Source organism: Pinus tabuliformis, chromosome J (assembly GCF_031772625.1).
Source record: "Pinus tabuliformis cultivar Carrire ecotype Pingquan chromosome J, CPIR1, whole genome shotgun sequence".
Classification (NCBI taxonomy): Eukaryota; Viridiplantae; Streptophyta; class Pinopsida; order Pinales; family Pinaceae; genus Pinus; species Pinus tabuliformis.
Window position 1 is genome coordinate 1,123,931,429 of NC_142295.1, and position 72,089 is coordinate 1,124,003,517.

Here is a 72,089-nt window from a genome sequence, read left to right on the forward strand (position 1 = left end):
AAATTTAATTACAGAGTGTTCTCCAGGGAAACTTCCATCAGTGAAAGCATTAGAACAGACATGGAAACAGGAGTTAGAGCAGAGGGAAAGATTGATCGCAGGTATTCAAACTTTAACATGGGAAACCTTTTGGTTTTTCCTTGTTAAACCACATAGTCAGCGGACAACGATGAAATGCCTCACCGATGCAATCGGCCATATGATTCCCGAACTTACTGATGCCACATATACTACTCAGTTACACTCAAACATGAGTCATCCACCAGAACTTCAACCGATGCTTGCCATTTGTCAGCTCAAGTCATAAGATAATTAGCCAATACAGTGAACCATTCTGACTGACTGCAGCATGCCTATTTCAAGAAGATTTTCATATATTTGTGATTTGGTTATACCAGCACATAGCATATTTATTTCATAGTTTGTTAGTTTAATAGTATTTATAGACCCTTTCATATTTTTAGAAAGGGTCCTCAAATTTTTGTATTAAGACTTGGATCGGAAGTTTCACTACTGTGCTTCCAATATATTTATTTTTATAAAAACTGGACCTGAATTCTGAATTTTGATGAAGAATACTTTTATGTGATATGCACTATTGCTTCCTGTAAAAGAATTCCCAAGTTGAAAGGCGGGTTCTGAATGCAATTCATATTGGAGGAGACTCTAATACATATCGTACTACTATCTATGTCACTATTGAATGTTTAAGAGTTGTTATTTTTCATACACATGTATGTCAGTGATATATATAGATTAGTGTGATAACGTTTTAGTCATTACTTTGTGCAACTACTTCAACAAAGTAATTATCATATGAATAAATATTTTTGTTTATAAGTAGAGTCATCTATATGTCTACTTATCAATAAGAATCATCAAAAATTGCACTAAGAGAAAGACTTCCTGGGATAGATTAACTATTTATATTGTTGCATTTTAGAATAAATCATCCATCATTCCCATTAGATATTATAAAATCAATCACTTATCCATACCATTTATAAATTATTGGGAAACTGGTCCCATTATATCCAGTCAGAGCCACCACACCAAACGGAAAAGGAGCTGCTTTTAAGGTCTAGACCAGGTGGTTTTCCTCGATGTTGATGCAGCGATTTTCAAGGCATCAATAGGACCATTCAACATTATTGAGAGGATTGGGCGAGTAGCCTATTGACTTGCATTGCCTCCGACAGTGAAGTCCATGATGTTTTCCATGTATCATTACTTAAGAAGTTTGTAAAGGATTCCGATCATGTGATTGACTGGTCTACGTTGGAGGTGGAACCAAATGGAGAATTCCAACTGAAACCTCAGTGTACATTGTAGAAAAGGTGTTCATGCTCCAGAATCAAGCAATTGAGCAAGTTAAATTGTAGTGGAAGCAATTTGGGCCCAATGAAGCTACTTAGGATATGGCAGATCATATGCAGGCTATGTATCCTTCCTTGTTTGCTAGTTGACACAAAGCAGCTTCGATATGGTGGTTTGGTATATGCTTTATCATGGTTTGGTATATGATTTATAGTGGTTTGGTATATTCTTTATGGTGGCTAATATATTCTTTATGATGGTTTGGTATATGCTATATAATGTTTAGATATATGCTTAGATATTGTGTTTAGTATATGTTTTGATATATTCTTTGGTATATGTTTTTGTTATATATTTTTGGTAATGTTGTTATATGTACACATGTATATGGATGTAAATACTTCCATGAGCTATGTTATAAATCTCCACTATGCGGTATGGGTGTTATGTCATTATGATTATGTTGTCATGTTACTATGCTATCATGTGGTTATGTTATCATGATGTTATGGTTTCATGTGGGTTGTTACTCAACAAAATGATCATTGTAAATACTGTGATGAGCTGTGTTATAAAGCTCCACTATACAGTATGTTATCATGGTGTCATGATGTTTTATTTTGAGTAGATTTTTCACTGTAAATAATGCATCGAGTTGTGTTCTAAAGCTTCATGAGAAGTATGTATTCTTTCAATAGGTTGTTGAGGTATATGTGTGATTGAACACCGAGGATGGTGTCCCCAAATGGGGAGGCCTCTGTAACATCCCTCGAGGAAATTCTATCTAATAAAAGTAAATAAAGGAAAAACAATAACCACAGATGATGGGAAACTTATTCCAAGCTAAATGTTGGGCATAATCCTAGTGATGGGGATCACTTGTGATTGTTTATGGCTAAGGAAATTGGAAAAGGAAATGGCTAAGGCTTTGGAAAGTCAAAATGGTATTTTGGCACAATTATTTATGAAAATAATGGAAAATAGGAGAAAAGGGAGGTGAAAGGTCATATGGTGTATGCGAGGAGGAAATTGAAGGAAACTAATGGAAAATGAAGAAAACAAAGGCCTCATTCATAATAATTCTTCAAAGGATTAGTTGGTAACCTTTTGTTAGCTCAATTTTGGAGCTCTCTCATTATTCTCTCTTTATCTCATACTCTTGGAGACTTAGAGTTTTCTTGGAGCACTCTTGGAGGGTGTGGCATAATTGGACTTTTTGAGGAAGAAGGCAAATGAAGAGCAGGATAGCGCAAGAAGGCATCAAGATTAGCAACTACATGAAATTTTCTTTCAGGTACCAAGTTACATGTATGTTTCCTTGACTAGTTTTGGCATGCATGGCTCATGCATGTGGTTTCTTGGTTGTGATTTGTCATTAGCATGGAGGATGGTCGGGATTTATAGTGGATTTCCTAACCTTTCCATTTCCTAGATAGCCATGGTGATTGTGGGTTTACGTTCATTGTTTGTTTTTATTTGGTTCTCATGTTTCCTTATCTTGGGTTGAGTTATTAGTCTTGGAAGCCCTGGTTGGAAAAATTCTCTGGAAGCCATGTAACAACTTGGGTTGAGTTACTAGTCTTGGAAGCCCTTGGTGGGTTGAGTTACTAGTCGCAGAAGCCCTTGGTGGGTTGAGTTACTAGTCGCGGAAGCCCTGGTTGGACAAATTCTCTGGAAGTCTTGAATAAGTTGTGGGTTGAGTTACTAGTTGTGGAGGCCTTGGTTGGAAAAATGCTCTAGAATATGTGGAAGGCTTGGATGGAAACCAATCTGATGATGGTTTTGTTATGTATGACCACGATGTGGAATCAATGTTTGATGGGTTGAGGTGGACGACCTCTGGAATCCCAGGATGAGTTTTGATTGATGTGTTCTATGAGATCCCACATCCATCCTTGGAATATGTCACGAGGGTGAATGACTGAAGAGAGTTTTGGCTCATCCATTCTATGGCTGGGTGGAATGTGGAAGTCCCATCCTAGGTTTGGATTTTGCATCATTAAGGAAAGGTTATTTCTCCTTTTATTTCTATGAGAATCTTGATGGATTGTATGTGGTCTATATGGTTGTACTTTCATGAGTATTTTTTTTGCTATTATGTTGGTTACATATGTGTTTTATAACAACAACCATGTGTGGCTCTCATCATGTTTCTACTTGTAATTGAATAATCAATGTATCTATGATCTAATGGATGGAATGATAGTTGATGTGTTGAGGCATCAATGGTTCTTAGCAATTCTCATCTAAGTATGAGACCCCTATGCTCAGAAATGTTAATTACACCTGTAGATTACATTTGCAATATGTTTGAAGAAATTCCTGCCATCGATAGTAGGGGTCTCATTAAGGTCTTGAACAAGTATTTGCTTTAGTACTGCCATTTCCAAGTTATTTTACTAATCTGGAGAGATGGTTCAATTCTGGGCAGTGACCTGAGCTCTCAGCCTAAAAAAATAGCTCAAATCCTGGAGTCCCTGGAATAGAACTAATAATTTTGGTGTCTGGTCATTGGTAGCTAAGCCTGTGAGAGTGACTTTGGATTTTTGGTCGCACTCATGCCTATAGCATGGGAGCTACTAAGCCTTAAATTATCCAAAAGCTCAGTGGGAACCCAAGGGAAGCTATATAAAGTATTGGATTAGTTGCTGAGGGTCCCGTAGTTGATGATTAATATATGTATGGTGTGTTTCTATCCATTCCACTTCCTTAACATGATGTAGGAGGTCGAATCATATCATAGTGTCCTCTCGTCGCATGTTTACCCTAGTTGCTTGGGTAGATGTGGGAGGAGGGTGTTACAAAATGAATCCTCGATCCAATATATAATCTTATCACAAAATTGATAATGCAAGCTATAAGCTTGATGAATTAGATTCACATATGATGGATAAATCATGTGAAGATTCATCAAATACATTGAACTACTGGTTCGAGCCTTTCCATTAATTAAATTAATTGGTTCAAAACATGATGATGAGGCATTTTTATAGGCCATTTTGTCTCACCTAGGAAAAAGGCACCAAACTTGGATCTCTCACCATCGTTACAACTTTCACTAATCCCTTACAAGGCCAAAAGCAAAACTATTCCCAAAAGTTAGAAGAATCATGGATTACATTGGTTTAAAACCCAAATTTGAGACTCCATCGCAGCTTGCTCCATTAGTATTTGTGATGGCACATGTTGCGTACATTCAAGTTGCACTAGTCAACGTAAGTTTCCTTTACCAAAAGTGTGATGACACTATGAAATGAGGAAAGAGAAAATAGAATTTCGAAGCTTCCCCTTCTAGAAGCTTTGAGAACAATTTCATCCATTTTTGTTGAATATGGTCTCAAATTCTATTAATGAGACTTTATCCCTTATCTCATGGAACTTATCTCCATTCAAAGTGGATCTAGCCCTAGTATGGTGGATCTAAAACTACCTCATTTCCCCTATAAAAGCAGTTACTACTATAGAGTCTGGGTTGGGTTCAGAGCCTCTACTTCTGCCCTTATTGAAGGCTTTATCATCATGGAAAATAAAGGACAAGAAGGCTGGGAGAGATTCACAACATCAAGGCTGCAACAAGGGTTGTAAGCTTTCCTTGTTATCATTAATACAAATTGAATTATTTTTCCCATACATCATGTATTTGATTATACATGTGTAAAATAAGGTTCCTTGATCTCTTAACTAGACTTATTTGAGTATATCATTTTATATATCTTGATCTCTTTTCTTGTCATGGCTAATTTACAGGTTCTGCTTTTGAGAGTTAAAGTTGGAACTGGATTGAATGAGTGAAGAGAAGAGGAAAGCTCATGAACATCAAGAATGTTTTCTTCTTATACTTAGAATATCTCCAGGGAAATATAATTTAGCTTTTTTGATTGTTGCTACGTTAAGCCACTAAACCTAGGGAGGTTGCTTCTATTCGTGGAAGGGATTTGTATGAAAAACAACTTGGCGACTCCACTAGGGAACATTTTTTTCTTTGGTGGTTTTCTTTTCCATGGCCCTTTAAGACCTATGTAGCCAAACGTTTTCCTCTTGTTCACACTACAATTTGACTTTAGAAAACTGAATTTCGAGCTTGATTAGGGTTTTTTTCCTCGCTTTTTGTGTGAATCAATCCCATCACACTTTTCCTTTTGTGATAATGAGATGTTGTGCAACTTTCCAGTTCAATTACTGCAAGCATCACACTAGTTTCTACAGACTACTTACATTGATGCCTGAAAAATGCAAAAATCAGTGCTTCCCTATCTTGTTTTGAAATTTGTTTTGTTTGTTGTGGTTTTCTGAGTCTCAAGTCTATCTTATTCTTTTTAAAGCCAACATTTATGTGAAATTTAAGTTTGTTTGTTCTTTGGTAGGAAATTGCTTTTTTCTTATCAATTAGAGCTTTTTACAATACATCTGGACTATTGATTCATTAAAGGAAATTTCATGTTACAGTAGTTATCTATTCGAATTTCTTTTTTTCTTCAGTAATCTAGTAATAGTTTCAATTTTCTTTACACTGAAAAAAAAAATAAAAGAGAAAAAATTAATTTTCTTGTGCATTAGGGCTATGAAATTACGAAATTGGAATAATGTCTTTGAAGGTCTTCTTTGGAAGATTTGTTTTCTTCATTGTTGAATTGAAACCTCTTCCTTTTCTCTAGCTATATCTTCATCGAATTGAAAAGAGTTCTCTCATATTAGCTGCATTTTAAGAATTCAAGTGAATGTTTCGCTTTTACAGTCAAACAAAAACCTTAATCAAAGAGAAACAACTAAAATTTACCAATTAATCTAAGGATAATTTGAAATAGTAAAAACATCTAGGTTGTCTAGGTTAGAAGGCGCGTTTCGATGTCTCTAAACATACGAGTTGTTAATCATCTGTGTTACATAATGGGGATGGTCACTTTTCCACGTAGTTTGAAGTATATAGGATCGTCTGTCTATGTACCTTTGGGTATATAGGATGGCGCTCCATGTGTGATGAGTGTATAGGAAGGCTCCCATCGTACAATTACGCATTAGACAACACTAACTCATGTTGAAAGAATGTAACTAGTGTTAGTCTTCATAATTGTATTTGAGTCATGAAGTAATGTATTTATCAAAAGAAAGAAAATAAATTTTATTGTAAAAATAAATTAACTCATTAAAGCATGGTTTTCATGCTTGGGTCAATGGTCAATAGGTCAAAAGAACCCATTAATATCTCTAGGGATTATGTATTGGGTCAAAGTCTATGTCAATGTAATATAGACCCTTCTTGGGGTATTTAAGTCAATAAAGAGTTATTAATTTTGTTCATGTAAACCCATTTTTCCATCAAGCCGGCCTCTAACACATTAAAGACATGAAGTAGGCTTTAAGCATATAATTTTATCTTCAAAAGAAAAAATTCCAACCACTATATATATCAAATTAAGTCAACCTATTTGGAATCACTTTGATATGGAACTTCTTCTGCAATTCGACATTTCAAGAAAGGGATGCAAAGTATAAAGAAATAGAAGAAAAGGTCAAGTGGAGGAGTGAGAAGAAATTATAGCCAAAGAATATTAGTTGCTACCTCACATGTAGAGGATCAATGACCAAGGTGTAGGAGCTGAAGTTCCATAACGTACTTCAGATATTACAGGACCAAAATTGTAGGCTAAGATTTAGGATTACTGAGAGGGCCAAGGTGTTGGAGAGTATATGTTGAATATGGAAAGCTGACTACATTTTAATTTGGTTATAGAAGGCTGATTTGGTGGAGTAAAGGAGGTCATTTGTATTGGTCTTAATTCCTGGTTATCTCAATTTGATCTAAATCTACTAGTGGAATAGTTTGACTACATTTTCGCCTTCATACAGATTTTACCCTAGCTAAGTGCTTACATCTGGTGTTCATTGTGTATGATCTTCATGTTTTTGGCATTTATTTTATGATGAGAACACTAATATAATCAACATAATACAAATATAATATCAAAAGTAAATATCAAGTGACAGAAAATAAGAATAAATGTTTCCCTAGTGGATTTCTCAACATGTTATTAGAGCTAAGTTCACTAATGTAAAGGCAACTATAAGATCTCTATTGGTTGGAGAAAAAAGAGTCTCATGTCTTGATCTCAACTTCGAGCTACTTAGGAAGAAGATCAAATTAACATACCTCAGTTTTGAACTTGATAAGTTCACAAACCTGAAAAAAATCAAAGGAATATACAAAAGTAATATATCATGAATGAGTCCCTTGATGAAAGGATCAAACTCCAAAACATAGATATTATAATCTAAAATCTCTCAAGAAGTTTGAAATTCTGTAATATCAGTAATCCCAAATCTATCTTTGTGGGTAATCACATCAAGAAATAATGTATCATTTGAGGACTATACAATTAGTAAGAAAGGGACGTAAGCCAAGTTGTTTAGAAGCATTGATGGCCTGTTGTTATATAAGGAGACCACATTATAGGAATACTCAAGATAAAGCTACAATCACGTGGAAAAAGAAGAGCTTAGTCTCACTCATAAGTTCTAAGAATAAGTATATTTTAAAGACCTAAATTGTAACCTCCATTACTCACAAAAGGAGCCGAAATACTAGTGAGTCATTTTGATTGAGCGATCTATGATATGGACACATATGCCATGAAGCTTCATTGCTTTGAACCATTACCATTAATCTAAAGAAATAACTTTAGCTAGGTTGAATGAGGACAGCCTCTAAAATTTCTTGAATCAAACACAACGCTTTTGTGGATATGGGTACCTATAAGGCCCAATGTTAGGTGGTGCACTTCCTAGTTGCAAATGAATAGCATGGTCATGATTTCAATCACATGGAAGGCCCTTAGGGGTCTCTTCAAATGGTTTTTAATACTTTTCAATAACCTTTTAAAATCCACTCCAAGAGAATGTCTAGATGCTTTAATATCTAATGAGCGAATTATGTCATAATTTACATGATGATGTCATTTTCTAAGAAATATTGTCATGATGTTATAACTTATCACTTTAGAGGGTTTTCTCTTGGATACCTCTAAGTCATTTTCCTTTCTTTCTAAGGAAAGACTCATGAAAAATTCTTAAAATTTAAGAGTCATTGTTCCCAATTATTATAACCATTGGATCCCTAATACAACATCGACACCACCTATTTGGATGGAAATCATGGGATTATCTATTAGATTATCCACTGTAGTAAGCTTAAAACTATGTAACTTCCTTGAACAATCTATAATACCAAAATATGCAATCACTACATGATACTTTCATGTGGGAACTATAGAACAACAAAGAATTGTTTTTAGTTTGGAATGAATGAACGTATGGGCACTACCAAAATCAATCAACATTGTTGCTATTTTACTTTTAATATATTCATTTATCTTAAGGGTTTGTCGAATACTAATGTCAAGCAATGCAAAACAATCTATAGTTGGAGTACTCTCTTCTATCTCCTGATTTTGTAATCGTTTGAATTATTGTTGTTCTTATACTTCACAGTATATAAATTATAATAGTATGAATGTGTGACAACTCACATTCATGAACGTTGAAGAAAACATGTTGACACTCATGGAAGACATCAAGAAAAAAATGATCATATTGGACTAAGCATTTAGTGATCATACTTCCAAATATGTATTAAGGAATTCCTAATATGTGGTAAGACTCTTTGAGACTATAACATACCACATCTTAAAAGTTTAATGACAAGAAAGGGAAAAGTGCTTAGTTGTATTATTAGTTGGAGGCTTAAATAAAATTGTAGTGAATTGAAGAAATCTATAAACTAGGTAAGCCTTTTGCTAATTAACTTAGGCGAGGCTACAATTTTTAACATCATACCTACCTACCTATGCATAAATTAAAGGATTATAGCTATAATTTATTGAACAAACTATTATTTCAGGATTGAAGCTACATTGGTTTTTCTTAGATTGCGTAATAGAAATGTATGTATCATATCAATCATAACTAATACAATTTTCTTAGGAGTGCACTCTGCACAATGTAAACCATTCTCATTGGAGAGACCCCAGTTTATCCAACCAGGAAGGGTCACAAGTGTTTTGTTAACTAAGATTTTGTAAAATTAGCAATAATTAGTTTGACATTTTACATGCTTGACTCTCTTATTACACCAAGACAATAACATCTTACAAATGTCCCAATTAATAAGAGTTTGACATTATAATTGTTGACATCATTACCTATGTCATATATTTTAAATTTTAATTTAGATTGTGTGATGCTTAATTTTTTTTCTATTTCCTATTTTATTTTATTTTATATTAATTAAATTGTATTAATTATAATATTTTGTTTAAAATCATAATATTTTTTAAATTATGGCACAATTTAAAATGTAATATCAATATATTGGAGCTCACTAGCTTCACCCAACCCTTGAAACTTTGTCCTCCAAAGTATCCCCTTGAGCACAGGTCTACAAATTCTTTTTTTTTTTGTACTTTCTCTTTCCATCCATAGTTCAAAATTGCATACCTTTCCTCAACAAGACGAAAAAGGTGATTACCCCTTACCAATCATTTGGTACTTGGTAATTGCCTCCACCTCACCCAACATGTGACAGGTAATTACTAGCTCATTTATGATCTCTACTTCCCATTCCCAAAGGTAGCGTCATGTATCTTAGGGAAATTATGGACGAGTCATATCCACAATCATAATTGATCCAGTCGTTCATATTATATGCCTAGGAGTTAATGAATGGATAATTAATAACCATCATGAACTTGAATCCTTTACCTCTTTCATCCATATATAGCTTCTATGCTAATTTTTAGACTCTTTGTTTTTATTAACAACATAATAATAATTACGAATTTACATTTAACCTTTATCAATTTTATCACACTGATAAGTTGTTTCCAAATAATTCTTTATAGTTAAAGCACAACCACACTTAACCATATATACAAATTTACAACATAAACTCCAAGTGAAGGGATATCACAACCTTGTTGAAAATTTTAGGTGATGTTCGAACAACTTCTCCCCATAAAGTATGTGGCACCTTTGATTCATTGTTCATAGCTTGGGCGATTTCCTAGATTGTCGTGTTTATTCTCTCAACTACCCCAATTTGTTGATAAGTTTTATCTATTGAGAATTGTCTCCTTATCCCATGTTGTTCATAGAAATAATAAAACTCATTAGACCTGTACTCTCCTCCTCTATTTTATCTTAGGCACTTAATTTAGCATACAATTTTTTTTTCCACTGGTGCTTTGAATATTTTGAATTTTTCAAGATATTCATCTTTATATTTCAACAAACTAAACCAACACATTCAAAAACATAAATATTATCATGGAGACCTCTTTCTTATGGTCCCATGTATGTTTGTATGGATCAATTCTAGTCGCATTTCTATAGAGTGTTCCTTTTCTTTGAACTGAACTCTTATTCATTTTTGAAATTGACATGACTTGTAGACATTATTTTCAAGTTTCATTATTTTTGGCATGACTTAGATAGCACCCTTTCACCTAATTTAACCAACTACTAAAAAGTGAGGTTCCCTAATATCTTGTACCACAACAAACTCTCATCAGTTTTACCCAAATAGTAACTTTATTTGTCTCCTTCTAGCACATATAGATTACTTGGAGTCCTAATTTCTTTAGTTATAGTTTCTCTTGTGTCAAAATATTTGGCCACACACCCATTTGACTTCAATTTACCTCATGTCCTTGGTCACACACCTAACTTACACTTGAAAGGATATGCCTAAGACTGTCTACATACAACACATTTTGAGCCTTAGTCGCTCCCTTTTCTAAGACAATTTTCCCTTCCCAATATTCATGTTCGGACATTATTACCATACCATTTGTACCTCTCTCTTCATAGAAGGATATAAATGTACTTCTATCTCCTATGATTTGTTTTGAGCATAGACTATCAATGTGGCAATGATTTCCTTGATTCTTTGCATATAAAAACAATCCACACTCTTTTGGGTGTATAGTCTTCTTCTTTTTCCATATTTTGGTAAATTATTCATTTCTATATTGCTAATAGGAAGATAACAACTTGCTTCTACATTCTTTTTCCTTATGTGGCTAGAGAAGTCTTGGTCTTGATATTGTTTTGACTTGCTTGATAGCTTAAAAGCAACTTCTTTGAGTTCTTGCTGATTCTTCTTCGTTCTCATCTCATAGGGTTTAAGTATTCCACAAAGTTGAATATTTTATTGTTGATATTTTGGCATCAAATCTAGGAGAAATCCATCTTACAACCTCTTGGACTATAGTAGCATCATTAATTTTATCACCCAGATTTTTCATTGTGTTTACAATCTCATCCATTTTGAGAAAGGAACTACATATACTTTCAACCTCATTCATTTTTATATTTTCATATTGTATCATGTATGTTTGTAGTTTTTCATTTTTGACTTTTGTGTCCCCTCCATAACTATTTATAAGTTTATCCCACATTTTTTTGGTTGTCTCATGTTGCATTACTTTGACAAATTGTCATGGTGGAAGTAAACACAAAATTTCATTCATAGCCAGCCTTAGCATTGCTTTCATACCTTTTCTTAGGAGCCTCATCTGTTGGACAAGTTTCTTGGTTATGATACCGATTTACCAAAATTTGCTAAATATCCATTCCAAGTGACATCATATATGTTTTCATTTTGATTTTCTAAAACGTAAAGTTTGTCCCATTGAATAGTGGATGTCTTCTTGAGAAAAAATCATCCCAACTGGCCATTTTGTGTAAGATCTTCCTTCTAGAAATTAGGTTGTTACTAAAGGAACGTTGCTCTAATACACATTTGTTGATTATTCAGGAAAAGGGGAGGGTGAATAAATACTCCTATTTCCCAAAATAATTTTCACTTCAATTTTTATTTCTTATACATTTACGAAATAAACAAAAAATCATCACAATTAAATGATCACATAGAGCACCACAGATTAACATGAAAACTCATATAAGGAAACAACCACATATAGTTATTTTCTTTAAATTATTATAATATGAATCCACCTAAACTTACAAAGTTTGCAAGCACTCACTTGTAGGAGAATTCTAATTTTGCAAGATTCAACCTACTAAAGGCAGATGTCGCTGAAGTGTAGTAGGAATCCACCTATTTGGAACATTGATCCCTGATTAGTGTTGTTCAATTTCTCATCTCTCTCTTTTATTCACTTTGTACTTGTACCAAAAACAATCATGTATTAAGATGCATTGTCTATGTTACCCTCACTACTCTTTGTGCTCACCAACTGATAATTTTCAGGTTAGACCTTTTGTCCTTTACTTCACACCATCAACAACGTCGAAAATTGTTTCTCTTCTATATTTGTTGTTTATGTCCTTGCTTACTAAGGGTATAGGTCCATGGACATTTGACACATGGTGGGAATAGAAGCCCTGGAAAAAATTAATAAATTTCACCTAGTGTCAAATGTCTACTAGCTTTAAAAGCACAGCAAGTGATCTTATTGGAATCGAGGGTAGAGAAGTCAATTTATGGCCTCACCCTATCTAAATTTTAATAAGGGGTGGGCCCCAACTTTTTAAAGTGCACTCCACAATCCTATGTGATGATTAAAATGGATGGTGGTGACATCACTTCAAGGCTCCCTCAACTTTCTAAACGTAGGTCTAAAGATTTTTTGGGTCTTTTGTAGTTTACTTTTGTGAAAAGTGGTGCCACATGAGGATAATCAAGTCCACTACATACTCTTATACCATTTATCAATTATTTAATTTATATAATTGAACTAGTATATATTATTTATCTATATTATTTCAATACATACACATGAATGTTAGCATCACTCTATATAATGATCCTAAATTTCAAAAAAAACATATATCTTGAAAAAAAATATTAAACCATGAAAAGACAACATGTTTCTCTCTTACGAGTTTAGAGTTGACACCAAAGGTGTGAAGAAATGTGATTTGTAAACATTGTGAGCAAGGATTTGATTGTTTTGAAATGTTGTCATTCAAAAGGTTAAATGTATGTGTTGTCATGCTCGTCTCAGACACTGGACCCGCATTGACTTGTATATACATCCATTCCATTACTTAAGCCTCCAATGGGGCTCAATGGAAATGGACCCCGTCTACTTGCATTTCTTAAAATTATAAAAATTTGTCTCCGACATTAAAATAAATCATTATGAAATGTATTTTTTATGATAAATAAACGTTGCATATTTCTTTATTACAACTTTATAGTTGATGAAGGTGTGAACATGTACTTTGAAGTAGTGTGGCCTGTAAACGTTATAAATATAATAGTTTGTAGTTGTGTGTGATTATTATTGGATAATTCAATAGGTAAACGATTGAATTTATATTAATTTAGTTAAATTATGAAATTTTTTTAATAAACTAAATTGTAACTTTAACCTATTAATTTTATATTTTTTTACTAATTATTTTATTTAGATTTATATGTGATGTAATTAGTTGTTTATTTTCATATCTTATTGGAAAATGTCTCATTTGGCATAGGTCACAGTACAAAGTGGGCGAGCCTTATTTGCTATGATATGGAGCCATAAATGCGTGGGGAAGTATATGCTCGTTGTTGGATTGAAACAAGTCTATTATCCAATATATGCTCACTGTTGGATCGAAACAAGTCTATTATCCGACGATGAGCATATACTGTCCCCACACATTTATGGCTCTATAGTATAGAAAATAAGGCCCACCCTACGAAGTCGCTCTTGTCTTTCATTTAATTTAATCAAATGCTACAGTAGTACGAAGTCTCCTGGATCCAATCATTACCTGCAAACTTAGATCAATTAGCTTCTTACTAATTTCACTAGGGAGATCAAGCTATGATCTGTCGTACATCGATTGGCTTCCTCGAACACGCTACACCAACCAGTAGCAACTGCCATGCCAACCAGTAAAAATGCAATGTCGAGCAGTAGAAATGCAATACCAACCTGTGGAAACCTTATGGCAACTTTTATATACGCTTAGGCTATGCCAACTCTGATAAACGTTACACAAAATTTATAAGACCTAGATTCCTGCCATTGGGGTAGAGCGTTTTAGAGGAAATTCTTTAGGGCGTTTGCCATTTAACTTAATTTGATGAGGCCGACATTCAATAATACATATGCTATGGAAAAGATGACAAAATCATAAAATAATAGCATGGAAGTAATAAACAATATCATTATACTGTCTTACCTTTCCATTGAGATTTGTGTACAAGCACGTTAGTAGAAGGCCAAGTTGGCCAACCAAAAAAGTTAAGGATATAATAAATGCGTTGTACAGTCTTATGATTAATCTCAATAAATGGAAAACGATCGGACAAAACCTTCAAACAAATACTAGTTTAGGTTACGGGAACATTCAGACAAATTTAATTTTAGGGGGGAGTTCGATGATTACGAAATGAGAATGGGCACATTTGCTTTGGAAAATTGGCTGTTACTCGCACGATAAACTACGTAATCGCTTTTAGTTATTAGTCCCTACCTTCGACACTGCAGGGACTCTAGCAATCACTAGAGCATTGATTGACAATTAAACACTTCTTTGACCAAACATTTCACTTGTGTATAAATATTTAACCAAAGTTTTTGCTGGCAATTTGGTTGTACCAAAATTTTAAGCAAAGTTTTCAAATCGACCTCTTATTGGAAACTTCATGTTTCCCGAGGCAACTTTAGATATACAAAGCGTTTTTATCCAAATTTCATGTTTACCAAGGCAACGTTAGATATACAAAGCGATTTTATCCAAAGTCTAAGGAAAAATTTAGATATGCAAAGAGTTTTTATCCAAAGTATGATAGGGAGATACAGGAAGATCCTTACCTTTGGTTATGTCCTGTCTATTAATTCAAAGAAACAAAAACTTTAACCAAAGTTCATGTCCTGTATATTAATTCAAATAAAAATTCGTATAAACGCCAGGCAACTTTAACCAAAATTTCATGTTAAATCATGTCGTGTCCAGTGGGGATAGCAACTCCCGCATGTTGCACCTTCTGCCATGTTCATGGCTCTTTGAGCTGTCATCTTCGATGGACACTGACATTTTTCATTTGCCTTCAAACTGCCTCTCTGTCCTTCCACCGCTTCACCCTTTCCTCATGGCCTCTTATCCAGCATAAGAGAACACATTGTTGTATTTGGCTCTGAGAACCACCAGCGAATGAGAACCAAAAGAGAACCACCAACAAGGGAGAGGTCTTTCAGGACTCTTCATCTGCATCACAAGAATCACATGGATTTTTATCTACATCACTAGACCACTGGACGAAGGTCACAAGTAAATCATTGTATTATTCTTATTACTAAATTATATTTTTCAATTATGATCTAATTGTGTTCTATGAATTAGAAATATCAGTAAATTGAATTCATGGGTATGGGTAAGGTCAATCTTCTACCCCTATTGTTTCATATAACATCTCAGGAAGTATGAGAACTTCTTATACTGATATCAGAGAATAGAGCTAATACTCCTACTCAACCTAGAAAGAGCTACCAATACGAGAACTCATAACAACTACCTAGTTGTTCGGCTTCTAGAAGAATAACTTAGAACTCATACTAGCCATAGAACTAGTCGCTCAATACTTGTAAGTTCATCAACTCAAAGGTGAGAGACAAATTGTTCTACAGACTCCATATCTACAGCACCTCCAGCCGAGAACACCTTTCTATGCATTGATACAAAGGCGCATTTAACGACTGCTGAGAACTGATCTCTTTTGGCATAAATCATATAGACTATTTGCAGATATTATTTATTTGTCATTTTTCTCTCAGGGAGTAACATTAGGTGATAACCTTCCCATAGATAGGAGCTTTTACCCGTTAGTTGAATTATCCCCTAGACTTATTGACTAGTAAGAACCTACCACCGGATGGCCAATTGTCATTTCTTGAAGGTTACTAATAGCATGTTTTCATTGCCAATAGTCAGGAGTCCTTTTTGGTAGTAGTCCAATAGAGGGTGGAGTTGTTGGATGGGATAGATGAATAAGGGGCTTCCAGAAAGCATTCACAGTTGTGGAATCACACTTTAAAACCACACGATATTTCTATTTCTACCTGTATGTAAATCTGCATTTTTAGAAACATAGAACTTTTGAATCTTTCATGATAGGGTTGCATAAAATTGAAATTTTACAGTATTTTGGGCAATAAAGAAATATTACAGATAATATCCATGTCAATGAAATATGGCAAGTTTTCAAATAGTTACATATTGAATATTCAGATAATGATCATGATAGTTCAAAAAAGACAAACAACTCTTCAATAGTCAATATACATGAAATTGTATACATTTCTTTGATACTAACTAGAGAGAAAATGAATTAAACCTCCATACAATCATCATATCTTTGTTACTGGATCTATCACTTCTTTTAGGTTCAGCTTCATGAATGGTTTAGCATAGAATTGAAATTACCCATTAACATCTCAAAGGATTTTATAGCAGTTTGAGCAATTACAAAATATTATAAATAATCTCCATGTTTATGAAATATAGCTAGGATTCAAACATTACCTATTGAATGTTCAAACATTGATCATAACAGTAAAATACAAATAGAGTTCTTGAAATTCTTGAAATAATCAATATAATTGTAACATTGTGAGAAGAATACCCTAAAACATTAGTATCTCATCCTTTGCTGGTTCTTGCAGAATGAGAAAGAAGTCTTCTTACAGTATTAATGTTCAGATTGAAAAATGTTTTGGTTTCCTTGAAAGAAAGGATATATCCTTGGCTCAGAAAAGCATGGGTCGGTACCACTAGCAATTTCGTCTTTTGCGATGCAGTCATAGAAGCCTCACCATGTAACCCCTTTTGAGGGTGTAGAGCTAGTTTCTCCTATTTGCCATTGCAACCCATAGTATTTTTCTGTAAAACCCATAGTATTTTTCTGTAAAAATTAATTATTGTCTTGTTGAAAAGGGCAAGAACTTGCAAACAAAATTTTTCAATCAGTAGTTTTTTTTGTAAACTTAAATTATTTCCCATATTCTCTTGCTGAAAAGGGTGAGAACTTGTTGTATTCATGTAGACTCTATTATCGTGTAAGGCTAATGGATTCAAGAAAAATTGATGCATGAGCAGGGCTTCTTGAATATAAGAAGGTGGTGGTTTCCGCAGGGCATCCCAATTCCTCCTGCATTGTGCGAGACAGAGGACAACATGTGGTGGAGAGGTTCAGGGTGGACGCATGGAATGTTGTTGATAATGGAATTCCCAAGCACGTGTACCTCATGTGAGGTCCCATACTAGAATGATCAGACACGCATCCCTCAACGTTTTTGGTGAATTAATAAAATGATGTTGGCATGTGTTATAGGTGGTGACCATAACATAACGTTGCAAATTTGATTTATGATGACAACTACCAAATAGAAAAAATTATATTAGACATGAAGTTGGAAATTTTAGGATTCAACATGAAGCTGCAAATTTTATTTATCTGACAGCATGCTTTCCCTAGCCTTTGCTCAGGCACGTGTTGCATGGATTGAAGAATTAACAAGTTCACTGCTATAATTAATTAGTGCATACACTTAACATGTCCCTACCTTGGCTTATGTTTTTTAATGGGAATGTTGCTAGAAAGTAGGTAAGCCAGTTGCACTGCTTTCTGGTGTGATTTCCAGTAAACGAGCTAGCCCCGCGCTGTCCTGAAGCAACAAAAAGCCTTGAATATACATATGTAATTACTGACTGACTTGGATCCACCGCCCATTTTTGTTTTTATCTCTGACCTAATGCTTAACCATAATCAATGATTATATTATTTATGAATTTAATAGCAATATAACAATGTCATGTTCCTGGTATGTTGTTCACACAGTTTGACTTCAATGCTATACTGACAGTACTTATGTTGTATTACATGGGTTTCTAAAAATTGTTCGAACATGGAGCCTATCATAATCATATTCATCAATTAGTGATCAATATTCACAAGTGAAATTAAAAATATACCAAAATATTATCAGTCATATTCAATCTTCCTTTTTTAGCAGTGGTTGAATCCTTTCTCAGCACGGACTTTTGCCACTGCTATGGACTGGTTTACTATATTGGAATGTAATATTAGTACTGCCTTTGATAATTACATTCAATTGCTATTTACATATTGCAGGTTCTCTTTTAATAAATTAATATTGTATTCCTCATATTATATTTATTTTTATTGTTTTCTTTGGCAGTATAATAATAATCTCATCTTTAATATATTATGAGATTCTAATCCCTTTTAATATTTTTCTCTCTTTCATAATTTTTAGTGCATTTTTTTTTTTATAGTAAGCTCAACAACCACTGATTGGTACATTTGGACTATTAATAGTTTTTCTTTCAACTTTTTGAGTTCTTTTCACATCCGCTAACTTATCTTTAGAAATTTTTGGAGGGAATTCTCGTGAGTGGTTTCTTTTTATTTTTGAGAAATTTCAAGCACAATTTTTGGAGGGAATTCTCACCAGCAGGTGGTTGTCGTCAGGGCTTTTGTTTTATTTTTGTACAGATTTCAAGCAATTGTGCAAAGAGTTAATGTGCAAATTTATTAGCAGAGATTATCGAGATAAAAAGACTAAAAAAATAAATAATAAATTTTATAAATATAAATTATTTTAATTTTAAGTTCTTATAATATATACTCATATTATTTTATTTTATTTTAATTTTAAAAATATATATTTAGATAATTTTATATTGATTTTTTTTTAAATATCATTCCGCTCAATTTCCATATTAATTGGCGATAAAATTAATTTGCTATAGCTATAAAATTATTCACTAGTTGAGCTTACACTGCCAGAATAGTAGTGCTAAGATTTCTAACATATCGATTGTTGAAACATGTAGTTCCTACTTGTCTCAGTTGTAATTCTTTCTATCTATAGGAGTTTATTCCTATTTTGTTTCCTAGATTTCTGTGTGGTTGAGATATTCTCTCAACTAACAAATTATGTGTCCAAGATAGTTTCCCTATTTTGAGACAACACTTCATATATTTATTTGTAACATTATTTGATTAATGTGAATACTCATTTCCTTATGAAAAATTTAACATGGTATTAGAGCCCCTGATGGGTTGGACCCTCCTGGGCTTGGCCCGTCCTGGGCTGAGGGAAATAAGAGAGTGTGATTGTTTTGAGAGTATTATTTTTATGTTTTTCGCATGTATTGTTTTTGAGTTTGTCCGTCATATTCATAAGAAGAGAAGTGCTCTACTTGAAATGTTTGCAGTTTGCAAGCAATCGTTGATCTCATATCTAGTTGCAGGGCACATCGAGGAGAGACACGACCATATGGAGAAGATTCATTGTTGAAATGTGTGACAAGAGGAGCTGTGAAGTGTCGAGGATGCAACCACTAGGTATTTTGAGTATCTCACCGGTTTTAAGGGTTAGAGTAGAGGAGGAGTGGTGGCCTGTGGCTGGTGTGTGTGAGAGAAGCTATGTGATCATGCGAAGGATTTATTCGCAGTTGTTTGGAGGCTCTGCAGAACAGATGTTGAGATCCACAGTGTTGATTCATTTTCCTGCATGAATATTTGAAATCTAAAACTAACATTCTTGAATCGAGCCTATGATGAATCCAATATTGGGTTGGTGTTTGTTGCTAGAGCCTGTGGTTTTGTTTTGCAACCTAGATCAGCCGACGATGGAGAATTGATTACACCATGCTGCTGGGATCTATGAAGTAGAAATGTGGATGAGCTCGGATCAGCGTGGATCTACCAAGGATCAACAAAGGAAGGCGCTTTACCTATGGGTGGGTGTAGCCAATGGAGATTTTTGTTACCACAACAGAGTAGTGAAGGCAGTAAGTTCTTAAGGAACGATCATGGAATCAATGAATTATCTCTTGTAGAGTTAAATAAGGAGGTCTAAATCATCTCCATGCTGTATTCCTTCCAAATTCTGTGTCGATGAATATCTTCCCCGGTGGATATCGAACACTCCCTCTACTTTATTTTGTTTGTTGTGACTACATGTTATAAATCTGATGTGCTAAGTTGAGGGTCATGTATGATTAAAGGTTGTAATGTGAATGACGATAGATTTGACAACTTTCTCATGCGTCTTTGTGCCCAGTGGTTAGAAAATTACCGCCTCGTGGACTACCGCGTGCCATGGTGCAACCACGAGGTGGAGCCACTGATGTAGGTATTCATGGAGTCGGTCTTCTGCTTACAGCCCCCAGCGACACACCGATGCACCGGTGGACATTCTATACCATCATAGCCGGGTGCATTCCGGTGTTCTTCCACAATGATGCAGCATATACACAGTACATGTGGCATCTGCCGCCAGGTGGCGATGCTTATGGAGGTGAGCGCTTCCAGTGTAGGGGACAATGTCTTGCTCACATAATTGGAAGTTTACTGCTCTCTTTTTCTTTTCTATCTTTGGTTCAACCTCACAAAATTAGAGTTTGGGAAGGTAAACACATTGAGCATGATCAACTCAATGTAGAAGTGCAATTTGTTATAATTGTAGTTTTAAAAATTCCAATGAGAAACAAATTAATAGTGGTGTTTATAAATGTTTTGGAATTAGAAGCATTGGTCTTAGCTAAGTCAAAGGAGTGGTTTTGTTAGAATTAGCTACACTAACAGATTATGCAGGTGAATCCAAGACAACAATTAAATTAGAAAAAGAAAGAGGATCGAAAGACAGTATGTGTTGAATAATAAGGCCGAAGTGCAACAAATATTGATCTTGTGCAAAACTGGAAATTAGGTGATGATGAAAAATTTAGTTAAAGTTTGTGTGAGTCTGTGGAATAGACTCATTATGATAGTGTATCACATACATTTTACTAATAAGAAAGTCTAGGATGACTTGTAGTGGTCTTTGTAATGTATGTACTTGGTAACTCCAAAAGTTGGAGTTGCGTTGTAAGCCTTATAAGGCATATGTACCCCCATACAACTCGTCGTAATCTAAAAACCACTTTGTATTTCCAGTGTTGGTTTGTGGTAAGCCAGAAACCACGTGTGAGAGTGAAGTGGACAGGGATTCTTGTAAGCATGGTTTAGGGTTAGCCAAGAAAACTATGGGCCTGGTTGAGTCAGGTCTTTGGTGAGCCTTAGTGGCAGGAGTGACTTAATGGCAGAATTGAGGCCCTTGGTGGCTATGTTGATCCTTCATTGCAGAGTTGAGCCTTGGTGGTTGTGTTGAACCTTGGTGGTTGAGTTGAGCCATGGTGGCTGAGAGCCCTTGTCGCATGGCTTAGGGTGATCTGATAAAACCTAGACATGGTTACAGGTAAACTTATAAAACCCATGACAATGATATTGGATGGGTATTTGCAGGTACAGGTACATTTATGCAGTTATAATGGTTGACATAAGCATGTATGTGAAGGGCATCATAGTACACTAGTGGTTGTAGCAGTTGGCACCCATGCATTCCGATGGATGGTTTCTCCTTTATATGGACATCAACCTATTCTTTTGTTATGTCTGACCACAACTAGACTTTGCAGATTGATATCGAGACAAGTAATCATTAATGGGGTGTGTTGGAATATGTATTTCTTACTTATCTGAGTTGTGATTCTTTCTATCTAGAGGAGTATGTTCCTATTTTGTTTCCTAGATTTGTGTGTGGTTGAGATATTCTCTCAACCAACAAATTGTGTGTCCAAGATAATTTCCCTATCTTGAGACAACACTTCATATATTTATTTGTAACATTATTTCATTAATGTGAATATTGATTTCCTTATGGAAATTTAACATCAATTAGTGCATTGTACAAGTCCATTATGTCATTTAGATTAATTTGATCTACATAGAGGAGCGGGAAGTAATTTATTCCAATCCTCTTTTCTAACTTCTATTAGGAGATAACACATTCGATATTTTGAACAAACTCATATTATGAGTTTGACTAAAAATATTGCATTTTTTTATAATTTATTATTGCAAATTAAAACTTATTATTTTTTAATTAAAATTTTATTTATTTATCTTAAATTTCATAGGTTGAAGTTTTTGCAATGATTTCAAGTAAGCACTGTAGTGTATTAGTGAATCAAATCAAAACTAGGCTGCAATGTACCATTTGTTCTAAACATAGGTAGATTTCAACAGTAAGCTTTAATACTTCATGAAAATGAGTACTCTCCCAACCACTTATATCTCAAGTGGTAACATATATATAATACAAATATCAATAAATTGTCTCTTGTCTCACAACTAGTCTCATATTGCAACCATTAGCTCATATAATATTGCTATTTAGAATCTACAAATAAAGACAAAATATTTGCATCTTAACCATAGTTAATGGTTAATGGAGATCCCACCTAATTCGAGTTAAGCATAATGCCACATTATGCCTATTAGGTCCATTTCCCATAAGTTCAATGATAATAACTTTGAACTTATAACATGAATAATATATAAAAATACTTGCCATGATTCAATGTTAAATAAATAAATCAAAATAAATTGTTTGTTATGATTTTCTTTTTACAACATATCATCACATTAAAATATTTTATTTAAATTAAGTGACGAGGAAAGCTAGCTATATAGTCTTTTTTTATCCATCTGCACCTTCATCGTCAACTATAAATTAGTAATAGAAAAAGTTACCACGAATTTTATCATAAAATAAATTTCATAATGCATTATTTCACTTTGTAAGGCCAACTTCTTAAATGCTATCAAACTCTGCAATTTTGAAATATGAAATATGTATCATTTTTTAAAGTTTCGAGTGTGATCGAGATAAGCATTTGTGATAAAATGTATTAAACACAGTCTCAATCAAGATGCAACAATATTTGCCCGGTCTATTTGCCCTTGCAATACATTGCATGTGATGCAACAATAACATTGTCCGGTTCGTCTCAGAGACTAGGCCCCGTCTTGACTTTCGCAGGAAGTATTTTGTCATGGCATGCTGGTTTTTTATATAGTTTAATATTCTATTTCAAGATTTATATTTTTATCGAATTTAATTGTTTGGATGGCTAATGGTTTTTGGAGAATCATCGTATAAAGCGTTGTTCACATTCACACTATTGAAAAGGTGGATTCAAATAATCCATGAGATTTACATCAATTAATTTTTACATGGGGATGGGGTTTAATTTTTATCGGTTAAATTAGTTTAGATACATTGTTGTTCAAACTGTTAAGGAGGTGGATTGAAATTAATTAAGTAGATGATAGTGGATTGAAATAATATATGAGGTTTACATCGATTAATTTTTATATGGGGTATTTTTGTTCAAATTGTTAATTTTTATATGGGGTATTAGAGATGTTGAGGGAGGTGGACTGAAATTAATTAAATAAAAAAATTTAGAAATAGTGGAGAAAGTATTTGTTAGGATCTTTTGATTGTCTTTTTATTTAGGACTTATTTTCCAAGAGTTTGTTTGATCTTCCTAACTGAATGTAATCATACAAATGCATGTATCTTTGATTGTTTAATCAATGGGGAACTGATAGTGTTGTTTTCACAACCTCCAAGTGTAGTTTGTCTCAGTTGTGAGTTGAACGTTCATTCATCAGGTTTTGTCTTCCATTTTCAAATTGCTATGGAGAGTGAATGGTTTCCGATTTCGGTGTAGAGTTGAAGAATCGATCTTGACACATGAATGTTTATGATATGTGTGTAGATGTAATTGATCTTTGTGTAGATCTCCATGTGGCATTAATTTGGAGAGGCGATATGTGTCGCAGTGATCTGGAGAGGCAAGAGCCGACTTGCATTTGGCATTGATGGAAGCTGGAGAGTCGACCTAAGAAACTGCCTGCGTGTAATAGATCTGAGTGATCTCTTGCATGTAGTATGTCGGCCCTTTGGGTGTGAGCCATGTCTCGTTGTGTGTACCAAAGTATGAGCTAGTGTGAGACGATGTGTCATTCTGTTGATTCTACATGTAGGTTGTGTGAGCCTATGCGTTTGAAGTAAAAAAGGGGGCCGTAGTAGTGGTGTAGGTCGAAATATCACTAAAGACAGTAGTTAGGAGGAGAACTACGATCATATCTCCAATCAATTATCGTGCATGCAACGAAGGAGAGATTGCAGTGAACCAATGTGTTGAGTGGCTAACATGCATACTGGTGTGTTGATCAACTGACTTGCATGCTAGTGTGGTGAGTTGACCTGCATGTGGTGCATTGATCAACATTGAGCTAAGGGACCAGTGCATCTATCTTTTAGTGAAACCTGCGTTGAAATGGCCAATCTTAAGCACTTACACTTTTTTGCATTGCAACACACCTTTTTTGCATCGATAGGTGCGATGGGCCAAGTCTAATATAAATAGAAACTCTTGAGTCGGATGTGGCTCTTATACTCCATGACTCTAACATAATGCAAATACTATCTTGACCTATCAACAAATGTCACATCCTTTTTTATTATACTGCATTAATGTATATGAAACTGACCATACTGGAGGCTTATAGATTGTGAGAAATGTTTTGTTGGCACTTATGAATTATATAGTCTAGCGTTACATATTTACAAGGTCGAGACCCTGTTGAAATGAATATGTATTGAAATTATGTTTTGTCACTCCAACTTGTGTGTATATATATATATATATATATAGTGTTGGAAATAACACTAATTTGCATTCATGCATATCAAGTTAGGCAATAAATCTGATCTTGACCATAGAAAAGCAGTGAGTACGTGGTAGTCTATTGGCATATCTAGTGTTGGGAACAACACCAACTCGCATTCATGCATATCAAGTCAGTCAATAAATCTGACCTTGACCACAAAAGAGAAATGAGTACATGGTAGTCTATGGACTGGAGGTAAAGAGATCAGATCAAAGGGATCCGAGCCATGCATATTTGTTTATAGTGAAAGATTGGAGATATTTTTTTTTAAATGACTAATCCACTTGCAGAGTCCTACCTAAATGACGCCAACAAGTTGGATGGCTCAAACTATGTTAATTAGAAATTTAAGTTGCAAGTATTGATGGAAGGTTATGGCGTATGGACGATCACAAATGGAGAAAAAGAAAATCTAAGTGCAGCGGGAGGTTCGACAACAAGATCAATCCAATACTGGGAGAAGTTGGAGAATAAAGAAAAGGTATTATTAAGGATGTATATGGAAGATAGCATAATTCTTCACATTCGCGATTGGAAGACTTTCAATAAAATCAGAACTACATTGAAGGATTTGTATGAGACTAAAAATACAAATTGTGCATTTTTTTGAAAAGTAAGCTCCTTTACGTTAAAATGAAAGAAAATGGAATTGTTAGTAATTTTATTTCAGGAATTAAATAGCTCAAACATAAGTTGGGAGACATGGGAGAATCAGTACCTAATACTAATCCTGTTACAATTACTTTAAATCGAATGTCAGAGGACTATCATATGTTCATTACAGGTCTTGCGGCAAAGGAGAAAGCCCCCACTCTTGATGAATTGACACGTATAATGATGTAGGAAGAAGAGAGGTGCAGGAATTTGAAGCCTTAAAGTAAAAACCTTGAACTTTTGGCGAAGAATAAATTCTTCAAAGGGAAACATGGAGAAGCAATTGAAGGTGGAATTCCACCTCAGAAAAGGCTATCTCCAAAGTCAAATCAAGGTAAGTCACCTGCTAGAAATGATTCTACAATGAACTGTTTTTATTGTGGTAAGATTGGGCATCTTGCGAGATACTGTTATAAGAAGAAAAGTAATGAAGCCAGGCATAAACACATAAGACATTTGGCAGGAGAAGCCCTAAATTTTGATCTTAAGAATCATAAGTTGTTTGTGTCTAATGTTGCGTTGTGTGTTGAAACCAATAATGTTAATGCATAGTTTGAGGATTTTGTAAACTCAATTCACATGAAATCTAATAGGAGTTGGTATGAGAACTTTAAGGAAATAACCAATCGTGCCAACTTTTAACTTGGAGATGATCATTGACATCAGATCATGGGATATGGAAACATTCCAATAGCACTACCAAATGGCAGTGTGAGACACATTCATAATGTTATGTATGTGTGTTGGATCAAGAAAAATCCGATCTTTGTTTCCATAATCACAGATCATAATCTAAAGGTTGATTTCTTCAAAACACACTACATAGTAAAGAACATGTTGGATCATTGCAAACTCGTTGCTTCAGGAGTTAGAGTTGGAGGCATGTACAAACTTGATGTCACCAGCAAGAGTCATCAAGCACTGACTTAGACAACTATGTCAGTAGAAAGTTTTTGGCACCAGAGGTATGGTCATATCAATTATCATGATTTTTTGTTGTTGTAGAAACAAAAAATGGTTGAAGGACTCCATATGTTAAAGAATGAGTATGATGCTCGTGAAGGTTGTGCATTAGGAAAAATACACAAAGATGAATTTCCCTCTAATTCTGATAGGAGAAAAAGAGATGTATTAGAACTTGTGCATACTAATGTTTGTGAACCAATGCAGATGATATCCCTAAGAGGTTCTTATTACTTTTTATTGTTTATTGATGATTGCACAAGGTATACTTGGGTTTACTTAGGAGAGAGTGATTTTTTTGAGTATTTCAAAGAATTCAAAAACATGGTAGAGAAACAAACAGAGAAGTTCATAAAAATCCTTTGTTCATACTAAGGGGGAGAGTATTGATTGGGGAACTTCACCAAGTACTGTAAAGATCATGGAATAGTACATCAATTTACAATAACCCACACTCCACAACAGAATGGTGTGGTAGCAAGAAAAAACTGAACGTTGGTGGAGTTTTGACAAAATATTATTGAAGGTAATAATATCTCAAATTATTTTTAGGAGGAGGCCATTAGAACTATTATTTATTTAAATAATAGAAGTCCTACAAGGTATATTGATCTCAAGATCTGATGCCTTCTATGGTTTTAAACTATAAATTCATCATTTGAGGATATTTGAGTGTAAGGAATTTGCACATATTCCAAAGGAGAATAGAAAGAAACTTGATGTGAAATCCATGAAATGCATTTCTTTAGGTTATTGTTCATAATTTAAAGCTTATAAATGTTTGATCCCTCTACTCACAAAGTATTTGTAGGTAGAGATGTAATTGTCCATAAGTAAATAGATGAAAGCAACAAGGATAACAACTATGAAAGTTGGCACATACTTCTTGAAGTTGAATAAACTACAAAAAAAGTTGAAGACAGAGAGAAATAGAAGTTTGAGGAAGAATCTAGTTATATGGATACTACCAACATCCAGAGCTCATCTAGAGGTGGAGAAGGACCTTCAAAGAGTAAGGATGAACGAATCAAAGAGCCAAGGAGATCTACTCGACAAATTTGCCTACCTGAAAGGTATAAGGACTATGCCCAACAGCAAGGCAGAGAATAAAAGGCAAAATATCAGAGCATAAAGACAACACAACCTAATAAATAGGGACAACATACAATAGTTGAACATTTGTCTCTATCTTCTTGCATGAAGATATTTCTTTCTCCTAGATTAATTCCCAAGACAGTTTGGGATATTTTGTAAACTATTTTTGTATAAATAATTCATAATTCGAAGTATTAAATGTGGATTTATATACATTTGTAGAGTTGTATTGATCATAAACTTGAGGGTTATTGTACGATTTTTTCTAGTCAGCAGACTGGACTAAGCAATAAAGAGATTGCATTACAGGATTCATGTGTTGAGCTATTACAGTGAAGTATTTTCTTTGTCAAATTTGTTATTTTCTTATGTATCTCACAAACTTAAATGTTATCTAAAGTGAATGAATTACCTAGAAATTTATTTCAGAATTTGTTTATATACACTCTGTCTTGAACAATTAATCATTTTTATGTTTTCTTTTGATGTTTGGATCTAAGAATCCTTAATTGCTCTCCTATCCTGATTGACCTCTTTCACTTCATTTAAAATCTGGTCTAAGGAACCCTTAATTGCTCCTTGGATCCGATTGAAAACCACTTCACCACCCAGCCTTAAGATCTGAAGTAACTCAGCTACCTTGCCCTGTAGACACTATTTTTAGAAGTTGATCCAGTCTTGTTTTCTTGACATTTGACACCATAGCCCAATGGTAAAAGAAACCCCTCTCTCCATCTAAGTAAGTGATTCCACCACCAAATCCAAATCAAAACCCAAGTACAATCATAACTAGGCTAAAATCAATTAACTAAACAAAGTTAAATCATAAAGAGAGAGCCCTCTCTGAGTATTAGGAAGGCCAGATGATAATATCCAAAGTAGGTTTGTGGTTACCTCTACCATTTCTTTCTCTAACAACTCCAAAGAAATTTTGGGGTGATAACAAGTTGGATAGTTATTTTCAACAACAAGGGTTTAAGAGAGGCACAGTTGACAATAACCTTTATGTAAAATCTAAAGGCAATCAACTACTTACAGTAGTTGTATATGTGGATGATATAACATTTGGCAGCAATATGGAATACTTTGGGCATCAATTTGCAAAATGTATGCAAACAGAGTTTGAAATTTCCATGATCGAAGAACTATCCTTCTTTCCGGGTCTCCAAATTATTCAATCTCCACAAGGGTGTTTAAATCCCAATCCAAATATCTCAAAGAAACCCTGAATAAATTTGGAATGGAAGATTGGAAACCTATCAGCACACCCATGACTACATGATGAAAATTGTGCAAAGAAGATGGAACACAATAGGGAAAATTTTAAGAACCCCCCCTAAATTTATAAATATAATAAATGGGCGAATCTCCATGGTATATAGGAAAAATGGAAGGCGATTTTATCAATAATATAATATGTATATATAATTTTTTGGCGAATCTCTCACCAGGCATGGCGAATATTTTACTCAATTATAAAATCTTGTAAGATCTTGGCGAGTCTTTCACTAAATAATAAATTTTTGTAAAGTCCTAGTGAACCTTAGCATAGGCTACATGCTGGTTTAATTCCCCCATTTAAATAGGCTACATTCCAGGTGAATACTGGTGGGCTCCAGTATTGTAGCAATAATGCTACAACTCCTGGAGCTTCCTATCTCTAATTTTATCAACCCAGTAGTTCGTACAAACTTGGAAGCGACGGTGCTGTATGCACAAGTACTAGCTCTTGTCGCAGCTGTCACTTGGTCAGCTGGCACAAGTCCGCTAGGGCTCAAGCCAACTTCTATAGGCTCACAGAAGAAGCTTTATGAATGATGGACGAAAGCTAACTTAAAGAAGACTAATCTAGTTGCAGAAAGAAATTGAAAGCAACCCAAAACATGGAAACCCTAGGAAACCCTAATCTGACTAGTCTAACCTCTATGATGCAAAAATGTAAATGAAACTTCTACCAATGATGCCATTACCTCTAGTAAGTGAAAATGCATGAATCTAAGCTACTTGCATCTGAAAAGACATGTTTTTGTATTTTTTCTTTAAGTGGATGGAGTGATTGTGATTTTGTGTTTATTAGGGTTTGGTTGTGCAGATATGATGCAGAAGGAAGGAAAGCTTGGGAAAGGTTGGGGAGGCTAGGAGAGGTCCCCAGGGATCCTTAGCATCCGTCCACAGAGGTTCCTCACACTCAGAGGCTCAGCAAACGAGTGAGTGGCCTCCTACAGGATGTATGCAGGGGATCCTACAGGAAACGCAAGGGTTTCTACAGGAAGTCTACAAATTGCTACAGGATGACCTACTGTGGGTGTTTGAAGTGATGGTGGAGTGATGGAATGCTAGGGGGAGATGTGTAAGGTAGGGATAAAGCTGGTGATGGCTCAGGAGTGGAGAAGTAGGATGGAGAATGAGTGTATGAAGTTGGTTGATGGATGGAGGGCTATAACAACGAAATGTCTAAAGAATGAAGTTACGTGAGGAGTGGAGGAGTTTGGGAGATAACAGAGCGGAGCATAGGTCAAGGATGTGGTTGTATGTGTGATCAAGACGAAGAAGAAGGTAATGGAATGATGAAGAGCAGTGTAAATAAAACAAATGGCTTATGACTGTCACCAAGACGAAAATTCATTAACCTATGCTACCTGTGCTATGAACTCAATGAACAGCAATATAAAGCATGAAGAGAAATGTGCATGAAGCTGTGATGAAGGTGTATGGTGCAAGAGTGAAGTGCATGAAAGAATCTATCATAATCGAGACTATGTTGCAGCATGTATAAAGTGAAGGACTGTGTATTTTTGGTGGTTGGTGTAGACTGCACTCCAATCTCCAAACAGAGATGGCAGTGGAGGCTTTCTCAACCTTTTTCCTTGGAGCTCCAATGTATTATCAACCTGCTAGTCTAACTAAACAACTGAAAGCAATTCAACCATAAGCTAAACTCATTCAATCTCATAAAAACTAACTCAGCAAACTGTAATTTCGAATTGCATGGTAAAGCAATGAAATAAAGTGCTGGAACAAAAAGAAATTAACATTACAACACAGAGGAGGTCTATTGCTCTCAGGTTGGGCCCTAACCTGAGAGCTATAGCTCCCTTAAAAGCTCAGAACTAGATTCAAATCTGGTTGCCTTTATTCATATTCAAAAATCTAACATCATGCCAAAACTGGCTTACAAAAAGACTAATTGGCTAACCAAATTGACTACTAGCTAATCCCAAAAATGACTAACCACTAGCTACAAAAATGACTACTAACTAGCTAACCAAAATGAGGCCCCAAGCCTTCTTATTTATACAATTTGAGGACCCAACAATCCTCCTAAAAGTTAGGGACTTGGCTGCCCAAGACTTGTAGTTAACAGCAGTCCAACTTGACTTGCTTGGCTGCCCTTGAGCTGATTGATTCGGTGGCCCTTGAACTCCGAGCTGATGGTGGAGAATTCGATGTAAGGGCCCATAAATGAGGGGGACACCTTCCTACAAATCCTCTAGGTTGTTCTCCCACGAATTTGGCTGTCAAGTGCTCATTAAGACCTTCCATTTTGTCTCCAAGTTGACCAAAAAGGCTACACAAAGCACCCATTGGACTTGTTGGCATAATGACTAACCAAATTCACTCTATTAACATAAAAATAATCAAAAACATGCAATAAACAAATGAGAATGGTGGACTAAGCCAAATTAGGAGGTTGAATGAGCCCAAATAATTGTACATTTTTGGGGCTCATCATCACCCCCCTACTGAAAGTGTTGCTCATCCTCTGAGCAACCAATCTCTCTCCTTGTCTTTGATGGCCCTGGTGGCTTCCTTGGCTAGCATCTCGGCCGATTTCTCCTTTGGCTTCCCTCTTTTCAAACTTTCCTGTAGAAACTGTTCGTTGGCTTCCTGTAGAAACAGTCCTTTGTCTTCCTGTAGAAACAGTCTCTGTCTTCCTGTAGAAACAGTCTTCACTGTTTGGGTCTACACGGCTGAGGGTGCCTTCTTCTTGAACTGTGTTGCTAGGCATGGTGAGAATACCCGGGTGACAGTGTCACATTTTTCATCATCATTCATCACTGCTTCATTGAGATCTTGATCTTGCCATGAATGTAGTTATGCCCATACTTCCAGCGCTGAGACTGAGGTTGTCCTCATTATTGCACCATTATTACATCATCATTGAGACCCTCACTGTTGCTTCTTTATCATATCCATGAAGTCTACCTGAAGGTTAGATCTCCATGTGTGTCTAAACTGTGATTGCAGCCGTGGAATTCAAATACCCATTGAGAGATATCAATTTACCTTTTCAGATCTGCAGCTAGGATATATGTTGCCTGTTCAAACAGCATTAGAATACACATCTGATAAGTGGAAACATTAAGTTCACACACAGCCCAGATTTCTGTGGGCAGGTTACAACATGCACCTAGCTGTGTTGGCCATGAACCTGTTGTGAGAACTTGCACGGCCAAAGTAGGCTCTTCGCTGATTTCATTGGATCCTTCCGACGGTTATCATCAACAAACAAAGAAATATATTCTGGTGACATTGTATTCAAATTCATAAAGAATTCAAATGATGAATTCAAAGAATTTTGGAAAGTTTTATCATTGCTAAATGCCATTCTAATAATGTTGTCATACTTATCAAGAAGGTGTTGCACAAAGCCAACTGAATCTTTCAGCGTTTTCCTTCCGCAGAGTTGTTCTCTGCCTTTCCTGTAGACGACATCCTGTAGAAACGCCTGTCAAGCGTGACAGGTGAGAATTTTTTTTTATGAAACGACAGAAATATAAGGAAGCAGGTAGAAATCTTGTAGAGCATCATTGGTTAATTGATCTGGAAGTGGTAGACATGCGCTTCAGTTGACTGTAGTTAAACAGAGGGTGGTGAGAGTCAGCCAAGCATCATTTAATTTCAACGTGATTTTTGGTGAGGGAGTGAAGTGGCCAAGTGCACGTTGGCCCCATGCAACTGTTGTCTCCACTGCAGTGTTTAACTAGTTGTTCTCTGCTGTTAATCTCATCCATCAAGCACGCTGAAGTCTAACTGTCCATCACTACCCGTTTTCAATTTCCTTCCTGCGATGGCTAAGCGCACGTGTCTCATTCACCCACCAAGCGCTGTTGAACTAGATGTGGGTGGCCAGTTAGCTGGCCACCGATTTTTTTAATCCTAACCATCTCATTCATTCATGCAATGCTCAGATTAAATTCATGCAAATAGAGGAACAAGTTTAGTCACGTACCTGCAAGTTAAACGGCTGATTGTGAAGCGTGTTGCTGCTGCATGCTCTGATTTTGCTGCTGCATGCTTGGATCCTTTGATTGCATGAGGGCTTGGCTGATGATTTTTTATTGCTTTTCCTTCTGCAGGTGTCCTCTGGCTGGATCTGAGCTGCATGCAATCGTTTCCTCGTTCAACTCTGCCCGTTCAAGCTGCTGCTGCTGCATGGTCACAAAACCAGAACTTCTTTTTGCCATTTCTCCCAAACGGTAGATCGGATTGATCTGAAACTCGGTGATCATGTTCCTACCATCATTATGCATCTCCCATAGCAAATTCGTGATCAATGGATGCACAGATTTCGAGAAAAATGGAAAATGGCTGAAGATTTCAGAGGTCGATTTCTCGGAAACCACGTATCGGAATCGGCTGAAACCGCTGGGGTAGGCTACTAACACCCATGTGCATCTCCCCATGAAACAGGTTTTAAAACGGATGCACGGATATGGAGAAAATGAAAAAATGGCTGATGGTGATGGAGGCTAATTTCTTGTAAACCGTGCATCGGACTTGCATGAAACTGCTCAGGAATGTTGTCATCAACCTTGTACAATTCCCCATAAAACGGTTTGTCAAATGGATGCATGGTTTTCAAGTTATGGCAAAAACAAATTTGGTTCTATGGATTTTTGCCTCAAGGCTTTTTGCATGTGCTTGCATGGTATGACAAAATGGATTTTGGCTGTGATGCAGGTATGGAGATGATGGAGGAGGAGTTGGAAGATTGCATGAGGGCTTCTGAACCCTTGAGGAAGCTACCATGCTCGCCAATCCACTTTTTGAAATGCATGCCTAGTTTCCCACAATTTCTACAGGAAGTTCCTGTAGAAGCACAATGAGAAGCACAAGGAGGTGGAAAAATGATGGAGAAAGGCAAGGGATGGACACACAAGTGCTTATAGGCCTAATCAACATATTCCCACCATTAGATTCACTTTTGAAATTGGATTTGGCTCGTCCAAAGGTTCTACAGGATGTTTCCTGTAGAAATACAGAGCTTCCTGTAGAAGGCAAGAAAATTCCTTTGACCTTGATTTGAGTGCTCCTCCTGTCATGAAACGTCCTTCTTGCAACCTGCAATGTCACTGCTGCAACATGAAATTATTCAATGGAGATTAGCTTTATTTTTCTTTTTCTTTTTCTCTTTTTTTTTTGAAAAACAACTAGGGCGCCTCATGGAGGTTTTCACCCTAATTGCCTGCCCTGGGCGCCTCCAAGGGAGGTTTTCACCCAGAGATCTTATTCTCTTTTTTCCTTTTTTTCCAACCCATTGACCGCCTCATGGAGGTTTTCAATCAATGAGCCAATCTAAGGCGCCTCCGAGGGGGTTTTCACCTTAGATTTTTATTTTTCTCTTATTTTCATTTTTTCATTTCTTTACTTTTTTCTTTTTTTTTTTCATTTTTTTCTACCCTACCCTACTTGAAAAACAAAATCATTTTCAAGTATAAGAATACTTCCAATGGAGCCATGTGCACATCGAGATTAGAGACAAAATGATGTGAAGGCTCAAGATGCATGCTTTGACAGGTATCCAGATCTCAGAGACCAAAGGATCTGGCGTTGAAGGGATCAAACAAAAATGAGGAAGAAAGTACTGTTGCAACTTAGTGACCTTCTGGAACCATATCTCAATATAGCTTTGATATCCTTGGTTCTTTTGCTGATCTGGATCATTCTTCATGTCACCTTCTAACGTGACTTTCTCATCTTCCTCTTTGTGCTGATCTTTCTCTTGAATACATGGAAGATCTGATGGTAACCATGAAGGAACTCTCTCGATCTCTGATTCTGATCTCTTCTCTTCATTAAGTGCAGACCATGGTTCTTTGATCTCCTCTTTGGAATCTTCTTTTGCTTTTGGTCCTTCAATGTTGTCAATAGATTCTCTCTTTTGCAACACTCTTCCTGAGCTTTGGTGAACATCATTGAGCTCAAAAGGAGTCATTTGCACATGTTGTGCCTCAGATTTGCAATTGGGTTGAGCTGCTCCATTGCATGGTTTTGGAAATGGAGGTACGGGTAGCTGAGTGGAGGTGTGAAATTGAGATGGAGATGGATGGCATTGTGTTTGGGTAGGCATTTGAGGTTGCCTTGGTGGAGGAGGAGGCGATGGTTGTGGATGAGCAGGTGGTGGAGGAAAATGAGTGGGATGAGAGTTGTACTGGGGCCTCCACTCCTGATAAGGTGCATTCCACTGAGGTTGTGGCTGAGCATAAGAGTGAAACGAATGAGCAGCTGGTTGGGCATAATATGGATCTGTGAAGGAGTAAGGAGGAGGTGTGAACCAGGAAGGATGAGCAGGGGGACCCCAAGAAGGCATGAAGGTGGCTTGATAAGGGTCATAATAGGTCTTGGGTGTCCCTTGCAGTTCCTGCCGGTAAGGTGTGGGTCCATGTGGCCTCCTTTGGTTCATATAACAGAGTGATTCAGTGGCTCCCTTGGCTCTTTGATATGTAGCTTTGATTCTGGGCAAGGAAGGGCACTGATCTGTAGGATGGTATTCTTCACAGATGAAACACACTTCTAGAGGGTGCATTGGACATTCGTTCCTAGGATGCTTTCTAGTGCACCTAGGACAAAAAATGGCCAAAGCCCTCTTGGCTTCTTCTTGCTTCTTTTGGATCCGCAAGGTATCCAGTTGCATGGCAAGAAACTGCCTCATATCACTCTTGAAATCTTCGATCTGATTTGCAAATTCATCTTTGGACAAGGGACTGCTCCCAACATCTCTGCTTGTAGCCATTTGCTTCAGAGGAATGTTTCTTCTTCTTCTCCCCTAGAGGTTCTTCAGATATGTCTTGATATCCACCCAGGGGTTCTTTCATCACAGCCATCGAAGAAGAACGTTGGCTGTGTGAAGCAGTGGGGGTGTTGTGCAATCATTTTTCTAACTTATCTCTACTCCTACAAAGCATGAAATGAAATCTTTTTGGTTGATTTTTTTGTTTTTTTCTACTTCTACCTGCAAAACTGAAATAGATTGAATTGCAACTAACTATCTTGCGAAATTGAAAATGCGGAATTGAAATGAAAGCAGGAAAGGACTAATCTATTTTGCTCAAATGAAATTGCAGGAATGAAATGCTAGGCTACGCTTGCGAAATTGAAATTGCGGAATTGAAAGGCTACTCTAGGAAAGCAGGAAATACTAATATATGAAAGCAGGAAATGCTAATCTACTTTTGCATAAATGAAATTGCATAATGGAAATGAAATAAACTACTTAGCTGAAGGTTGTAGTAGAAAATAGAAGAATAGCAACAATCACCAATACTCTGCCGCTTCCCCGGCAACGGCGCCAAAAAGATGGTGGGCTCCAATATTGTAGCAATAATGCTACAACTCCTGGAGCTTCCTATCTCTAATTTTATCAACCCGGTAGTTCGTACAAACTTGGAAGCGACGGTGCTGTATGCACAAGTACTAGCTCTTGTCGCAGCTGTCACTTGGTCAGCTGGCACAAGTCCGCTAGGGCTCAAGCCAACTTCTATAGGCTCACAGAAGAAGCTTTATGAATGATGGACGAAAGCTAACTTAAAGAAGACTAATCTAGTTGCAGAAAGAAACTGAAAGCAACCCAAAGCATGGAAACCCTAGGAAACCCTAATCTGACTAGTCTAACCTCTATGATGCAAAAATGTAAATGAAACTTCTACCAATGATGCCATTACCTCTAGTAAGTGCAAATGCATGAATCTAAGCTACTTGCATCTGAAAAGACATGTTTTTGTATTTTTTCTTTAAGTGGATGGAGTGATTGTGATTTTGAGTTCATTAGGGTTTGGTTGTGCAGATATGATGCGGAAGGAAGGAAAGCTTGGGAAAGGTTGGGGAGGCTAGGAGAGGTCCCCAGGGATCCTTAGCATCCGTCCACAGAGGTTCCTCACGCTCAGAGGCTCAGCAACCGAGTGAGTGGCCTCCTACAGGATGTCTGCAGGGGATCCTACAGGAAACGCAGGGGTTTCTACAGGAAGTCTACAAATTGCTACAGGATGACCTACCGTGGGTGTTTGAAGTAATGGTGGAGTGATGGAATGGTAGGGTAAGATGTGTAAGGTAGGGTAAAGCTGGTGATTGTCACGATCTCATTAACTTAAAATTCATAATTAAGAAAAATTTTAAGAGATGGGGTCAACTCATTAACCCTCTCACCCTAACTAAGTAAGTTAATTATAATATACAGTCTCCGCCAGACCTTTTACGCATTTACCTATATATAATATGCTTACACTGGCCCGGTTTAGCTTATACGTATGTTAATAAACATATAATACACCTTACCATTACTCAGGCCCATTGTTCATGGTCTTACCGCCTTACTATGTTTGAGAACAGAACTTAATGCATTGGAAATTAGCGCTGTCATATCCGGCTCATTATAAACGTTAAGTGCCAGGTGGTGAGTGATTAGCATCCCAGCTCACCCTCTTCCGTGGCCAGATGGCTCATCTTCACGTGATGGCATGTGACTTGAGGAGGGTTGACCCGCACTGGGTTTCGCGCCAGGTGCTCCCGCCTAATCCAACGATGGAGATTACTCATCCTCATCGAACGGCTCAGAATTACTTAGGGTTTGTCAATCGATATATATGGTCACCGGGTTCGTCGGACTGGGTTCATTTGCTCTTTCCGCTGCAGCCGAGCTCCTCCGTCGCTTCGACAGTCTTCTCTGCAACCTCCCGGTGCCTAACTCGCTGCTCAGGTAAGGATACTACTATCATCAATCGGTATTTATGTTCACAGTCAGATTCAAGTAACCCATATGTTAACTGTGTCGGAATGTTCTGCAGATGGGTTATGTACAGGCCATCCACAGCTTCTCCTACCGCGTGCAGAAGGATTTGGGCGTTTAGTGAAATTTACAGGTATGCCTGTACTGGCTTTTCCTTGGTTAATAGCTTATTGATATACTGTATGCAATGACTTCTAGCTGAGACATAGTTTATGGTTTGCTTACCTGTCTCAGGTCCGATTAATTTGTCTCAAACCCTGGTTACGCTTATACAGGCGACCTCTCCATGCCGGCCTGTCTCACGTGAGCCCTTAGGGTTTAGATAGGTATTACTTGTGGCTTTCACGCCATTTACTATATTTCTGTATATTTGATTTGGACTTGGTCCTCAGGCTTTAAGAAGTCACCGAATGTATATTTTGGAAGCTCACACGAGCTATTAACGAATCTGTGAAGCTAAATGACTATGTATTGGTTTCATCATTCTGTGGTTTACCACCGTTTTCTATGCTAGGACTTCTCACGGCTATGATAATGTTTTGCAGTTTTTTAATGAATGTTTGCTTCCGATTCTCAGATTCTAACAATAATCTCAAATGGTTATTTTGCTCTTACATAGTCAGTTCATATGGAAAGACTTATATTCCGGGTGTTCTACTGTATGCTCATATTCCTATTTACTTAATAGATTCGTAGAACTTTAAGGGTTTACTATAGTGCACATTATTACAGTATAATCTCGAGGTTTTCACATATGTTCGGTTCATGCAAAACGGTTTTCATTTCATACGTATTTTTAAAGCGATACTGAGGTAATCCTGCGCTCAGTTTATGAGCGTAGCGTCTACCTCTTCCGCGAACAGTCATTACAGTGACCTTGAATGCCAGGTTACTACATGTTTAATATGCAGGTCATATTTTGGTATTGTTGACTTATCCTGGAATGATGTATTTGTTTTCCGGTTTCGCTATGCTTAGCTACTTCCAGGTCTGTCTCATAGAGATTATAAACCCTATTCGGGTCTGTTAATATGGCTAGACTTGCACCGTGCTCTTTAACTGTACAATGCTTATCTTACAGTACTGTTTCCATAATGATGTTTCCACTACACAGTTTAGTTCGCATTCTTTATCATTGGCTTGTATAACGTTATTGCTTACATGCAAGCACTAGTTCTGCGCTAGTTAACGGTATTTGTATAACTCGGTTTCCTACCCAGCATTTCTAGACCTTTTTCTTGGTTCTGTTTTTACTTCTATTCTCTGGTTTTACCTCACTGATATTTGATACAGTTTCCATACCTCCTCAACAGCTCTAAGAACTGACTCTGTTCTGAGCGTAATAAGACTGTACAACCCTAAGTTCTTAATACAGTGTCCAGGGGTGACCACAGTCACACATTAACATGTACAAACATTTCAGGAACTGTATACATTAATCTAGTTACCATACTACAGTAACTAAAGACAAATAATACAAGTTCTGTGTCCTGTCTGTCTTCTTCTATACCTTTTCTTTATTCATTAACTAGATCAGAGAATGCATACCTGGTTTTTCCCGCTATCGATGTCCTTACTTGCAGAAGTCACCTGCAATGTTTTTGCTCTTATCCTCCCAACCTTGAGATCCACTGCTGTTGGATTCTCCCCCCGAGCCGTCTTGCAGGCCTGCAGCCCTCAACAAGACCCTTGCACCTCTGTGCTAGGTTATCTGGTCATCACTAGACTTAACCTCTTTGCACCACTGTGCTAGGTTATCTGGTCATCACCAGACTTAACCTCTTTTCCTCACTCTGCTCTCTTGGAATTCTTCCCTCTGCTTCTCATCCTTCTCTCCCTCCTACAGCACACCTCCGTCATTCTTTAATTGACAGCTTTATGAATAACAAGAATTAGTTTTTGAAACTAATTCGTAAAAAAAAGAATTACTATTTCATAACTGAATAATTTACACCAAGTTATTACCATAGGGATGTTACATACTCCCCCCCTTAACAGGAACACCGTCCTCGGTGTTCATCCTTCGTTGGAACTTTAGGCTTTACTCATGGTATTACCATCTAAAGCACACAAAATGTGATCCTATCTCTTAAAAATCAAGGTTGTCATTCCAAGAAATGACAACGAACCGAAATAGTAATGATATAGTCATGAGAAATATCATTATTTATAAACATCCATAGTCATAAACGTTTGTAATTGCAAAAATATGCAACTTCTAATCGCCGCCACTTGACCCTTCTTCATTCATAATAAACAATTCTCTGTGTCAACTTACCATTACTTACCATCTATTCTTAAAAATCATGAAGTCTTTCATGTAAGCATTTTAATAGTGGTTGGACAATTCTTCAACCCTCCATGGTAAGTAATTCCTGTAATATATGACTAACAAATTCAACCACATTAGTCACTATATTTTGAGTCAAATGAGACACTTTGACTGGCAATCAATTGTGCAATGTTAGATGCTTTCTAAATCACAGTACTTTTACAAGTACTTAAAGAGCACTAATGCTAATCATCAAATGATAAATCACTGCTCACGTGCACACTGAACGAATTCTTACTAAAGACATCCGTAAAGTACTTCAAGAGGTACCAAAAGAGCACCTAGCTCTCTAATCATCAAAACAGTCAATCATTTCATCAAGCAAGAATTGTCTTAGCTTCCACTAAGATGTTCACAACATTATTAACACAATAAAGGAATTAAAATTTCCATTTATTCTTTATCGAGCACTAAGCTCATTTCTTATTAAATGTTCATAACATATTTTACACAACTATATGTAAAATTCATTTTTAACATAACATATAGCTGATTAGTTAATTCCTTTAGCCATGAGTTCACACTGGACTAAGGAATTCCCAACCCATGGGAACTGGTTCTCACAACCAAATCGAGTCATTTTCACATCCAGACAGTTTCTTTGATAAAGACCTTACCAGGTCTAACATAGAATCCCACTGGCCAACCAGCTCAAGAATTCTAAGGAGAGGAGATCTGGGCAGACAAGTACCATCAACCCTTCCGGGCAGGTAGCTGCCATCAACCCAACTCCGGGCAGACAAGTACCATCAACCCCTCCGGGCAGGTAGCTGCCATCAACCCAAGCACTTGCAGGTCCTACTCGACCGCAATCACACTGGTCTCGCCAGTAAACGCAGGTCCTACTCAACCGCAATCACACTGGTCTCGCCAGTAAATGCAGGTCCTACTCGACCGCAATCACACTGGTCTCGCCAGTAAACGCAGGTCCTACTCGACCGCAATCACACTGGTCTCGCCAGTAAACGCTATCTGATCCTAACCAGACGTAGCGTACACAGGAAATTCTTTCCTCTTATGCCATCTGATCCCAACCAGACATAGCATGAATATTTTCTCTTTTAATACTCTTCCTCAAAGTAATTTACATAATGAACCATATGAACATTATCATTAGCACAACAAACATGCATGTATACCATGCATTTACACTTAACCCCAACATGGGTTCACAACATCAAGATTGATGGGAAACATATCCATCATACACATTGTATGCATGCAAATTTTCCAAATAACATAATTCATGCATATCATATAACATCATTCTTTCTCATTTATAATTGCATTTCACATTGCAGCAATTTATGTGATGAGTTTTCTTGTTGCCATTAAGCTACCACTACTTAATCCCATCAGCAACGTTAATTATAAGTATGCATCAGTCATTACCTATTCAATTTCCAAGAATTCTCATGCATACAATATTGTCATGTATAAGAGCATATGCAAATACTCATTAATGTATAAATGTCAACAACAGTTGAGTTAATACTCTCAGCATTCCCAATTTTGCCATAGTCTGCTGCTCCAATTCAAATCATCATTAATGGAGTATTATCTCACGTTTACTATGGCTAGCTTGGGTCATGCATTGTTAATGTAATTAAACATAATATCTCTAATATACAAAGATCATAACTCTATATCATAATGACTAATCTTTGTGCATACCATTGCTTATCATATAAGCCTTCCTTTAATGTATGCAACCCATATTCCTTTCACTAGAATACTACCAGCATTTCTTACAATAAACCACATACCTCTTTCTTAAGGAAGTCATTTTAATCCTCATTTCTCTATCTTCCGATGTGAGGATTTCTCAAGATTCCCTTTCAAGAATTATTAAAGATGTCTATCTTTCGGCATAAAAACCAAGATACAAAAACAAGGTTTACTTATCCTTTATGCATCAAATCAAGCAATCGACACAGCTCTTCCAACAAGACAATCTCTCCAAGAGATTATTATTTTCAAGGAAGCTATCATGACCACTGTCTCTAAGTACGCACAGTCTCATAATTCCAAAGTCAAAATAGCTACCAATATGCAACATGTGTTCTCCTAACACAGTTACTTTACTTTAATGCACATAGTTCTTTTCATGAAACAAGTAAGGATTTTGGTTCTTGTATGAACACTATTCTAATGTGTCTTTAAAGGAAAGAACCTCTATTTCCATTTTCAAGAACTCTCATAAAATCCTTTATCTTCATACATGAAGTATGCATACTCTTAGAATGAGACTATATTTGTGTATATATGTAATATACCCTTTCCTCAAGAAATTAGGGATAAATATCTATATGCCTAGAAGCACATCCTTAGTTATCTTTTATCATGCATGTAATGCATAATCATTTCACTAGAACTTAGAGACTAACTAGAATCGTAATGCAATTAGCATATATATATATATATATATATATATATATATATATATATATATATTTCAAGAAACTTGGCCACCTTCCATGCTATGTTCTCAGGACATTTATATACCTCATCCTCTTTCTCAATAAAATACCTCGGCCATATTTAGCAAGGACTTTATAGAAAAGAGACGAGAATTTCACACACAAGACTCACGTGGAGTCTTTCTAATAGGAACTACCTATTTTCTTTACCAAGAAAACATACCCAATAATCAATCTTTAACTGCATGCCTTAACACATTTCCTTTACCAAGAAAATCTATAAAAGAACCATTCTTTTATTGCATGCATTCAAATACTTTCTCTACCAAGAAATCATATAAAACATTCATACGTGTTCTTCAAGTAAGTGAACAAGACACTTATCTTATCCTTGTGTCAACATGCATAACTAACAAGTTAAACCACCCTTACCGGAAGCAATTGCTCTACTTGTGCAATTAGAAGCATAATCTCCTAAGTGTCGCAAATGCACCAGAGTTACCACTTGATGCTAGATGCAACTACTATCATAACACTACTATGTGACCTTTTCAGAATAATGACTTCAAGGAGACATTACGAAAATCATTAACATCAACACACTATGGTTATCATTTTTCAACTTCTTAAGCATGGTCAAGGGAATACTCACATGCACCTCAAGCGCTATCTAGTCATCCCAAGACTTAGAATCTTCTGCAAGATTCTAACACTCAAAGCTTGCTTTATCTGGTCATCACCAGACTTAGCGATTTCTTTTTCCCATCTCCGTCTATCCCTACAGCACGGTCTTCTTCCTTCTCCTTGCTTCCTTTTCCTTTGGAAGCATCTATGGTTGGGGAAGGTAATTAAAGTTTACTGACAACTGTATTAACATAGGTAGTCTATTTATGAGTAATTATCACATGTAATTATACCATGAATGGGTCCTAGAAATGTTACCCACTGAACTTGCCTCTCCAATTAAGTTCATACTGGAATGCAATATGCATAAGAAATCCATTATTTCCATAGTAGAGATAAATTCAACCATCATTAAACGAGGCTCCAATGGTTTTTATCTCTCAACAAGTAATGATAAACACGTACCATGCTAATGGATTTCACTTAATTAGAGGGTAATCGTCACTAAATCTATTAAGACATAAGCATATGCTATTCATCATGCATTCTTATGGTGAATACAATTAAGAACTCTTCTCATGCACAACTGAACTATAGCACCGAGAGAGTAAAAATTTTCATACACACATTTCATGCATGTGACATCAATCAACCTTCACTTGTTTACGAATTGTAACAATCTTAGTTCAATTTAATTAATGCATATAAGTTCTATGGGTTAGTCATACAGCACTAACCAATCTCAACTACCAATCGTCTTCATGTATCCATGACAAGACCGAATCAAAAGTTAGTTATGACAATCAAGTCTCGCTACTTGACTCATTGCATGTTTTCAATATCTGAAGGGGTTCTTCTAATGTCCTCTTTAAACAATTTTTCATCGTATTCCAGGATGTTCCCCTAATTTATATTCATGCATTGGCTCATTAAGCTTTGTTCATTGTAACTTCAATCTAGATCAATATATGCATTGTTGTTATTGCCATATGTGCAGATCAAAAGTTGGTAGTTGGTGGTCACTTCCTCAATGAGTGTTCACTATTGTTCTTAAGTGTAATGAGTATTCAATTTTGTTTGTAAGTGCGACAAAAGTTTTCATTGTCTTTTCCTCATCAGGAATCCAATGTTATGAATGTAGTTATGCAACAACTTATTACCTACTTCTCAAAGAAGTTATAAACATGAATCACACCCGTCACGCCAAAAGTAGTGTACGACATAGATGAATATGTGAATGACTAAACTCGTATCTGAGTTTATGCTTACTGATGGCGTACCTCAATATCCTTTCCGCTTACCAATCCCCAAAGGCGCCAGTACTGCAACCTTTAGCTCTGATACCACATTGTCACGATCTCATTAACTTAAAATGCATAATTAAGAAAAAATTTAAGAGATGGGGTCAACTCATTAACCCTCTCACCCTAACTAAGTAAGTTAATTATAATATACAGTCTCCGCTAGACCTTTTACGCATTTACCTATATATAATATGCTTACACTGGCCCGGTTTAGCTTATACGTATGTTAATAAACATATAATACACCTTACCATTACTCAGGCCCATTGTTCATGGTCTTACCGCCTTACTATGTTTGAGAACAGAACTTAATGCATTGGAAATTAGTGATGTCATATCCGGCTCATTATAAACGTTAAGTGCCAGGTGGTGAGTGATTAGCATCCCAGCTCACCCTCTTCCGTGGCCAGATGGCTCATCTTCACGTGATGGCATGTGACTTGAGGAGGGTTGACCCGCACTGGGTTTCGCGCCAGGTACTCCCGCCTAATCCAACGATGGAGATTACTCATCCTCATCGAACTGCTCAGAAATTACTTAGGGTTTGTCAATCGATATATATGGTCACCGGGTTCATCGGACTGGGTTCATTTGCTCTTTCCGTTGCAGCCGAGCTCCTCCGTCGCTTCGACAGTCTTCTCTGCAACCTCCCGGTGCCTAACTCGCTGCTCAGGTAAGGATACTACTGTCATCAATCGGTATTTATGTTCACAGTCAGATTCAAGTAACCCATATGTTAACTGTGTCCGAATGTTCTACAGATGGGTTATGTACAGGCCGTCCACAGCTTCTTCTACAGCGTGCAGAAGGATTTGGGCGTTTAGCGAAACTTACAGGTATGCCTGTACTGGCCTTTCCTTGGTTAAAAACTTGTTGTGATACTGTATGCAATGACTTCTGGCTGAGACATAGTTTATGGTTTGCTTACCTGTCTCAGGTCCGATTAATTTGTCTCAAACCCTGGTTACGCTTATACAGGCGGCCTCTACATGCCGGCCTGTCTCGCGGGAGCCCTTAGGGTTTAGATAGGTATTACTTATGGCTTTCACGCCATCTACTGTATTTCTGTACATTTGATTTGGCTTGGTTCTCAGGCTTTAAGAAGTCACTGTCTATATATTTTGGAAGCTCTCTCGAGCTATTAACAAATCTGTGAAGCTAAATGGCTATATATATTGGCTTCATCATTCTGCGGTTTACTGCTGTCTTCCATGCTTGGACTTTTCACGGCTATGATAATGTTTTGCAGTTTTCTTAATGAATATTTGCTCTCGATTCGCAGATTCTAACAATAATTTCAAATGGTTATTTTGCTCTTACATAGTCAGTTCATATGGAAAGACTTATGTTCTGGGTGTTCTACTGTATGCTCATATTCCTGTTTATTTAATAGATTCGTAGAACTTTAAGGGTTTACTTCAGTGCATATTAATACAGGATAATCTCGAGGTTTTCACATGTATTCGATTCGTGCAGAACAGTTTTCATTTCATATGTATTTTTAAAGCGATACTGAGGTAATCCTGCGCTCAGTTTATGAGCGTAGCGTCTACCTCTTCCGCGAACAGTCATTACAATGACCTTGAATGTCAGGTTACTATATGTTTAATATGCAGGTCATATTTTGATATTGTTGACTTATCTTGTAATGATGTATTTGGTTTCCGGTTTCGCTAAGCGTAGCTACTACCAGGTCTGTCTCATAGAGATTATAAACCCTATTCGGGTCTGTTAATATGGCTAGACTTGCACCGTGCTCTTTAACTGTACAATGCTTATCTTACAGTACTGTTTCCATAATGATGTTTCCACTACACAGTTTAGTTCGCATTCTTTATCATTGGCTTGTATAACGTTATTGCTTACATGCAAGCACTAGTTCTGCGCTAGTTGACTGTATTTGTCTAACTCGGTTTTCTACCAAGCATTTCCAGACCTTTAACTTGGTTCTGTTTTTACTTCTATTCTCTGGTTTTACCTCTCTGATATTTGATACAATTTCCATACCTCCTCAACAGCTCTAAGAACTGACTCTGTTCTGAGCGTAATATGACTGTACAACCCTAAGTTATTAATACAGTGCCCAGGGTGACCACAGACACACATTATCATGTACAAACATTTCAAGAACTGTATGCATTAATCTGGTTACCATACTACAGTAACTAAAGACAAATAATACAAGTTCTGTGTCCTGTCTGTCTTCTTCTATATCTGTTCTTTATTCACTAACAAGATTAGAGAATGCATACCTGGTTATTTCCGCTATCGATGTCCTTACTTTCAGAGGTCACCTGCAATGTTTTTGCTCTTATCCTCCCAACCTTGAGATCCACTGCTGTTGGATTCTCCCCCCGAGCCGTCTTGCAGGCCTGCAGCCCTCAACAAGACCCTTGCACCACTGTGCTAGGTTATCTGGTCATCACTAGACTTAACCTCTTTGCACCACTGTGCTAGGTTATCTGGTCATCACCAGACTTAACCTCTTTTCCTCACTCTGCTCTCTTGGAATTCTTCCCTCTGCTTCTCATCCTTCTCTCCCTCCTACAGCACACCTCCGTCATTCTTTAATTGACAGCTTTATGAATAACACGAATTAGTTTTTGAAACTAATTCGTAAAAAAAAGAATTACTATTTCATAACTGAATAATTTACGCCAAGTTATTACCATAGGGATGTTACAGTGATGGCTCAGGAGTGGAGAAGTAGGATGGAGAACGAGTGTATGAAGTTGGTTGATGGATGGAGGGCTATAACAACGAAATGTCTAAAGAATGAAGTTATGTGAGGAGTGGAGGATTTTGGGAGATAACAGAGCGGAGCAGAGGTCAAGGATGTGGTTGTATGCGTGATCAAGACGGAGAAGAAGGTAATGGAACGATGAAGAGCAGTGTAAATAAAACAAATGGCTTATGATTGTCACCAAGACGAACATTCATTAACCTATGCTACCTGTGCTATGAACTCAATGAACAACAATATAAAGCATGAAGAGAAATGTGCATGAAGCTGTGATGAAGGTGTATGGTGCAAGAGTGAAGTGCATGAAAGAATCTATCATAACCGAGACTATGTTGCAGCATGTATAAAGTGAAGGACTGCGTATTTTTGGTGGTTGGTGTAGACTGCACTCCAATCTCCAAACAGAGATGGCAGTGGAGGCTTTCTCAACCTTTTTCCTTGGAGCTCCAATGTATTATCAACCTGCTAGTCTAACTAAACAACTGAAAGCAATTCAACCATAAGCTAAACTCATTCAATCTCATAAAAACTAACTCAGCAAACCGTAATTTCGAATTGCATGGTAAAGCAATAAAATAAAGTGCCGAAACAAAAATAAATTAACATTACGACACAGAGGAGGTCTATTGCTCTCAGGTTGGGCCCTAACCTGAGAGCTATAGCTCCCTTAAAAGCTCAGAACTAGATTCAAATCTGGTTGCCTTTATTCATATTCAAAAATCTAACATCATGCCAAAACTGGCTTACAAAAAGACTAATTGGCTAACCAAATTGACTACTAGCTAATCCCAAAAATGACTAACCACTAGCTACAAAAATGACTACTAACTAGCTAACCAAAATGAGGCCCCAAGCCTTCTTATTTATACAATTTGAGGACCCAACAGTCCTCCTAAAAGTTAGGGACTTGGCTGCCCAAGACTTGTAGTTAACAGCAGTCCAACTTGACTTGCTTGGCTGCCCTTGAGCTGATTGATTCGGTGGCCCTTGAACTCCGAGCTGATGGTGGAGAATTCGAGGTAAGGGCCCATAAATGAGGGGGACACCTTCCTACAAATCCTCTAGCTTGTTCTCCCACGAATTTGGCTGTCAAGTGCTCATTAAGACCTTCCATTTTGTCTCCAAGTTGACCAAAAAGGCTACACAAAGCACCCATTAGACTTGTTGGCATAATGACTAACCAAATTCACTCTATTAACATAAAAATAATCAAAAACATGCAATAAACAAATGAGAATGGTGGACTAAGCCAAATTAGGAGGTTGAATGAGCCCAAATAATTGTACATTTTTGGGGCTCATAAAATACCATGGGTCAATACCATGTGCCATTTTGGTGAATACCATGGGTCAATACCATGTGCCATTTTTGTTTTTATTAATTCTAATATTAGGGTTAATAATGGTTTTTTGCATGGTATTAATAACAATCTAGTCCATGGTATTTTTCCCATAGTATTTTGGCCATAGGTTTCACCTAAATATAACCCATTTTTTGAGTGTTCGTAAATATAAGGTGACTTATGGAGTAAATATAAAAAAATGTTTTATTTGTTTACCATACCTCTTGTTTATTTATATTTTTATTAATTTACCATACCTCTTTTACAAATATGGTATTTGGCCCATAGGATTCACTTAAATAAAACGTCTTTCTTGAGCCTTCATAAATAGAACGAGGGTTATGGACTAAATATAAAAAGAGGTTTTATTTATTTACGATACGTCTAGTTTATTTATATTTTTATTTATTTACCATACCTTTTGAGTAAGTATAAAAAGACGTTTTATTTATTTACCATACCTCCACTTTACTTATATTTTTATTTGTTTACACCCTTACATGTATATAAGGTGACTTATGGAGTAAATATAAAAAACATTTTATTTATTTACCATACCTCCACTTTACTTATACTTTTATTTGTTTACATCCTTACATGTATATAAGGTGACTTATGGAGTAAATATAAAAAATGTTTTATTTATTTACCATACCTCTCATTTATTTATATTTTTATTAATTTACCATACCTCTTTTATAAATATGGTATTTGGGCCATAGGATTCACTTAAATAAAACCTGTTCTTGAAAATGGGCGAATGGATTCACTTAAATAAAACCTATTCTTGAAAATGGGCGAATGGAAGGTTGTAAGTCCGAATTTCAAGGGCTAAATTTACCTTTTTTACCCTCTCCCTTAAAATAAGGTGGGCTATTTGAGGTGATTTGTAAAAATGTACTATGATACAAAATATTCGCCCACTAAAAATTTAAAACCCCTTAATTTCGCCAAAGGGCGAACATTCGCCCCTAAAATTATCCTTGGAACACAACCAATAAATGAAACTGAATATATGTAAATTATAGGAAGATTATTGTATCTGATAGCTTCAAGGCCATATATCATGCAAGTAGTGGGGATTGTGGCCAGGTTTCAGGCTTTTCCATGAAAGAGTCATGTTGTTGTTGTTAAGAGCCTTTTAAAATATCTTCAAGGTATCGCAGAGTATGGACTGTGGTATGCTAAGAGTGAATAATTCAAGTTGAAGGCCTACACAGATGCAGATTAGGTTGGAAGTCTTGATGACAAGAAGCATACTTCTAGTGCAGCTTTCTTCCTGGGTAAATTCTTGGTGTTGTGGGTCAACAAGAAACAAAGCTCCATTTCTCTGTTGACTACTAAAGAAAAGTATATTGTTGCTACTACCTTTTGTATGAAGATTCTATGGATGAAGAAAACTCTGAAATATATACAGGTAGAGCTATCTGATCCCATTCCAATAATGTGTGACAACACAAGTTCCATCAGCATCTCCAAAAATCAATCATGCATTCAAAGACTAATCATATTCCTATCAGTTACCATTTCTTGAGGTAACAAGTTGCAGCCAATTCTATCAGACTTGAATATGTACCCACTAAAGAGAAAATAGCAGATATCTTTACCAAGCCACTGGCAAGGGAACTATTTGAATGTCTCAGGAATCAGATAGGAGTTATGACTCTTCCCTCCAAATGACTTCATTTTGGATGGTGATGGCAGCTACTTAACATGTGGAACTCATCGAGGAGTACACTGCAATGGTTTAGGGGGAGTGTTCGAGAAAGATTACTTGCCACAGATGTCAAATGGGGAGAAAATTGGCATCGGAGTAGACCATGCCTAGCCTGAGGGGGAGCTTATGGTGTTGCCATCAATGCCAAAGGCAGAGATTGTTGGACATTTGATGGTGTATGGGTGGATGTATTAGTGTTGGCATTGATGTCAATAAGGGTTATCTTGATGATTGATGTCAACCAGGATGATAGGGAATTTTGGAGGAATCCCATGGTTGTTGTAGTGCTATGTAAAGAATCATCGTAGTAGCAGTGTTACTAGAAAATACATAAAATGATGTTTAAAGTGATGTAAGTCCATGGTAGTTGAAGGCTTCATGTAGAGAATCATCACAGTGGCAAGATTACTAAAGAAGCCATAAAATGATCACCATGGTGGTTGTGAGTTCAGTTGTCCAAAGAGTCAATGAGAAGAGAAGTTTGCAGTCCTCTCCCAAGAAGCAAAAGGACTCAAAGCCTACATTAGACCCTATCTAATGCAAAGTGCTCTTGAAAAAATTTCCAATGATATGCGAAAGTTAAAAAATGGGTTCCTCGATCAAGCGATATTGAATGTTGAAGTTTAGGGTTGTGAAGCCTTAGCAAGGAAGGAATATTGGCATATTAGAGGTCCAGGACATTAGAGTATTGGCATATCGGAGGTCTGGGAAATTGGAGAATCATAACATCAGGGATTGAAATGTCAAACATTAGCAGAATGGCACATCGGAATACTAGAGGTCAGAATATCAACACATCAGAATATTAGAGGTCAATGTATTCGTGCATCGGCATATTGAAGATATGGATACCAGAACATCAGGGATTGGAACATCAAAGGTCATCATATTGGTGCATTACAATATCGAAGGTCAGCGCATCAGCACATCGAAATATCAAAGAACCATGACATCGGGGTATTGGAACTTCTCAACTGTGGTACACTAAGAAGTTCTGATAGTATTAAAAGTTTCAAGTGATGCCAAAGAAGATTAAAAAAATATTTTGTTGCTAATCCTAGGGTTGATGGACCCTCTTCTTTCTCCTCCTAGAAAGATACATGGCAACATGAGACCGGTTCCAATGAGATTGGTTCCAATATCAATTATTTGATGTCAGTTGCAGTACGAAAGGACATGTGGCAGGATGATTCCATGATATTCGGTGTCGTAGTGTGCCAGATCAAGTTGACACATATCATCACTATAAAGACACCACGTGGAGTGATGACGTCATATCAGATCTTGGCATATTGGAGGGTTAAGATATTGGAACTTTAGAACATATGGTTATAGAAAATTTCCAATGGAGGGGGCTTCTGATATTGGGTTGTCTCTTGGTCATGTAAATCCAAATAACTAAGGGTGAAAAGCAAAAACGAAGGAATATTGGCCCCTAGCAGGGAAAAAATGCCTTATCACCTTAATGCTAAGCAGTAGGTCATAACTCTCGGTCCCATGGAGGAGAAATACTCAAGCATATTAGCATCAAAGGAGCTAAATATAGTGGGACTGAGAAGTATCGTAACACTGCACCACTTTGAAGTTACTACATGGAGTTTCTATGATAAGGAAGTATAGAGAGTTAAAGGATGTATAGGTCGATAGTCGAGAAATTGAATGTAGGCACATAAGAGTTGGTAGTTGAAAGGGGCTAAACTTGTAGAAGATTCTGTAACAAGAAATCAACAACAACATTTTTGGATAATACTAATTCAAGAGAATGAAGGAATAAATTGAGAAATTTGTGTGCATGAATGGTTGTGCTGAATGAGAACAAAGTAATCACTTTTGTGATCTGTTAAAATATTTGTCGATTGATAAATGAAATTGGGGCTCTCGAAGGAGTGTGCAGGTAACTTGAGAATTAATTTCTTAGCTCAGGAGCTTTGTGTAGTAAGACTATGGAGAACTGCAAGGTACATCTCTGTTTTGGGCATTATGACAAGAAACTATCAGAAGACGAAAGAGTGGCAAGTGAAGCCATGCCTGAGTAAAAATTGGTAGCTAAAGGACAGAGAGGTGAGACTCCCTTGTACAGAGTTACTTAATGGAACAAAACCATCATTGACAACGAAAAATATGGGTAATTGAGAACATGTGCATGTATGCAATGCTATGAGATAAAGCATCAAATCAGAGAGGTTGAAACACCTGGGAGGACAATGTGTGACACAATAACAAGAGCAGCGTGAGGACTGTGTGGAGAATTTCAACGGTAGTGCTCAAGAGTAGTCGGTGTAGAGCCCTTGACAAAGAAGGTAGATGGCAGAGAAAGCGTTATTGTGAGCACTGAGAGGAGACTTGCTGCAAGTGATCATAGAAGGAAAAGTGCATAAGTCAAATCTATGAACATCCATTGTTGGTATTTTACTTGTATAATCATATGCCTTTGTTTTCAGTTTTAAAACTGCATGAAATAGTAGAACATTGGCAAGAGCATGTTGGTGCCGACATGCTAAAGTGGTTGGTGCATCTTGGCAAGTTGGTGCTTACTAACCAAAGGGGGTCGGTGCCTCCTGTGAGTAGGTGCTCACAAACTAACATATGTAATTAAGTGGGTGCTTAAATTACATCATAAACAAACAACACATTTGGTGGTTTTTTCCCTCTAGGTTTCCATGTGAAAAACATTGTGTCAAATGTGTGTTGATCATGTGATTGTTGTTTGAACATTTTAGTCTGAAGTATTATTGGTTCACTGCTTCTGTGAATGAATTTTCTTGCAAAGAAAAGAATATGAGAAGGGACTGTAAGTATAATGAGAAAAATGATAGAGCTTCTTAATCACTGATTCACCCCCCTCTTAGCAATTCCTTATTTCAATAGTTACAGAGGTAACATTATCTCCATTTTAGCAAAGACTGCTATATTTCCATTTATGCGTTTTAAAATTTTCTTTCTTCAAAGGATATTTACATTATTTGTTCTCTTGCATGAAAGTATATAAAGGGTTCTTATTTTCATTTCGAGTTTATTTATCCAACATGAGCATTTTCCATGATTACTCTATGAGGGTATTCCAAGATTCTCATCACTAATTGCAAGGTACTGATGAAGTTACAATTCACATCTATTTGGAATTTCTTAATATTATTTTTATATATTGTTTTACGAAGGTTTACATCCTCTGGTTTTCCATTTTAGGTATTCTTAAAAATTTCTTGTGGTTGCTTCCATGGTTGAATTTAACATTTAAATTTCTCGTGTGTCTTTAATTCCTGGTTGCATTGGATCTTTGAAAAGATAACTTGAGTCTTGTTTTTTAGATAATTTCTTGGACAATAATATTTATCCTCTATTGGGTTAGATTCTTTTTTCGTTATTTATTCCTCTCCTTGCTATTATTATAGTCAATGTTTCTAAAATAAAAATCCTAACCCTCTAGATATATCTATGTATATTTCTTTTTATTTTAATTACTTTGATTTCAAAACTAGGGTTTTGGTTATTTTCATGTTCTTGTGAGAACAACTATCAACCCTTTGTATATTGTTGGTTCTGATGGGGTTTCTATTATAATTATATTTTAGGGTTTATATATATATATATATATATATATATAGATATATATATATATATATTCTTCCACTTGCATTTTTCCTCCAGTTTTATTCTAGAAATTTATATAGGGTTTTAAACCCTCTCTATGTTATAACACTTTTATCTAAATTTCTCTTTTACTTTTGTGTTCTAAGTTTTAACCCAAACTAGGTAATTTCTTTGAAATTCTATTTTTTTTTTTTTGTAATTTAAAAAGTTCTTGGCTACACCATTAATGAAATATTTCGAGGCAAAAACCCTCTCTTGGGTACTATTCACATTACAAGAACTAATTTAGTTCACTTACACATTGAAGTATAAATACTAATTTGTATTTCACTACTCTTCACAGGTAATAACATTCTCAAGGTGAAATTTTGAAACTTTTCCTTCGTATAAGTACTCTGGATCTTTTCTTTTTTCTCATGAAGACTTCAGGTTCCTCATTTTAAGTCAAATGACCTCGAAACTCCCTGGAATGTTTTTTTTTGTGTGTTCATGAATCTATGCTCAAGGAAATTCACCAGAGTTTTCTATGATTTGTCTATAAATTATGGACTAAATTTGTTAATTTTATTTCACTTCCTTTTTGGAAGGATTTTTAGTTTACTGTCTTCCATGCCTAACATTATACGTATTTATGGGTTTCTCCAGCCTAGGACTATTTTTAGTTGTAATGCGTCGAGGTCAATATCGACCTATACTTCTTATTAGGATATTTATATTTCTGTTAATAAAATGTTGTTAACTATATACTCCAACTTTACATATCTATATATTTTCATGTATGATTAATTTTTCGTTTCATGCAAAGTGACATCTATTACTATTTCTTTCTGTTACTACTCTACTTCTCAACTTTAATTGTAAATAAGTAGGTATTACTAACCTTTTTACATAAAGTAGATATTTTACCTTAGCATGTAATCTTTTCTATATCCTTCTTACATATATATACTTTACTAAATCTTTGTACATAGTAATATAGTATGTATATATTTTGGTTTACTATAGTTAGACTACCATATTATTATTACCTTGCATACCTGTAGAGCTATAATTACCATTTATGTATAAGTATGAATAGGTTAATTTAAAAAGTTTTAACTATGAAAATATTTAGCATTAGTACTTTATAATTTGACACACTTCAAACACTCATAGATTTTATGCAAACTCATCTTATTTTTCTAATTTATTAGGTCTTTTAGTGGCCTTTAGTGTATTACTAATGTCATGATGATTTAAACATACAATCCAATTTTTTATACCACTCCTTGCCCTTTCAAAAACCCAACTATTTCTTAAGATGTTATTTTTTATTATATAATATTGAATTTATATGTTTGGAACAAAGTTCACAAGAGCTACCTAAGTTCTATCCTTTTTTGATATTGTTATTTAGCTTCTCATATATGTTATATATGAAAGGAATCATTTTATTCTTGTATTAAATTGAGAACAAACCTCAATAGTCATATGCGTTCTTATTTCAGTGTTCATATATAAATATTAATGAATATGGACTCATGAAATCCCTATATTGATATGGATCTCTTTAGCTACTGGAATTAACCAAGAACTTTTACTTCTGTGATGTTAGCAAAATTTCATGTAATATAGCATGATAAACCACATGTGCATATTGGAAAGAAGATGAAACATAATGGAAACCATCAAATCAAAGAACAAAAAAACATTGATAACAGAGTTCACCAAGTGTGTGATATGTATCTGGGCCCTGGTGTCAAGAGTGGGGAGGACGCTTCATTAAATGCTCCAAATGATGATGATTTAAATGGTATTTTCTTTGTCATTACAAGGATGAATACCCTCAACAAGAGTGACATGTCTCTCCATGAGACATTCTCCTTATAGGAACTCTCACTCAAATGGGCATTCCTTCAGGATGACAAGCTAACGAATTCTCACAAGATGTGGCATAAAACTATCCATCAACATAATGGTAGTCAAGGATCTTAACAACAAAAAAAACATATGAGAAAATAAGAAGAAAAGCATTACATAATTGCATCATATACCTTCATTTTCCGATATGGCCCAAAAATGAAAATATAATTTGTTAAAATGTGCATCACCGCTCAATCCGTGGAGATAAATCATGTCAAACGACCATAAACATTTCCCATTTCCGAGACCATAAAATTATGGACCCTTAGGCAACTCGAAGATTCCCCCAAAGATTATTTCCTAAAGATGGCCAAAAATCTACTGCTCGGATGAATATTCTGAGCACACCACTACTCTCAGGGAAATTCTATGAAAAATGACTATGAAATTGGCTTCATTCTCCCTATGTCAAAAATCAAGCTCCAAGGGAATCACTTACATTCCACATGATTCTACAAAGATTCCTTGATGTTGGACACCTGAATTTACATTGCTCAGATGGGGAAATAGACTGCACGATTGGACTCTTGGAGAAAACATGAAAAAATGGCTATCAACTTGTCAAAATTTGACACTAGTATCTCTTTTCATCTAAGGGAATCTTTTCAACATCTTGGCATACCCCTTGCTCATGGTTCTGCTCCACCTCGGTTAGGGTTTTGTTGCTCCTCCACCCGACAACCTCCAGGTTGAATGGAATGAGCAAGTTTATATAAAGTTTTTTTGGGTGGAGTAAGCTACAAAGGTTGTTTGTCCCGTTGGCAAAGGCCAATATTATGTTGCTGGTGGGTGTGCGTTCAAACCTCCACATTAGCTTATTTTTTTAAATTGGCAGTTACAATCAGTTTTGGCACGTTTTTTGAACATAGGCATAAATCGTTAACATTTGGAGTGATGTGTTTGGGTGGCAGTATAAGCATTGAACATCAAGGTGGTAATCGACATGAAATGGTATAGTGTGGTTTGTGTGTTGAACATCATTTTTGGCATTGTTTGTTGTTTGTTTTTGGTTGTTGTTTGTTCCACTGGTGGATCGGCTTGCTGTCAAGATAGGTGAGTTCAACACCTGCTAGAACACATATCACTGTGGCGGTTACATGGTTCCTCCCATATAATACCATATTTTACAATATGCTTATCGTTTTCGTGGGGTGTGGCGGAGGTGGCGACACCCCACCCCATTTTTTGAATATTATATATATAATACATAACAATGTGGCATGGATGGCAACCTGCCACCCTATATATATATATATATATATATATATATATATATATATATATATATATATATATATATATATATATATATAAACACAATACTCAATTTTCATCTACCGAAAAATAAGTGTCACTAGGAAAATTAGGTAGGCAACAAATTCCCTTGTTTCGGTGGTCGGATTCTGTGTGCCATGTTACTGCCAAATTTTTGCCTCATTAAGACTACCACTTGGCGAAGTTTGACCCAAACTTTGACCAGCCATAACTTGATCATAAAACCTCAGATTTTAGTGTCATTCACACTATTGGAATCAAGGCGACAAGCACTACGATTTGGTCCTAGTTGCACTTCAATTAGAGGAATTTAGTTTTGAGATTTTCCATAGCCACTGTTGAATTTTGAGCATGTTTGGAGCCACCTGGATCATTCCTCCCCATTGAGGAGATTTTGGTCCTTGAAAAGAATTAATATAATCTACAATTGTTGTGTTACATTGTCTACGCCACAAGTCTCCTAACAGACCACACTTCCTTTTGTTCCACCCTTGTTCTTCAGAGCCATAAGTGATGAGCTTACACCTGCATCCTCTACAAGCCTGTAGTACATCTTTGTAAATTACAATCTCAATTACATGAAAAACCATGACTCAAAAATCCCCATACTTTCGAAGATTTTATAAGACAAACTCTTTGGTCAAGTCTACATCAGAATAAAATCAAATACCTCGTATATCAATAAAAGGCCAAAACATCATCTTTTCTTTAACAAGCGATCGAAAACACATAATCACTTTTACAATGAAAATTGCAACACATGATTTACAAAATGTGTCTATGACAAGCTACCATATCTAGAAAAGCCATCTCTCAGTGATGAAAGTGAACGGGTCATCATCCTGGAGTCAATTCACTTATCAGAAAACCTTTCCAACTAGTTCCTGCAAAGGTGCTTTGTCCTTGAGACGTCGTTTTGGATGTAACCACCAACATGTGGCTCTTTGATGTCCACCTCTATTGCAATGAATGCAAAAAGTCTTATTCCTCTAGACCTGCTTTACCTTCTTCCTTCCGAGATGTGGAGAAGGCCTTTCACGCCTCATCCTTTTTCTTGTTTCCATTCTCTTCCAGCACTCAACAATCACATGGTTACGTAAACCACAAAAACTACAATTATTTTCTACGCCATGATTTCTTTTCATCATTAACATGCTTATAATCAAAATGAACTTTATAATACAGAGAATTTTTATACCTCTTTTGATTTTCTTTAGTGTGATTCTGGCGATGAGATCTTGCCTTAGCTCTTCCTTTGCAATATGCACTATCATGGGAGGATTGGGATGTTTTCCAATCATCCTCTTTCCTTGACGGTTTTGATAATTTCTTGGAATCTTCTTAAACCTTTCATCACTCTCCTTCAATGTATCCTAAACCTGCGAATCGAGGTATTTGTACCACCTCCAATGGTTGAGTCATTCCTTGGCCATTAACACCAAGTCCTCCTCCTTTATATCCCATCTTGGTAAGGAGTCTCATGCCAGTTCTTGAAATAGGTACGTCCATGTTTCCAACAGAAATAGTGTCATGTGAAAATGTCTGAAGAATGATCAACACAGTTTACCTCACCTATCAATTCTGACATAGGTGATGATGGATTTGCTAAGGCTTTGTTGCACTTCAATTTTTCCAATGCCTGTTCCATGGCTCGTAACTGAAGCTACAATCTCTACTTCTCCTCTTTTTCTTCTCATATAAGTCTCCTCAATTCAACATTTTCTATTTGAAGACTCTGATTGATTTCCTCATATAAATTATGGGAAAAGGATGAAGAAGATGAATGTGCACTCGAGGGGGTAGATGGAACATTGTCATTTTTTCCTTCTTTCTCTCATTCCTCTCTTTCCATCTTCTCCTCATAATATGCATACATTATGTGTACCATTCTTGACATCCTTTAGAAGGCCTTGAAGAGATCCCTCTCATCCTCCATTTACCTTCTTGTTGTGCATCATTATTTCACACTCGCTATTCATATTAGTGAGAAGGTCGCTCTGATACCAAAATTGATCTGAATCTCTTCAGCTACCAGAATTAACCAAGATCTTTTACTTTTGTGATGTTAGTAGAATTTCATGTAACAGAGTATGATAAACCACATGTGAATACTATAAAAAATATGAAACATAATGACAATCATCAAATCAAATAACAAAAACACATTGATAACGGAGTTCACCCAGTGTGGGTTATCTCTCCTAGCCATGTTGTCAAGAGTGGGGACGCCGCTTCATTAAATGTTTCAAATGTGATTATGTACATAGAATGTTCTTTGTCATTACAAGGTTGAATATCGTCAACCATAGTGGCATGTCTCTCTACGAGACATTCTCAAGAACACTCACTAATATTGGAAAATTCTCTCAACAAGAGTGGCATGTCTCTCGACGAGACTGTTACAACGTCATTTATCACCCTTATATACTCGATGCTCTGAGTCATAGCGTTGGGTAACCCTTTCCCTTTAGACTTGTTCCATTTACTAAAAAACATTATTTTAAATTCCATACGTGACTCTTCCCTTCCAGAAGCGCATGCACACGTAGGTCCAGCTATACCCAATCCATGTATATAATCTAAAATATGAAAAAAATATAAAATCCCTATTTTATGGTCATGGTTTATGGGTTACATCAGATGCCTAACTACAGGAGCCTGTGGCCTAATTGTATCCCAATTGAAAAAATTGTTTTGAGGTGATATAAATACACCTCATGGGAAGGCCTAAGGGGAGAGAAAGATAGGATATTGATATTATCTCAAAATTAGTCACTGGTCAAGTTTGATTTATCCCTATGCCTCCATGCACTCCCAGCTATGTGTATGCATTTGAAAGAGGATTGTTGAGACTTGGGTTGAATAGATCCGGAGGAAGGTTTCGCTTTGAGCCGTGGACGAATTAGGTTGTATTCTTCCACATTCTTTTACAATCACCAATAAAGAATATATGTCTTGTTCATGATATTAATACTTTAATTCATGTTATGATCTACTTATGTAAGATTTCATGTTTTATATTTATATGCTTATATGATATAATATTCATATCATGAACATGCTTTGAACTACTTCTGTTTTATATGATTTTTTTGAATGAGTTGCAGGTTTTGAAACATTGGAGGAAGCAGAGGGTTTGGACCCTACGAGAACAACCTCAAACGTAAGACCTTCATGTACTATCTCTTTATCCTGCTTTAGTAGTTTAAGCATTAGGACTGCTTGTTTGGTTGCCTCTTTTGGGTGTATGTGCTTCAATTTGTTATGGTTCTCAACCCAAACCCTAGGGTGTATTATTGCCGTAACAAAGATGTTCTCCCTATAGGAACTCTCACTCAAATGGGCATTCCTTTGGCATGACAAGCTAACAAATTCTCATAAGGTTTGGGATACAAGTATCCCTCAACATAATGATAATTATGGATCTCAACAACAAAAACATCATCTCAAAAAATCAGAAGAAAAATATGACATAACTGCATCATACACCTCCACTTTCAGAGATGGCCGAAAAATGCAAAGCTCAGTTGTTGAAAGGAACATCACCACTGAATTCATGGCACAAAATCGTGTCAAACGACTATAAACTTTGCCCCTTTCTAACACCGTAAAATTCTAGACCCTCGGGCATCTTGAAGATTCCCCAAAAGATTCCTTCCTGAAGATGGCCAAAAAATGTGCTGCTCGGATCAATATTCTGAGCACACCACTGTGATCCTTATGAAATTTTGTGCAAAATGATTATAAAGTTGGAATTATTCCTCCTCTATCAAAAAACAGCCTCCAAGGCAATCTTTTAGATTCCACAAGATTTTGCAAAGATTCCTTGTTGCTGGACACCTGAATTTCCGCTGCTCAAATGGGGAAACAAGCTACATGGTTGGACTCTAACAGAGAAAAGTTGCAAAAAAGACTATCAACTTGTCAAAACCTAACACTGGCATATTTGGCCCTATAAGGGAATCCTTTCAGCATCTTGGCATACTCTTTACTCATGGTTCCGCTCCTCTTCCTTGGTCAAGGTTCCGCCACTCCTCCACCGGCCTGCCTGCTGGTCGAATGGAAGGAGGAATTTTATATGGAGTACTTTGTCCAGAGTAAACAAGGTAGCTTTTTTTGCCCATTGCCAAAGGTCAAGATTAGGTGGGTAATGGGTGTGGGTCCAAACCTCTGCAATAGCTTATTTTTCCAAATCGGCAGTTTCAATCAGTTTTGGTGTGATGTTTGAACATAATCACAAACCGTTAACATTTGGAGTGATGTAGTTAGGTAGTGGCATAAATGTTGAACAACAAGGTGGTAACCAGTATGAAATGGTATGGTGTGGTTTGTGTGTTGAACATTGTTTTTGGCATTGTTTGTTGTTTTCTTTTGTTGGTGTTTGTTCTGCTAGCGAACCGGACGGCTGTCAAGCCAGGCGGGTTCAAAACCCACTGGAACACATGTAACCATGGAGGTTACATCCTTCTACCCATATAATACCATATTTTACAATATGTTGATCGCTGTCATGGGGTGTGGCGGGGTTGGTGGCCCCCCACCCTAATTTTGACTATTATATATATAATAGATAACAATGTCGTGGGGGTGGTCGCCTGCCACACTAATTATATTTGGTTTTTGTTTTTCATAAACACAATAGCCAATTTTTATTTGCTGGAAAATAAGGGTCACTGGGAAAATTAAGTAGACAACAAATTCGCCTGTTTCGGTGGTTGAATTCCACGTGCAGAGTTGTTGCCAAATTGTTGCCTCGTTAAGACTCCCACTTGGCCAAGTTTGACTCGAAATTTGACCAACTATAACTTGAGCATATGAACTTGAATTTTAGTGTTGTTCACATCATTGGAATCAAGGAGATGAGAACTACGATTTGGTTCTAGTTGCACTTTAATCTGAGAAATTTGATATTTTGAGCTTTTCCATAGCCACTGCTGAACTCTGAGTGTGTCTAGAGCCACCTGGATCATATATTAAAGAAAATTTTCTTTCATAAAATCATAATCATTTAATGGTAAAAATTAAAAATACATATATAGAGATTTACTACATTAACTCTCACAGAAAAATAATATAATGTCTTTTCACTGATATTATACATCTAAGATTCTTTTCTCTTTTAGTAAGACAAAAAGAAAACAAATACTAAATAAGTATAATATTTTTCTCTCACATAAAATTCATAGACTTATTATATTTTAGAATACCAACTTGACTGTTTGAGTCTAGAACTAATATTGGAGCTCACCAGCTTCACCCAACCCTTGAAACTTTGTCCTCAAAAGTATCCCCTTGCGCACATGTCTACAAATTCTTTTTCTTTTTTGTACTTTCTCTTTCCATCCATAGTTCAACACTGCATACCTTTCCTCAACAATAAAGCTAATGTAATTACCCCTTACCAATCATTTGGTACTTGGTAACTGCCTCCACCTCACCCAACATGTGGCAGGTAATTACTAGCTCATTTATCATCTCTACTTTCGAGTCCCAAAGATAGCATCATGTCTCTTAAGGAAGTTATGGATCAACCATATCCACAATCATAATTGGTCCAGTCATTCATATTATATGCCTAGGAGTTAATGAATGGATAATTAGTAACCATAATTAACTTGAATCCTTTACCTCTTTCATCGATATATAGCTTTTGCACTAATTTCCAGACTCTATATTTTTACTAAAAACATTATAATAATTACAAATTTACATTTAACCTTTATCAATTTTATCACACTGATAAGCTCTTTCCAAATAATTATTTAAAGTTAAATCACAACCACACTTAACCATATATACAAATTTACAACATAAACTCCAAGTGAAGGGTTATCACAACCTTGTTGAGAATGTTAGGTGATGTTTGAACAACTTCTCCCCATAAAGTATGTGGCACCTTTGATTCCTTGTGCATAGCTTGGGCAATTTCCTAGATTGTCATGTTCATTCTTTCAACTACCCCACTTTGTTGAGAATTTTTAGTTATTGAGAATTGTCTCTTGATCCCATGTTGTTCATAGAAATAATAAAAATCATTAGATGTGTACTCTCCTCCTCTATTTTATCTTTGGAATGTAATTTTAAGATACATTATTTTTTCCACTAGTGCTTTGAATATTTTGAATTTTTCAAAAGCTTCATATTTATATTTCAAGAAACTAACCCAACACATTCAACAACATAAATATTTTTTAAATCATGGAGATCTCTTTCTTATGGGCCCATGTATGTCTGTATGGATCACTTCCAAAGGCATTTCTATAGAGTGTCCCTTTTCTTTGAACTGGACTCTTATTTGTTTTCCAACTTGACATGAGTTGTAGACATTATTTTCAAGTTTTATGATTTTTGGCATGTCTTGGATAGTGCCCCTTCACCTAATTTAACCAACTACTAAAAAGTGAGGTTCCCTAATATCTTGTAACACAACAAACTCTCATCATTTTTACCTAAATAGTAACTTTCTTTGTCCGCTTCTAGCACATATACATTACTTGGAGTCCTAACATCTTTAGTTATAGTTTCTCTTGTGTCAAAATCTTTGACCACACACCAATTTGACCTGAAGTTACCTCATGCCCTTGGTCACACATCTAACTTACACTTGAAAGGTTATGCTTAAGACTATCTACATACAACACATTTTGAGCCTTAGTCTCTCCCTTTTCTAAGACAAATGCCCCTTCCCAATATTCTTGTTCGTACATTATTACCATAAAATTTTCACCTCTCTCTTCATCGAAGGATATAAATGTACTTCTATTGCTTATGATTTGTTTTGAGCATAGGCTATCAATGTGGCACCGATTTCCTTGATTCTTTGCATAAAAACAATCCACACTCTTTTGGGTGTATAGTCTTCTTGTTTTTCCATATTTTGGTAAATTATTCATTTCTATATTGCTAATAGGAAGATAACAACTTACTTTTACATTCCTTTTCCTTATGTGGCTAGAGAAGTCCTGGTATTGATATTGTTTGGACTTGATTGAAAACTTAAAAGCAACTTCTTTGAGTTCTTGTTGATTCTTCTTCATTCTCGTCTCATAAGGTTTAAGTATTCCACGAAACTGAATCTTCTATTGTTGAGACTTTGGCATCAAATCTAGGAGCAAGGCATCTTACCACCTTTTGGACTATAGTAGCATCATTAATTTTATCACCTAGTTTTTTCATTGTGTTTACTATCTCATCCATTTTGAGAAAGGAACTACATATACTTTCATCCGCATTCATTTTTAGATTTTCATATTGTATCATGTATGTTTGTATTTTTTCATTTTTGACTTTGGCGTCCCCTTCATAACTATTTATAAGTTTATCCCACATTTGTATGGTTGTCTCATGTTGCATTACTTTGACAAATTCTCTTGGTGCAAGTCAATGCAAAATTGCATTCATAGCCTTAGCATTGCTTTCATACCTTTTCTTAGGAGCCTCATCTGTTGGAGGAGTTGCTTGGTTATGATACCCCTATACTAGAATTTGCTAAATATCTATTCCAAGTGACATCATATATGTTTTCATTCTGATTTTCCAAAACGTAAAGTTTGTCCCATTGAACACTGGATGTTTTCTTGAGAAAAAATCATCCCAACTTGCCATTTTGTGTAAAATCTTCCTTCCAGCAATTAGGTTTTTATTAAAGGAACCTAGCTCTAATACCAACTGTTGATTATTGAGAGAAAGGGGAGGGTGAGTCAATAGTTCTATTTCCCAAAATAATTTTCACTTCAATTTTTATTTCCTATACATTTAAGAAATAAATAGAAAATCATCACATAACTAAATGATCACATAGAACACTACAGATTAATATGAAAACTCATAAAAGGAGAAACCAAAAAAAGTTCTTTTCTTTAAATGGTTCTAGTAAGAATCCACCTACAATTACACATTTTGCAAACCCACACTTGTAGAAAATTTCTAATTCTGCAAACTTCGATTTGCTAAAAACACATGTCGCCAAAATCTAATAAGAACCCACCTATTTAAAAGACTAATAATTACTCATATCTCTCTTTTCTTGACTTTGTACTTTTACCAACAACAATAATATATATGAAGATGCATTGTCTATATTACCCACACTCCTCCTTATGCTCACCCAATAATAATTTTCACGTTAGACCTTCTCTCCTTTACTTTATGCCATCAACAATGTCAACAATTATTTCTTTTCTATATTTATGGTTTAGGTCCTTGCTTACCATGGGTATAGGTCCATGGACATTTGACACATGTTGGGCACAACAACCCTAACAAAATTTAATAAAGTTCACCAAATGATCTTATTGAAATTGGGGTAAAGAAGTCAATTTTAGGGGCCCACCCTATCTGAATTTTAAGGTGCACCCCACAATCATGTGCAATAGAAAAGTGTACTACCAACTTTATTGTAAAATACATTTCATAATGAATTATTTCACTTTCGAAGGCCAACTTCTTAAAAGTTATCAAACTCTGCAATTTTGAAATATGAAATATATATCGTTTGCAGCCTACTCAATGTGGATATTTTCATTGATTTAAGATAGATATTAACCAGTTTTGAAGCATTTGTCATAAAAGTTATTAAACACCGCCTTTACCATACATTTGATGTGATGCAACAGTGACCATTGTCTTGTTTCATATCAATACTCGAGAGCATCTTATCTTGTCTATAATCTAAGAACGCACATATTTTAATAGCTCATATTACCTTGTCTTTATTTTAACAGAGGCACGTCCATATTTTAACAGATCATCTTATCTGGTCTATATTTTAACTGGGGTAGGTCCATATTTTAACAGATCATCTTATCTGGTCTATATTTTAACTGGGGCACGTCCATATTTTAACAGTTCATGTATTGTGAAGGTCGTTTTTTTGTGGTCCAATCTCTGAGACGAACGGGACAATGTTAATGTTGCATCACATGCAATGTATTGTGAAGGTGTTGGTGTACATGCACTTAGACTAGCTGTGTTGGTGTACATGCACCTAGATTAGCTCCAGTTAACTTATTGCTTGCATGTGGCACATGTACACATTAACATAAGATAAAGCACACTTAGCTTTAGTTAGCTTTATTTATTGCATGTACAACTAAGCTTAACTTAGTTGCTTTTATGTATTTATTCTAAAAATAATATTGTAGAATCAATTTTTCATTCTTTTCTCAATTCTTGCTTGCTTCCTTGCTTCTCTTGCAAGCTTGTTTATTGTTTTGCAGATCTAGATCTGTGTATCTCAAAAATATTACATGGTATCAGAGCACAGGGATTTGTAATCAGTGCACAAGCAATTTTATTTGCAGGTTCAGAAGATTGAAGCAACAACAAAGAATGGTGTCTAAATTGGAGTTTCCACAATCGGCAATTCTCACTCCATATAATTATTTCGAATGGAAGCTAAAGATTCAACTTCATCTCAGAAGTAGAGGCTTATTTGAATAACCATGGAAATGGAAGTTGAACCAACATCGGCAATGGAGAAAACAAGATATTTCAATCGCATGGATGAGGCCTTCGGCATCCTATGTTTATCTATTTCTTCGGAACTGCTATTTCATGTTGAATCATGTTCAACTCCAAATGAAGTATGGAAAATTTTGGAAGGATTGTTTGGAAAACAGGATGAAATGCAAGGTCACATTCTCGAAAATGAGTTAAACTCATTAGATCCAAGAAACTTTGAGAACATTCAAGATTTTTTCACAAGGTATAAAGCCTTGTTGGTTCAGCTGAAAGGATGCGGGATCGACAAATCCAAGCAAGAAAATCATTTGATTCTTTCCATTTTATCAAAACTTGGTCCAGAGTATGCAGTATTCGTCTCTACATTCCACACAGTCAGATCTGGAACTGGTGCAGCTTGGAAGATGCCCTCACTGGATTCTTTTATTCAGTCTTTGATGCATGAGAAAGATAAGCTCATCAAAATGGGCACACTTAAAAATTCCAAAGCGCATGCACTTACTGTGCATGCAAAAGGAAAGGCAAATTCCAAAGACCATCAGAAAGGAAAAGGGAAGAAGGATCCTGATCCAAGAAAGGGAGGACATCACAAACCCCCTGATTGATCATCTGGCTCAAAGGAAAGGAAAGGAACGAAAGGGCAATCAATGTGCAATTATTGCCACCGTGGTTTTCATCCTGAATCTGCATGCATGAAGAAGACTATAGATCTTATGGCGCAGACACTCCAGCAACACAATCTTGGAGACCACATTCCTGAGAATGCTAAGAATAAGTCTGGAGAAGAACCACCAGATCCAAGAGGTAACGGGCATGCTTTGGTTGCTCTTCATTCTGCACCACAAGAATGGATCATCGATTCAGGAGCTTCACATCATATGGCTTCTTCAAAGGAATCCTTTTCTTCTCTACATGCATACTCAGGTCCTCCCATTCTCATGGGGGATAATTCTGCAGTTGCAGTAACTGGACAAGGAAGAGTGCAATTCGAAGATGGAAGTTTTCAAAATGTCTTGCATATTCCAAGGCTTTCTGTGAATCTTCTCTCAGTGTATCAGATGACACACAAAGGCAGCGGAAGGAAAGTGGAATTTACCCCAGATTCCGTGAGCATTTATGACATGCAAACCAATTTGAAGATTGCATATGGCAAGGTAAATGATCAATCTCGTCTGTATACATTTTCTGATTTTGTTCCTCAATCAGATTCTTTTTTGCTACTTACGCATGCAAATGAAGGAAGTAGGATTTGGCACGAGAGATTTGGGCACTTGAATTTCATATATATGCAACAGTTTAGTAAGCAAGGGATGGTCAAAGGATTTCCAACCATTGAATTTTCAGATGGTGTTTGTAATGGATGTGCTCTTGGAAAGCATCCACAAGAAAAATTCGAGAAGGGGCATGCATGGAGAGCCTCTTCACCTTTGGAACTTGTACACAGTGATCTCATGGGTCCATTTTCGGTGCTTTCAATGAGCAAAGCAAGATATGTGTTGTCATTTAATGATGATTACACGAGATTCACTTGGGTTTACTTCTTGAAACTCAAGTCTGAAGTTTTTCAACATCTAAAGATTTTCAAAGCGCATGCGGAAAATCAGTTTGGAAAACGCATCAAAATACTCCGCAGAGATAATGGGACGGAATATGTCAACAAAGATATCAAGAATCTTTGTGATGAAGCAGGCATACAGTTGCAGCATACAGTTCCTTACACTCCACAACAAAATGGCGTGGCTGAAAGGAAAAATCGATCTTTGAAAGAGATGGCTAATTGCATGTTGCTTGCAAGATCTCTTCCATCGAAATTGTGTGCCAAAGCTATTAATTGTGCCTCATACATCCAGAACAGATCTCCTCATAAATCTGTTATTGGAAAAACACCTTTTGAGGCTTGGACTGGCATGCAACCTGAAGTTAGTCATTTCCGCATTTTTGGATCTTAAGCATGGGCCCGCATTCCTCCAGAGAAGAGAAAGGCTTTGGAGCCTCAAAGCAAAGCATGCATGTTTGTTGGATATCCTGATGAAGTCAAAGGGTACAGATTGCTTGATATCCACACTGAAGAGCTGTTTATTGAAAGGAGTGTAAAGTTTGACAAAGATATTTCGCATGCACCAGTAGATGAACTTGTTACCAAATTTTCATCACCACTCATTGATGAGTATGTAGATGAAACTTCAGACCAGCATTCTGATGAAGATGAGTCTTTTCCTATGACCCCTGTTAGACCACCAGTTGTTGAACATCGAGATCATACTTCTGCATGTAGTTCGGAAGATTCTCGACCACCTTCAACACAAAAATGGCGCAGCATGAGTGATATCCTTGATGATCCTGCCTCTATCCCTCTGTTTGAGGAAGATCCGCAAGCACTCTTAACTATGGAGCCATCCATGCCCATGCATGCTTATATGATGCATGGATCTGATCCACAAACTTATGCAGAAGCAAATGGGCATCCTGAATGGGAAGCTGCCATGGATGAGGAATATCTCTCTCATTGAGAACCAGACTTGGGATTTGGTTCTGCTACCTTCAAATCGCAAACTTGTGAGATGCAAGTGGGTTTACCATACCAAGAAAGCATCAAATGGCCAAGTTAGTCGATATAAGGCACGATTGGTAGCAAAAGGTTTTCAACAAGTAAATGGTGTTGACAATGATGAGACTTTTGCTCCAGTGGAAAAAATGGATTCCATTCGGCTAGCTCTCTCCATTGCAGCAGCAAGAGGATGGGAGGTGCATCATATTGATGTGAAGAATGCCTTTCTTCATGGTGATCTCGAGGAGGAAATCTACATGGAGCAGCCACCGGGATACATGCAGAATTCATCTCTGGTATGCAAACTAAAGAAGTCTCTCTATGGCCTCAAGCAGGCACCTAGAGCATGGTATGCAAAGATGGATTCTTATTTGTTATCTCAAAATTTTGTACGTTGCAAATCTGATTCCAATGTTTATTTTCTGAAGAAAATTGACTCCTTGTTGATCATACTACTCTACGTAGATGATCTTTTGATAACAGCTAGTTCAACTTCTGTCATTACTAACATCAAAACCTCATTGCATAAGCGGTTTTCTATGACAAACATGGGCTTGCTAAATTTCTTCCTTGGACTAGAGATCCATCAGCGTGATTCTAGCATTACCATTTCTCAACCAAAATATGCCAGAGATATTTTGGCACGATTTCACATGAGTGACTGCAAGCCAGTAGCCACACCTTTCTTATCAGGGATAAAGCTTGAGAATGGCAAAGACACACCATTGGTTGATTACACATTGTATCGCCAGCTTTTGGGAAGTCTTCTTTATCTCACTCACTCCCGTCCTGATCTCTCCTATGCTGTCGGAGCAGTTTCCAGATACATGCAGGAGCCACATGAGTTACACTGGAATGCTGCAAAGTGCATCCTTCGATATGTCCAGGGGACAATCACCTATGGGATTCATTATGCAGCCAATTGTTCTTTGAATCTAATCGGGTTCACAGATTCAGACTGGGCTGGCGACACCATTGATCGCAAGTCTACTTCCGGTTATGTACTTAGTTTGGTATCCGGCCCAATTTGTTGGTCAAGTAAGAAGCAGGCTGCCATTGCTTTATCATCAGCAGAGGCCGAGTATAAAGGAGCAGTCAATACCACTATTCAGGAAATATGGCTACAACATTTCCTATCTGAGCTTGGGATTAGTGTCCATCATCCAACTGTCATCTGGTGCGATAATCAAACTACACTAATGTTTTGCAGAGATCCAGTGCAGCGGCAGCGTACCAAACACATCGAGATCCACATGCACTTCATTAGAGAACTCATTCATGATGGGATCATCGATCTTCAGTACTGTCCTAGTTCTGAGCAGATTGCTGACATCTTCACCAAGACTTTCACTGAGCAGAAGTTTCGATTCCTGCGAGATCGTCTCGGGGTGAAGGACACGACTGCCTAGCAGTTGTCTTTAATCTACTTTTGCATTATATTTTGAGGGGGGGTTTTCTTCCCACTGGGTTTTCCCTCTTTCATCCTTTTTATGTATTGTATATGGGTACCTAAAATGGCCGTGTTTCCGGGACTCATTCATTTTGCATCACACTCACCTAAGTTATGCTTAAGGGGGGGTTGTTGGTGTACATGCACTTAGACTAGCTGTGTTGGTGTACATGCACCTAGATTAGCTCCAGTTAACTTATTGCTTGCATGTGGCACATGTACACATTAACATAAGATAAAGCACACTTAGCTTTAGTTAGCTTTAGTTATTGCATGTACAACTAAGCTTAACTTAGTTGCTTTTATGTATTTATTCTAAAACTAATATTGTAGAATCAATTTTTCATTCTTTTCTCAATTCTTGCTCGCTTCCTTCCTTCTCTTGCAAGCTTGTTTATTGTTTTGCAAATCTAGATCTGTGTATCTCAAAAATCTTACAGAAGGTCGTTTTTGTGGCATGGAGATCGGACAACCTTTTTGTGGCATTATCGGTCATGAAATCAGAACCGTTCAAATATATTTGCTTATCAACTATTTAGTTAAATGTTACATCAGAGCCTTTCTTGAACTGTTCATACGTGGGAGGATTCTTGGCAATGTGTGCTGAACCATGTACACAAAAATTCAACGCCAAATCCGTCGTAACATCATATGCAACGTATTCTGAAAGTCGGTTTTTTGTGGTCCAATCTCTGAGACGGGACAATGTTAATGTTGCATCACATGCAAGGTATTGTGAGACCGGAAAACGTCTTCACATGTCCCCATTCACATTCGTTTTATTGAAAAAGTGGATTCAAATAATACATGAGATTTACATCAATCAATTTTTATATGGAGTTTAATTTTTATCGGTTAGAAATTTTTTAGATAAACTGTTGTTCAAATTGTTGAGAAGGTGGACTAAAAGTAGTTAAATAAATTACATAGTGGATTGAAATAATATATGAGGTTTACATTAATTAATTTTTATATGGGGTATTGTTGTTCATATTGTTAAGGAGGTAGACTGAAATTAATTAAATAAGTGAATTTGGAAATAATGGAGAAAGTATTTGTTAGGTTCTTTTGATTTTGTTTTTATTTAGGACTTAGATCTTATTTTCCAGGAGTTTGTTTGAGTTTGATCTCCCTAACTGAATGCAATCATATAAATGCATGTATCTTTGATTGTTTAATCAATGAGGAATTGACAGTGTTATTTTGGCAACCTCTACATGTATCTTGTCTCACTTGTGAGTTGCAGGTTCATTCATCAAGTTTTGTCTTCCACAGTGATAGGGTGTTTTTCTAAATTATTTTATGGTAAAACTGTCACTATTTCTAAATTTTATGGGTAAAATTTTGTCCTGCTAAGTATAGGTGTGGCCCAAAGTGGGTGTGTTGTAGGTTCATTTATCAAGTTTTGTGTTCCACCGTGATAGGGTGTTTTTCTAAAGTATTTTATGGTAAAACCATCACTATTTCTAAATTTTATGGGTAAAATTTTGTCATGCTAAGTATTGGTGTGGCCCAAAGTGGGTGTGATTCGCAAATGATATGGACACATTGGATTATGCCCCTAGTAGAGGCTACTCAGAGGTTGGTTAGGTGTGTTAGTCATATGAGGACTCACATTAAGGCATTCTCACGACTCACATTAAGGCACTCTCGTGAAGAGGTCACATGTTCAAACAATATGGGCAAAAATGCAACCATGCTAAGAGCTGGTGTAGCCTATACGAATGCGATCT

General features: G+C 36.4%; 1 protein-coding gene across 2 annotated transcripts; it reads left to right on the top strand.

Moving 5' to 3' along the window:
• The first annotated feature begins 37,387 nt into the window (after window positions 1-37,387).
• On the top strand, window positions 37,388-45,523 carry LOC149231024 (uncharacterized). 2 transcript variants are annotated; one of them, XM_089376181.1, is made up of 3 exons: window positions 37,388-37,616; window positions 45,088-45,162; window positions 45,264-45,523. In XM_089376181.1, exons 1-3 carry the CDS (start codon window positions 37,442-37,444, stop codon window positions 45,353-45,355), a joined length of 342 nt encoding a protein of 113 aa, XP_089232307.1. In that variant the 5' UTR covers window positions 37,388-37,441; the 3' UTR covers window positions 45,356-45,523. The 2 variants fall into 2 exon arrangements, with proteins under 2 accessions (XP_089232307.1, XP_089232308.1); XM_089376182.1 differs by lacking the exon at window positions 37,388-37,616 and adding an exon at window positions 44,869-44,999 and having other exon boundaries at window positions 45,264-45,324.
• Window positions 45,524-72,089: the final 26,566 nt, after the last annotated feature.

Excerpts from the sequence above, each read along its gene's own strand:
- LOC149231024 (XM_089376181.1), top strand. The coding sequence starts at position 37,442 with ATGGAGATTACTCATCCTCATCGAACGGCTCAGAATTACTTAGGGTTT. Across the intron at positions 37,617-45,087 it reads GTGCCTAACTCGCTGCTCAG|ATGGGTTATGTACAGGCCGT; the intron begins GTAAGGATACTA and ends AATGTTCTACAG. Across the intron at positions 45,163-45,263 it reads GCGTTTAGCGAAACTTACAG|GTCCGATTAATTTGTCTCAA; the intron begins GTATGCCTGTAC and ends TACCTGTCTCAG.